Source organism: Mercurialis annua, linkage group LG6 (assembly GCF_937616625.2).
Source record: "Mercurialis annua linkage group LG6, ddMerAnnu1.2, whole genome shotgun sequence".
In the NCBI taxonomy this organism is placed as follows: Eukaryota; Viridiplantae; Streptophyta; class Magnoliopsida; order Malpighiales; family Euphorbiaceae; genus Mercurialis; species Mercurialis annua.
Window position 1 is genome coordinate 34,589,091 of NC_065575.1, and position 55,910 is coordinate 34,645,000.

General features: G+C 31.1%; 4 protein-coding genes and 1 pseudogene across 5 annotated transcripts; 1 reads left to right on the forward strand and 4 right to left on the reverse strand.

Moving 5' to 3' along the window:
* Nucleotides 1-2,388: 2,388 nt before the first annotated feature.
* LOC126688152 (tubulin gamma-1 chain) lies at nucleotides 2,389-6,843 on the reverse strand. The gene is made up of 12 exons (XM_050382756.2): nucleotides 6,501-6,843; nucleotides 6,054-6,254; nucleotides 5,780-5,891; nucleotides 5,205-5,605; nucleotides 4,890-4,943; nucleotides 4,706-4,810; nucleotides 3,950-4,024; nucleotides 3,768-3,812; nucleotides 3,485-3,613; nucleotides 3,078-3,182; nucleotides 2,904-3,002; nucleotides 2,389-2,644 (listed from the first exon to the last, which is right to left on the reverse strand). The coding sequence occupies exons 1-11, from the start codon at nucleotides 6,627-6,629 to the stop codon at nucleotides 2,934-2,936; spliced, it is 1,425 nt and encodes a 474-aa protein (XP_050238713.1). The 5' UTR covers nucleotides 6,630-6,843; the 3' UTR covers nucleotides 2,389-2,644; nucleotides 2,904-2,933.
* A 16,947-nt stretch (nucleotides 6,844-23,790) lies between these two features.
* On the forward strand, nucleotides 23,791-26,922 carry LOC126686754 (uncharacterized). Of its 2 annotated transcripts, none has more exons than XM_050380981.2 (4): nucleotides 23,791-24,151; nucleotides 24,245-26,163; nucleotides 26,333-26,502; nucleotides 26,834-26,922. In XM_050380981.2, exons 2-3 carry the CDS (start codon nucleotides 24,270-24,272, stop codon nucleotides 26,479-26,481), a joined length of 2,043 nt encoding a protein of 680 aa, XP_050236938.1. In that variant the 5' UTR covers nucleotides 23,791-24,151; nucleotides 24,245-24,269; the 3' UTR covers nucleotides 26,482-26,502; nucleotides 26,834-26,922. The 2 variants fall into 2 exon arrangements, with proteins under 2 accessions (XP_050236938.1, XP_050236937.1); XM_050380980.2 differs by having other exon boundaries at nucleotides 24,257-26,163.
* On the reverse strand, nucleotides 26,643-32,691 carry LOC126686753 (protein SUPPRESSOR OF PHYA-105 1). The gene is made up of 8 exons (XM_050380979.2): nucleotides 32,140-32,691; nucleotides 31,024-31,936; nucleotides 30,499-30,656; nucleotides 29,571-30,402; nucleotides 28,986-29,132; nucleotides 27,898-28,215; nucleotides 27,762-27,821; nucleotides 26,643-27,375 (listed from the first exon to the last, which is right to left on the reverse strand). The coding sequence occupies exons 2-8, from the start codon at nucleotides 31,933-31,935 to the stop codon at nucleotides 27,184-27,186; spliced, it is 2,619 nt and encodes an 872-aa protein (XP_050236936.1). The 5' UTR covers nucleotide 31,936; nucleotides 32,140-32,691; the 3' UTR covers nucleotides 26,643-27,183.
* An 8,621-nt stretch (nucleotides 32,692-41,312) lies between these two features.
* LOC126688189 (mitochondrial adenine nucleotide transporter ADNT1) lies at nucleotides 41,313-45,314 on the reverse strand. Its single transcript, XM_050382798.2, has 8 exons — nucleotides 44,844-45,314; nucleotides 43,754-43,802; nucleotides 43,475-43,638; nucleotides 43,055-43,092; nucleotides 42,741-42,853; nucleotides 42,390-42,503; nucleotides 41,797-42,141; nucleotides 41,313-41,705 (listed from the first exon to the last, which is right to left on the reverse strand). Exons 1-8 carry the CDS (start codon nucleotides 44,999-45,001, stop codon nucleotides 41,622-41,624), a joined length of 1,065 nt encoding a protein of 354 aa, XP_050238755.1. The 5' UTR covers nucleotides 45,002-45,314; the 3' UTR covers nucleotides 41,313-41,621.
* Nucleotides 45,315-49,472: 4,158 nt separating this feature from the next.
* LOC126687796 (uncharacterized tatC-like protein ymf16) lies at nucleotides 49,473-54,954 on the reverse strand (annotated as a pseudogene).
* Between the last annotated feature and the right edge of the window lie 956 nt (nucleotides 54,955-55,910).

A 55,910-nucleotide genomic window follows, 5' to 3' on the forward strand; every position in this document is an offset into this window, starting at 1 on the left:
AGAGTGGTCTACACTAACAAAGCAAGGCCAAGCAATGCGGACGACATCCAACGAGGCGAACCCAAAAGGAAACAAAAACAACTACCTAACAATACACCTTGTCGTCAAAACATATATTAATTTTTTTTATCAGATATATTAAGGGGTTTACTATTCGCCGCCCCAAAATACTACCCACCGCCCAAATTTTGACTGAAATGCCCCTAACATAATTTCAATTCAAAAACAAAAAAAACAAAAATCCTCTCAGCTCAAAAATCTCTCAAACTCAACCTAAAATTCCGACGATAACCGGAGCCGGTTTATATCGCAATCGACGGAAGATAAAAGACGGGAACCTCCGGTAATTAATTTTTTTCGTTTTTAACCGTTTTAATAAAAAAGAATTTTTTTTAAAATTTTTTTAAAGGGCCATCGCACGGCGATGGCGATGGTGCACAGGGACAATCGTCCCCGAAGGACGATTGTGGACCATCGCCAAACAATTGCGATGGCGCCTATGGGCCATCGTCATCGTCTGGCGATGGCCCATAGGCGCCATCGCCATTGTTTGGCGATGGTCCACAGATGGCCCTTAAAAAAAATAAAAGAAAAATTATTTTTTATTAAGACAGTTAAAAACGAAAAAAATTAATTATCGAAGGTTCCCGTCTTTTATCTCCCGTCGATTGCGACATAAATCGGCTCTGATTATCGTCGTGATTTTAGGTTGAGTTTGAGAGATTTTTGAGTTGAGAGGATTTTTGTTTTTTTGTTTTTGAATTGAAAATATGATAAGGGCATTTCAGTCAAAACTTGAACGGTGGATAGTAATTTGGGGCGGTAAATAGTAGTCCACTATATTAATTTGTTTGTGGGTTAACACATAAGTTGAGCTTCGCCATTACCAACTATAAGCATTGGCTTAGAAAACATAGCATTTTATCTAAATTTTTTAAGAAAAATCGGAATGATACTTAATTTACATGGCTTGTGTTGGATGGGATTAATAGTTTTTTATTAGTTTTTAATTGGTTATTATAAATCGTTTTTTTTTTCTTTGAAATTATCTCAAAATTTAGAATTGTGGTGGTGTAATTTTATCTAATTTCTTCAGTAAAGGTTACTCTCTAATCATAGTTGAAATAAAAATACAGCATGTAGGGTCGGATCCTCTTGACTTCAAAAGTTTAGAATATGTGAAATTTGATTAGGAGTCGTCACTTAATTGAGCTATGACATCTTTTTTATTAGCATAGTATTTTTAGATTCGACAAAAAGAAGAAGTATTTCCAGATTCACTTATGAATCGTCCAACATCTTATATCAGACTACCAGACAATGAGATTGTGTCCTAATTTTATCTATAAATTGCTTACATCCTAATTTTATCTATAAATTGCATGTAAGCTTATCGTTAAAGTATTGATATATAAATTCACCATTTATTCACAATCATTCTACAATATATTTCCATCAATTTCCTACTACGAGAAAACTAAAAACACCGAAAGGACTATCAGAATACGGCTTGTTTAATGTGTTTTAGTAGGCTAGTAAAATCGGTAAAAGCTTAGTCTCCTCTCACACTTTATGAGAGACAGCTCTATTAACACCGGCTATTTGGTTTCAGCTATGATTACTTGCTACTCCCTTCTGACTTCTAGGAAGAAATAAGTTCATTACAGGCCCTCCGCCTTCTGTTCTCCTCTCCATGGGTGGTATTTTGTCTCCAGTACCATGGCAATTAATTTGGAATCAAAACCAGAGTAGTAGTATTTAACAGAGTGATTAGTTTTTACAATTCAACCAGTTCATACAGTTTTTTTTCAATTCAATGCACTTAAACGATATTTTTGATTTTTTAAGGAACACAACTAAAATGATTGAACCAGCTGAACCCGCCAGTCCGGTTCTTACCCTTGCTGATAATATCATGGCCGTGGTCCCCTAAAAGAAGGCAGTGGAAGAAAAACAAAGGGGGTTTGTTACAAAATATTGTCCACATGGGATAGGATAGGGATGGGTATTTCATCATAATACTGAACTGTACTTCCCTTTCTTTATTGCCTCTTGAGTTTTACCTGCCTTTAGTGTATGTCATCATTCATGTCCCATTGACCCTTTCAACAACTTGGGTCTGAGGAGAATGGGGTGAACACATAAATAGTTCTAAAAAATTCAAAACTACAAAGAGTATTTAAATGATACCACTTCATCAAGAGTGAAAACAACCAAAATAAATATAAAAAAATCATGTCAGGAATTTACATTTTGGACGATCTATAACAGCGAAAGCTATTTTAGAGTGAAAAAAAGAGAAGCAAAACTCACCAGAAAATGTTGGACCATGGAGCATGGAAGGGACCACAGTAACATGGCGCACATGCTATGTTCAAAGGCATGAGGTGGGAAATAAGCTGATGAATTATAATAACTTGGAAACTCGTTTATCCCCTAAAGTTACAGGATTGCCCATTCCGTGGATAGCAACATAACACACCAATCAAACACTAAACAACACAGAAAAAACCTGAACCTGATACAGTGAGATTCTGGATCCCTAAAATGCCAGCGAAGAAGCTTAACAAAATTAAATAGCAAAACATCAAGCTCTCTTATTTACACTCACTACTCCAATGTGCATTTGACACAATAACACATCCTGCATATCAGAAAATTCAGATATCATTACCTTTCTCTAAGAATATGATGAATAAACAGTTCGTGTTGTATGTGAATCCTATCACAAATATGTAAGAAACTCGTCGTAACTATTAAAACGCCTTTGTGATATCCTACTTGCACAGTGCACACACATAAGGTTTTTTCCATATTAATGATAACAACCCCACAATTTAATCAAGTTAGATGTACGCATCATGTGTGAGTACAATTGGAAAGTATAGAGCCCAAGCAAATACCTAGAAATGTTTGATGTTAACTTAGAATTCTCAAACTGTTATATTTGGATCCACAGTTCCAGCTGCATTGCCTTCTCCAGTTAGAAGTTGGTCAGGATCCTGTATTAAACATAAAAGTTCTAAGTAATTAATATATATATGAAATAAGGAAATAACCACCGGCAAGTCATATACCTCCATTCCCCATTTGATGTAATCTGGGGATTCACAGGCTTTATATTCATCAACCAAACTCTCAATTATATCTCTTGATTCGTCAAATTCTGAGAGGTCATTGTCCTGATTGCATGTTACATTGCATTAGATAACAAAGGTACCAGGCAAGTATTTTACAACGGGAATTACTCATGAAAAATTTGTAGCACGTGCATCTATGTTTTACCGAGAACATAAAAGAGTAACATAGACAAGTACAATGAGCGCTTCCTCAAAACCAAAAACATGATACTTAGTTATGATGGAAAAGATAAATATTTGTTCATGCAACTGATAATTTGCGATCAGGCATACCAGTGTCTGGCAGAACCATAAACTGAAACTACCACCTGAAATGCATGACAATCACGAAGAAGGCAACTTACAGCAAACATTGGAAATTTCCGATAGTTGTCAAGAAAAGCTTGCTTTTTCCTCAGCTTCTCATATTGGCTCAAGCATTTGCTGAAGAGATGCCGGATGCTAGTATGGCTTGCTAGCATGAGACCGCTTACCTAAAGTTTAAGCATGCATATGTAAAATGCTCCATAAACAGAGAACTTAGGTGAAGGTGGCAAATTATCACAATTTTTTTTTTGTAAAAGAATAACACAACAAAGAAAAAAAGAAGACAGCTAGATGAAGCAAAGATAAGAACCAGAATCATACCCTATGGGCAGTTTGGACATACGGAGACTTTCTTGAGAGAGCAACCTATAAACAAAATAGCAGAAAATAAAAAAACTACAGCCATTAACATCTCCTCAATAAGTTTAATGTATTCCAATATAAAGAGAAAAGAGTAGACCATGGTTCAAAAATAATTTATCATTTATGTTGTATATGAAAACCTGTATACTAGCAGGGCCCCACTCAATAAAGTTAACAAGCTTTCTTTCACGAATCCTCTGCAAACTTTCATGAACCTAAAACAGCAGGCAATGCAACATTGTTTAGAAAATTTATAAAGAAGATAGTTAAATAAATTAAATATATATATCTTCAGTTCCATTTTTATAATAGGAATATCAATATTAAATAAATGTATCCAGCAAAGCAATCGACAACTGAATTTTAGATGATACTAATGGATACAGATTTGAAATGACAATAAAAACCAAGTGCTTTACGGATTAAGATCCAAAAGCCCAATGCAAAATGACTCAACACAAAAGGCTTAGGTAGTTGTGGGATGCTAAGTGCCAATTTTCTTCAACATCATGTAGTAGTAATTCAACAACGAAATAAAGCAATCAGTCAATAACACAGATAATCTTAATCATTCCCTTTCATAGACGATGATCATTTATTATGAAAGTTCTATGACCAATTTAATAATTTGACAAAACTAAGAAGGAAATCACAAATACTTTATCCATTATATGCAAAAACTCTCAAGATTACTTCACCTATCACATGGATAGATAAGCCTCTAACAATAGGTACTGTAAGATGGATACAAATATAACTACGCATAAAACTGCATTTATGCTCACTAGAAAACAAAGTGAACAATGAAACATATTATCTATTGAATAACTTGCATGTCTGTCCATGCAAGACTTTGCAGAAACCCTAAGACAAAAAAGTACATGAACAGAAGATACCTGAGTAGGGTCCACTTCTCCTTGAATGATATTCAAAATTGAGATATACTTTGCTTGACTAGCTTCTTTTGTTCTTGCATAAGAGGACACCATAATATTCTTTGTCTGCACAAGATATCATAAACAAGAAAATGACTCAGCACCTTTGTTGTAACTTGTAAGGGTTACAAATTAAATTCCACACCTGCAAAAGTCTTCTCATCACATCCAGCACGGTAGTTTTACGAATTACATTAGCCTGCCAGGAGATAAACTTATAAGAATTTCACATTTAGAATGCAACATGTAAAGAAAGATACTGAGACAATTTAAGGAACTATAATAATCAATATCATGGAAAGAACTAAACATTGCATGCACAATCATAATGCCATGTTCCAAAATCCATGATTCTTGGGATTTACATTTCTAAGTATTGTCTGTTTGGTCAGTAATCATAAAATCAACTATAAACCTATTACAGACATAAAACATGCATTATAGACCTATAGAGTGTTACCTGGTGTTCTACAGTAAGCGGCGTATATCCTGTCATAAGAAAATGGCACCTTGGTGTGGGAATCAAAGAGGCAAGAAGACCAACTAAATCATTATTCATATATCCAGGATATCGCAATGTGGTTGTGCTTGCAGACATTACGGTAGACACCAAAGAGTTAGTTTGAGCAACTGTAGGATTTGACATGTGTAAGCGTTCCACAGCTATTCTATTCAATGCAGTGTTGTCAAGCACAACAACACAGTCAGCATTCAGTGTCAGTCTTTTGAGTGTTAAAAGTGAGTTGTAGGGCTGAACCACCACATCGCTCGTCTCCATCTGGTTAGGAAATACACTGTAGGTCTGAACCAGCTTTTTACTGTAACGATCATTCAGAGTCTCCAACAGATATGAGCCCATACCTTCATTACACAAAGAGCATGTCACCACTTACCAACCCTCTGGCACGATACAAGGAGCATATGTATGAACTCCACTACTTCTACTGGTTGAATTTGAATATTGTGTGTCCATCCAAGCAAATGCATTGAAATTTAAAATTCTAAAAAAATGTAAGAGATAATGTCAAAAAGAACCTGAGCCTGTTCCTCCAGCAATTGAATGGCACAGGACAAAGCCCTCAAGACTATCACTTCCATCAGCTTCCCGATCTATCATGTCCATTATATCCTCCTCGACACCCTTCCCCTAATCATCAAAGAAAACCCTAGATGATATACATAATTTAGTTGATTACCACAGAACCCGAGAATCTAAACTTTGAGTAGAATAAACATTTGACTCGGGACATCCACCACAAAAATTGAAAATTTTAGAAAGTAAAGAAGCGGCTACTGGCTAGTAATGAACCTGATGATAACCGCTCGCCCAGTTATTTCCAGCACCGCCACCATGATCTGCAACAAAGATATTCTCATGATTGTAAAGATTCCTGTATTCACCGTTCTGAATACCATTGATTACTCTAGGCTCCAAATCTATGAGTAAAGCTCGCGGTATGTAATGTTGATCATCAGCTTGGTAGAAGAACACGTCCTTCCTGTCACCTCCCTACAGCACCATGAAACAAAAAATAGACTAATACAAACCATCTACCATATTGAATACTATACTTCTCGACAAGATATTCAGAGTCTGCATTTCCTTAGACTTTGCAATACTATCCTAATCATATTCATACTTGAAACTGATATAATTAAACTAACTTACACAGATGATTAAGCTAGGTTAATTAACTACTAAAGTAAATTACATATAAACTTTTAAAAAGCAACTATTCGGAAACTAAAATTGGACCTGAGTGGCGAAATCCTCAAGAATGCCGTCTTTACTGATACCGTGCTCGAAGCAGAGCTGCTTCCAGAACTCCATGCCGATCTGGTTCCCGCATTGTCCTACCTGCAATGTTATGATTTCTCTCGGCATTTCTTTTTCTTTCTTCCTGGAAAAAGTTAGGGTTTTAGGATGGAGATGGAAATTCGGAGCGCGTAGGGTTTTGAAATTGGGGGTGGAGGGAAGGGGAAAATTACAAAAAGGAAAATGAGGGAAACTGAGAATCGCGGAAAATTTGAAATGCGCTTACTGTAAACCAATTTATTTATAGAGTGCAGTGGAGAGTGGCTACACTATAATCAGCTACCTGTGCGCGTTATTATGTGTTTTGTTGTGTTGTTTGGCGTGGTAAGTGTCTTGGGCTGAGCTTGCCACTTCTTGTGGATCTAGTTTGTTCATGATGTTGGGCCTTTTGCTGGGTTTCTTCTACAGAAGATTAAGATAATACTCTATTGAAAAAATTACATAAATATTCTAATAACGCTAAATCTTTACAAAAATACTAAGGGGGCTAATTATTTTCATTAAATGCTAAGTTGACATTTTTAATGTAAAGCTGAAAACGGCAAATTATTACATAAAATACCTAATTAATCCTAACCATACATGTGGCACACTAACAAAGAAAAAGTAACGTATCACTGGTTGCTTTTTTCCTCATTACTCTCTTCCTATTTTCTCTTTCTCTCTCTCAACAGCTATTTTTAGAGCTTAAATTTCGAATATCTTTAAAATTATATCCAATTTTGTTGGTTACATCAACACTCCTTTTATTCTAGTCACGATTTTTTCAATTATTTTTTCAAACATTTTTAATCGAGCATACCATACTGAGTATCGTCCCCGACGTGAAAAAAAATCGAATTCAAGTGACTCTAAAAATGGTGTTGTGTTGATTTTCTCTGATTATAAAATACAAGAGAATTCTTTTTTAAATACGAGACATAGAATGGGATCTTTGAAGGGTTTGTGGCATTTAATTTTCTTAAAAACCCAGCTGAAATACTAGTTATGTTTCTAATTTTTTTAAGTAAAGATGTTTGCTTCATGATCTTTAAATTTGTAAACCTATAGTCGGTGTTTTTCTATGAAGGGAATGTTCTTTTAAAAAGTGGGGCCGTTGATTTTTGATTAACCTGTTGGGTAGGTTAAAATATTCACCATTCTAAGTACTTGATATTAGTTCATTTTTTCTAAACTGAAGTCTTCTTATTTTGTTTGTTTAACTGTGTGGGTTTTAGCATTTATGAGATTTGATTTTGTTATAGATAATAAAGAGTTATGGTAATAGCTAGTAGGCTGTGTGGTAATGCAAAATTCATTTTGCCTCCCATATCCTTTAATCCTTATTGCTAATAACACAATTCTGTTTTACTTTAATTTTTTTGGAAATTTTTTTATTTTGTATTATGCTTGAACTTCTTTTATTCATGATAAGGTTTTAATTTAGTTTTATTTTTACAGTTCATTGCCTTCAAAGATCTCCTTCTATGTCTCGTTTGACCCAAATTACCCAGCTGCAGCAACAACAACAACAATTCGGCAACGTTTTGAGACAACAACAGGGGCTTTATGGTCAAGTTAATTTTAGTGGCTTTATGGTCAAGTTAATTTTAGATCTGAATTGTGTGTCTATGATATGTATATACAATGTATCCGAGATTGTTTAAGAGATGCATTATTTTTTGTTTAAGAGAATCGTCTTCCCTGACTTTCAAAGTAAAGTCAGCCACTTCCTTTCTGGATTCTGTTTCTCTTTCGGGATTTTTATGTAAGAATTTATTACTTTTTCATGCTAATTCTATATTTTTGATTAATGATGTGTCATATGTACCCATCTAATAAAGAAAGTTGGTAATGTAATATTTTCGTTATCAAATCAATTTGTTATTACACCCGAGAGAGTGTTAGAAAACGCGACCATTAGTAAAGCATCCCCTCTTATGATACATTACACACTGAATTTTTTTAAAATTTTAAATATTTTTTATAAAATATTTATAAAAAATATGATAACACTGCGAAGGAGAATGTGATATATTATTTATGTATCCGAGATGTATCATCTAGTTATATTGTTTAAGAGATGTATTTTTTTTTATTTTTGTATGCATTATATGATATGGATTAGTATATTTTTATTTGCTAACATTTCTCATGTGCTTTTTTTATTTGTAGTTTATGGTTTCAACAATGATACATATTCAAATATTTTTTTTGAAATGTTGACCCTCACTGACGCGCGTCAGAAGAACGTGTAAGACGAGCGTCAGACGCGCTTCTGACGCGTTTTGACTGCTTTTTGACACGTTTTTTTGTCTTATTTGTTATTTGAGTAAGACATGTGTCTCTTATTTAGTGGTTAGGTATAAAATGTAAACGTTTTAGATTTTTAGGTGCTAGTGTAATAAATGAGTTTAGTTAGCATTTTTGTAAACTTTGTTGATATTTTGTATAGTTTTGTAATCTTCTCTACTCTATTTTGTAAATTAATTTGATTTCCTACCTCAATAAGGAAAAGATAGAGAAAATAACTCATCATTTTAATGCTTTTATTTTTTTACTCTAAAGAATGTTTATATTATAATTATACCTACTTTTCTTTAATTTTTTACTCTAATTATATTTTCTCTTATTATGTTACAGCTGTCATATTTTTATATGTCTCTCTCTTCTTCTTCTTCTTCTTCTTCTTCTTCTTCTTCTTCTTCTTCTTCTTCTTCTTCTTCTTCTTCTTCTTCTTCTTCTTCTTCTTCTTCTTCTTCTTCTTCTTCTTCTTCTTCGTCAATTTTCTTCTTCTTCTTTATTTCTTCTTTTCTTTTCCATTTTCTTTGTTTCTTCTTCGTTCCTTCATCGCTCCGCCGCCGTTTTTTCATCGCTCTACCGTCGCTGCATTGTTCTTTCATATTTTATTTTAGCAAACGTTTCTTTAATTCATGGTGATTATTGCGATTTTTATAACATCCAGATCTAAATAAATTATTTTTGATTTGTTTTCCAATTTTAGATCTAAAAATCTGCATGATAAACGATGTTATGACGAAAAAAAAAACAATTTTCTGCACAAAAAACGATTTTCTGAAGAAAAAAAATAGTATCTGATTATCATAACACTGCAGGAAAAAAAAAGATTTTTTATAAAAAAAAAACAGTCTCTGATTATCATATGAGTATCACTATATTATCATGTTGTTATCATAATAACACTGTATAAAGAAAGATTTTCTACAAAATAAATTGATTATCATGTTGTTATCACTGTATTATCATCTCGTTATCATAATATAACATATGATACCGAGATGATGATGTATTATTATACCTAAATAATAATGTTATGACAACGACATAATAATAAAATTATGATAACATTATGATATCCATATGAAAATAATTACATAAAAATTATGATAACGAGATGATAATGTGAAGAAAATAGTATGATAATGAAGTATAATAAGGTCATATTATCATACTATTATCTTCACTTTATTATTTTATTATCATAATTTTTTTGTAATTGTTTTTTTTATACATGTATCATATAATCATACTATTATCTTCACATTATCATCTCGTAATCATAATTTTTTTGTAATTATTTTTTTCATACATGTATCATATTATCTTTACATTATCATCTCATTATCATAATTTTTTTTGTAAGTTTTTTACATACAGGTATCATATTATCATACTATTATCATAATTTTATTATTTTATTATCATTTGATTATCATACTGGTGTCATGAATCTTTTTGTAATTCTATTTTCACGTACGTTATCATCCAGTTATCATAACCTTATCATAATTCATTATCATCTAATTATCATACTCCAGCGTTATGATAACGACATGATAATCAGACACTATTTTATCATACATTATCATAGATATTATCATATATGTACCATAAATATTATCATCTCGTTATCATATGATAAAACATTATCATATGACACTATCTCTGTTATTTTTTTTCCATGTAAGTATCATATTATCATACTATTATAAGCTTATCATTATATTATCATAAAAACATTATCATACTATTATCATTATCGTACATTTGTATTATCATAACTTTATCATAATCATATAATTAATGTTATGCGACATGATAATAACATGATAATCAGACGCTATTTTTTAATAAAAAATTGATTTTTTCTGCAGTGTTATGATACTTGCATGATAATGCAGTGATGATACTCATATGATAATCAGAAGAAGTTTTTTTTTCCAGAAAATTATTTTTTGTGTATAAAAACGTTTTTAATGCAGATTTTTATATCTAAAATTGAGAAAATTCAAGAGTAATTTTTTTAGATCTGAAAGTTAAACAAATCGTATTAATCACCACGAGTTAAGGAAAAAACGCTAAAATTGAATATGAAAAACGGCTGAGCAGCGGCGTAATGATGGCAGAGCGACGGCGGAATGATGAATTAACGATGAAGAAGAAACAAAATTGAAAAAGGAATGAAGAACAAGAAGAAAATGAAGAAAAAGAATGGCGAAAAAAAAAAGAATAAAGAAGGATAACAAAAGGAATGGAGAAGAAAGAGAAAAAGAGAGAAAAAAATGACAGTTGTCAAATATTGTTAGAGTAAAATAATAATAAAAGGCAGGTATAATTATAATATAAATAGGTGTTAGAGTAAAAAAAATAAAAATATTAAATTAGTGAAGTATTTTCTCTATTTTTTCCTTGTTAAAGTAGGAAATCATATTATTTTTTAAAAAAGAGTATTTTTTCTAATTTTCTCTTTCTTCTTGGGCTTTTTACATATCTACATAGTTTGGATTAAGGGTTTGCATTTATATGGTCTGAAATAATAAATATTTACAAAAACACACTTTTTAGTTCTTTGTATATTCAAATATCCTTCTTCTTCTAACAAAGTAACACTGTTTTGTCCAATTTTTCCGACACTGAACAAAACAATCTTTTGTTGAAGCTCAATAGAACTGAGCTGATAAATACGATTTCTCCCCCACCTATCACTAAAAATAATTAAATTAACATAAATCAATTATCATAATAACAAAAGATGTCAATAGTTTTTCTCATTCGGTGTATTTTTATCTCCACCATCTAATGTTGCAACCATAATCGTTCAATTGTTTGGTATAATTTGAGGCTAATTTAGTCACACCATTAATTTTTCGATTTGATTTGAAATTTTTGATTCATTCATTCAGATATATATTTATTATTTTATTATTTTAAATTTAGCATAAAAAATAGCACCATATTATAAATATTTTAGAATATTTTTTTTTACAAAAATCCTATTTTCAGCTAAGTATTTGTAAAAATACATTCTAATTTATCCAGTTGTCAAAGTACGTTTTTGTTTTTTGCAAAGATACGTTTTTGATAGAATACTGGTAGTTTATTAGTATATTGTTGATAAATTATTTGCAAATTGATAAAAAAAAATCATTTAAAAAAAACTATCACATTAAAAAGTTAGAGCATATTTTTTTGAAAATTTTGAAAAAAACATAGAGGGCGTAATTTCCTTAATTTCCTAAGTATGATAAAATGTGGCATAGTCAGTCAAATATATTTTTAGTTTTAGTAAAAAATTTGAGGGAAGCATTATTTTCCCAATTGAAGAAAGTCGGCATCCACTCAATGGAAATGCTAGCTTTTGTTTTGTTAAACAAAGTCTATGAAGTAGCTTTTTGTTTTACATAAAATAAAATAAAAACCCTTTCAAATGTATCTAATTTTAACACAAGATTCACAACAGCAATATCAGGATTACGAACATAAAAATCTCAACAACTCTCGGATCTTTAATTTTACAAAAACTCAATTAAACTTCCACTAAACAAAAATATAGCAAACAATAAAATATCTACAAACTTAGTCTTGAATTATTTCCAAGAATGAAACAAAAACAAAAGCTAAAAATCATGATAAAAATTGAAGAAAACCAATCCAAACTACTATACATACACATTACTTAATACTCGATCATGGCAAGGATCGATCATACAATAATAATAATAATATTATGATGATACATCATTAATGTCTAGTGATGCCAAAGAAAAGCTCCCATGGCAAACTTTCTCTTGTGATCAACATCTCCGGTGATGGGCAGGCCATACGCTTTAAGCAAGCAATCGATTTTCCATTCCGGCATGCTTTCGTACTCTTTTTTTGTGTATCTCGGATAGTGTAAGGGCATCTCGAAGTAGCCGCACCGATCCTTGGCGTGATCGCCGTTCGGGGTGCTGCCTACATTCGCAGCTGCCCTTCTTGCTACTGACTCCATTTTTTGTTGGTGTGGTTGTAACAAGCTATGAAATGGCCTTTTTATAGATGCGTGCGTGTGCTTTGGTATGTGAGATAAGAAAAAGGTTGTGGGAAATAATAGTAGACATTGTCGAGGCAAATTGTATTTTCAATTTATTAATTGCTGAGAAAACAATGTTTTAAAGCAAATGATTTTATGAATTTAAAATTGTTTTTTGTTATGTGGATTTTATATGGCTGAAATCTTATTAAAGAAATTTTATAGCAGATTACTGTTAGGCCCTCAGATAAATTATAATTCATATTTTGGTCTTTTTGATTTAAAATCAAACGATATGATTCTCGATTTTTATTTTCTTTAACATGTTAGTTTTTCTGGTTTAGTTAACTGAGTTAAAAGACTTAATTAAAAAAACAAAATTTTAATTTAGGTTTTAAACTTATTTTTTACTTAAATATAAATAAAAATTATATTGTTATGAGATTTATTCACTTGATAAATTCAATTTAATTTGTATTACTTTTCTATACATTTAATTTTTTTTGCTTCGTTTACTTTTTAAACCTAAAAATTAAGATAAAAATATTTAAAAATTTAAAAATTGTACAAAATTAAATTAAAATAATTGAATCTTATAACAGTATTATTTTTATTTATATATATATATATATATATATTTAAAATATAAATTTAAAAATTGAATTGAACTGAATGTTTTTAATAGTCATTTGACTTACTTGACCAATACAAAACTGAATGAAATGACTAAATTGTTAACAGAAATAAAAATAAAAACGTGTACCATTTAATTTTTTTTTTTAAAAGAAAAAAAAAGTATCAATTATAATATATGTAAAGGACCTAAAAGTGATTTGTTCATCATTTTATTATTTATTTCTGTTTGTTCCTTAATTATTCAATTGGCCAGCTGCTTGAGTGTTTATTAGTTTTAACTTGTGCAGCAATATTATATAATATCAGCCCCTATTATCAATAAAACTCAAGAATCTACTAATTAATCAACTTTTTTTATTTCCAAGCAACCATCGAACGTTAAACTTGACTTGTTAATCAATTCGTTAACTTGGTTTTTCTCACTTCCAAAAGGCAAAAGATAAGGGGTAACCACGAAACTATATCCAAGAAATTATTTAATTTTAAGAATATGCTTTCATTATATCTTTATCTAAAATATATAAAAACTTATTTTATGCTTTTATTTTTTCTATAAAAAAAATAAAAAAGATTCTTATAAGATTCACCACATATGTCATAATTCACAAATTTATCTCATATTTAAAAATCAAATGATAAAATGTTCTATTTTTATTCTGGTCAATTGTTCCGTCTATTTTCAGTGTTAGTCAACTGAGTTTAAGGACTAAATTTAAAAAAATAAAAAATTTAATTTAATTTTTAAATTTATATTTTTAATATGCCTAAATACAAATTATACTATTTTGAGATTTAGTAATTAACGGCTTCAATTTAAATTTTAATATTTATTAATAATTTAGTCTTTTGAATTAATATTTGTTTTATTTTAAATTTTTTTAGTTTCAAAACAAAATTAAGTAAAAAAATTAAAAATTAAATAAATAAAAATTATCAAGCATTTAATTTATGAATTTATAATTTTTATTTATTTCTATGTGAAAAATTAGTTTAAATTCTTTGACTCAGTTGATTAACAAAAAAATGAACAAAATAGTATATCATATTAAAATCGTTTGATTTTCAAATAAAAGGAATAAAAGTGTGATTTATACATGTGGGGGCGGTATTTGCTCTAAAAATATATTGCATATAAGTATTTAACACTTAGAGATAAATTCCTAACGTATCTTGGATGAGACTTTGATATATCTTATATTTGGCGGACAAAATGAACATTTTTAAGCGCTAGGTGAAATTTTTATTTAAAGGTCGAGTGAATTATAATTTTTAAGGAAATATTATTAGTCTGGCCATTTTTGTGGATTTCTTTAAGATTAAGAGCTATCTAGACTCTTTCAAAAGAAAAAACAAGAGCTATTTAGATAAAGAAAACCACTATATTCTCCTTTGTTCCAAAAGCTTCTACCGTTCTAAGATTCTACGTCTCCTTCTTTACCACAAAATAATTATACAACGCACAGTTTCGCATATTATTTGTGCAACCAATAAGGCGTAAATGTTTAATGATAAAAAAATAAATAATAAATAAAGATTTTTATCGCAAATGATTATTGGCTTGTTGTAAAAATAACGTGGCACATCCGTTGTGTGGGATAAACACTCTTTACCAAATGGATGAAAAACATAGCAATGCACGAGTGTTTATATCCTGCATTAGTTGTGTCATGTCATATTTATAACAAGCCGATGAGTATTTGCAATATAAATTCTTTTAATTATTACTTATTTTTTTAATCATTAAAAATTCTACATAACTAACGCACAATTGATTTTTTACATAAATGACATGGCACAACCGCTGTATTGGATAATTTTCTGCAATCCAGAGGCTTAAAGGATATCACAATAATTCAGTGTTAATTTGCCCTCTCAAATCAGTGCAATTATACTATAACTGTGCAAGAAATTTATAGTCCACAAATTTGGTTCTGAATATCAGAGAAGGGCATCGAGCATTAACTGTGCAGAGTTAGCGGTGGTGGGCATTGCATTATTAATGAAGACCCAAAATAACCAATCATTCAGAGTATGCGAAATATAAGCCACACATTGTGCCTTCATTTCTACTATTAATGTCGGTAGGTAAAGGTTGCAACTATGGGACTAATAGATACTGAAGACCCACCACCTAAAATCATGCAGTCAGTTATTGTCCTTAACATTGGCATTTTCTTCTCAAATCTAGCATGCACCAAGGGAGTGTAACAACCAAAACAGATCGCATAACGAAACCGATTTTAATTTCGGTTTCGTTTGATATTATAAAAAAAGTTGGGTTTGATGTTCGGTTTTGAACATTAAAAAGATTTAGTCAAGTTTTAGTGCCAACTGAATCTAAATAAACGAATTGAATAGTTCAGTTAAGTTGAAGCTTTTTTAATTCCTTAAATTTTTAGCATCCGCTGTTGAGGAAATAAATTATAATTTCTAATTAAAAATGGTACCGACAAAATTTTAAAACAATTTCCTTTCTTTCGGTTTAATTTTAAAAATTTATAATTTCTAATTTTCAGTTATCGGTTCAATTTGAGGTTTATATTATCCAAATTAATCAAACCAACGAATAGGCCAAATATTTGATTCTTTTTATTTTAAACTTTTCCTTGTATTTTTTTTTTACCTGACCAGCCTACTTGGTCGGTTTAGTTTTGAGATTTGTTTTTTGTCAGTTAGGTTTTGTCAAAGGTTTGACAATCGGTCAGTTTGGCTTTGAGCATTCAAATGATCAATTAGTTCGGTTTTTGTTCGGTTTTAACAAAATCGGCTTAATGCTCACCCACGAAACTGAGTGTAATTGCTTATATTTCTTCGTTGTCCTTTATCCGTGGCCAGGAGTAGTCTATACTTATTTATCATTATCTAATGCCATGACAGGTACTGCGGTTCTAGATAAACTAACACATCATTATCTAATGCGGAATCCAGTTTTGAACCGTGCGGATGTTGCGTTCTTGATTTAACACGTATTAGTGTTTCCGGATTGGAGATTTGTGTGTATGTGTGTGTTGTGATTTTCGGCTATGGCTAGTCTAATGGTGGTGGCCGAATTTTCTGTGTCTGATTTGTAGAGTTTGTGTGTCACCCTCAGCCATGCTGGCTTAAGGCTTTATTTATAGGGGAATGGGTGACATAGGGTTAGATTAGAGTCTTATAGAGTTTAAACTGTTAAGTGATAGGTCATTTGGTGTTAAGATTAGCTTTAAACTCTATTTATTTAATTTTTCTTTTAATTTTCGGATTTGAATTGTCAGCTAATTAAAAAGGTGCTTAAAGTCTATTTTAGAGTCTAAAAGTGTTAAAAAGGCTGCTAAAGTCCTATAAATTTGAATATGGTCAATTTCAGTCCGTAAAACATGTAAATTGGCCCATAAACTTATAAGACATTGCAATTAGTCTAATTTCTGGACTTAGACTACAATCTATTTGGATTTTTTATTTACGCCTAATTGCATTTTAATCCTCCAAATTTACAACTGTGCACAGATTACGTCTACTTATATTTCAGCAAGCAAATCAAAAACTCGTCACCTGAACGGATTTCTCTGAAAATCATTATTGGACGCTTAAGTTGCTTATCACTTTTATCTGTCCGAAAAATAGGTGTCTACACCTCTATAAAAGTTAAATAAAAAATATTATGAATTCCTCATTCATAGAAAAATTAGCTATATTTTTTTAAAATTAAATATTTTATACATATTTAAAAAAATTATTTGAAGTATGTGATATCAATAATAAAAATAAAAAGCTCATATTAATAAAGTAAAATTGTATTTAATAAATAAGATCCACCACAAATTGGCTCGGTTAATTGCAAACGTAAATAGCAAGTATAAGATATAACATGACATTTGTTGGAAGCACTTAGCCGGGTTGCTAAAGACTATATTGAATGGAAGGTTCAGACAGTGTGATGTCAAGTTGACAGTTAGGTCCTTTTTGGAGTTTTTTTAAAAAAAAAAGCTTAACATAATAAAATACAAAACATGAATTAAAAATAAAAATAATTTGTCAGTTACACTCACATTATTTAAAATGGGCGGTTTTAATTTTTACGGCAAGAAGGTTAAATTTCAATAAAATTAAAAGTATATGAACTGGATTTCTATAAATGAAAGCTCATAAATTAAGGAAAAACCTATTCTAAAATTTGTATATTTTCTATTTTTTATTTATTTTATTCTTAGGTGTTTTTGTTTTTTACTTAATTTTATATCTTTGAAATTAATTTTGTTAATTTTTTTGTTAATAAAAGTGCAGAAGTGTGAGGGATCAAATAAATTATTTTAAAAAATACAAGGACTAAATAGAAAAATAAAAAAAATTATAAAATTATTTTTGAAAATAAAAGAACTAAATAAAAAAAACACCTAGGAACGAAGTAAAATAAAATAAAAAAAATATTAGGTAGGATAGGTTGAGCCATAAATTAACTAGGGAAAAGGTGCAAAAATGACCCTAATGTTTAATTCATGTCTCACTTGAACCATTAATGTTTTTTTGTCTCAAAAATAATCCAAACGTTATAAAAAGAGAATATTTTAAAATAGGTTTTCCCTTAATTTAAAAAGAAAACAGTGATGTGGCGGAAGGGATGAGTTTCACTTGAGAGATAAAAGGATAATGTGGCTTTTTTTATTTTTTCTTTATATTTTCTAATTGCCACGTCAGATAATATGTTCTTGTTAATCAAAGGGTTAAAATGTTCTCTTTTTTATAACTTTAGGGTCAGTTTTGAGACAAAAAAACATTAATGGTTCAAGCGAGACACAGGTTAAATATTAGGGTCATTTTTGCACCTTTTCCCAATTAACTATCAAACGAATGTTCAAGATATAATATGCAACAATTGCGAAAAATTAAAATAAAAAAAGGTGACAAAAAAACATTAATGGTTCAAGCGAGACACGGGCTAAATATTAGGGTCATTTTTGTATCTTTTCCCAATTAACTATCAAACGAATGTTCAAGATATAATATGCAACAAATTGCGAAAAATTAAAATAAAAAAAGGTTTTCCGCTGCCGGGCTTCGAACCCGGAATTCTTCAACAAGAAATTAACCATTGTGCTACAGCAGATTAATGATGAAACATGACAAATCAATTTATTTGTTAGTTCATTCTTGATAACCACACCAAACAATAATTCATGACATCTTCTTCTACTTATAAAATTACACGCGTTCACAATATTTTTTTTATTCATCAGTTTATCATTTTATATCTAGTCTTGAAAGATGCAATATGCATAAAGATAAAACAAATTGTGTGACAATTATTATGGGTATTACTATTCGCCGCCCCAAATTACTACCTACCGCCTAATTTTTTACCAAAATATCCTTAAGCCATTTTCAGCTAAAAAAAAAATTCAATTCTCTCAACTCAACTAAAAACCCGACAAATAACCGAGCAAATTTATAATAAAAATATCAAAATCACCTAAAAATAAAGGACGGTAACCTCTAATAATTAATTGGTTTTTAATTTTTTCGTTTTTAAATTTTTTTAATTTTTTTAATGGATCATCGTCTTAATTTGGCGATGGACCCTATGGGCTATCGCCTCGATTTGGCGATGGCCATCTGAGGGCGATCGGCCATTAAAAAAAATTAAAAAAAATAAAAAAATAAAAAAATTAAATAAATAAAAACCGATTATTTACCGGAGGTTCCGTCTTCTATTTTTAGTCGATCTTGACATTTTTATTGTAAATTCGCTCGGATATTCGTTGGGTTTTTAATTGAATTGAGAGAATTGAATTTTTTTATAAAAAAAAACTGAAAATGGTTTAAGGGTATTTTAGTAAAAAGTTGGACGGTAGATAGTAATTTGGGGCGGTAAATAGTAGTCCACATTATTTATCATGATTCCTTTTAAAATAAGAATAAAATTTTCTTAGGTTATATAAAACTCTTACAACCATTGATATAAAATTTGTTGGTTGGCCTCTTTCGATATATTTAATATATCTATAAAGTTATAACCTTAGTTCTATATTTTGTTGGAAGTTATATATTAATTATTTAAAATAATTTTATTTTTTTATTTTTCAAAATAATATTCTTAAAATTATAATTCTTATTAACAATTTATCATGAATGAAAAATTAAATAAATAAAAATTAACTCATATATTTATAATAATAATATAGTCTAAATTTTAATTTACTATTATAACAATTATCTAAAATTATTCAAGTGTAACTTACCATATATTTAAAAAATAAAAATGTATGAAATATATGTTTATCAAAAATAATATATTAATTTTAAAAAATATTTATAAATTTTGTTAGTAAAGATGTTATTTATGTGTGAATTTCAATTAAAGTATGTGATACATGTATCTTTAATTTAAAATATATTATATATACACCTCAAAGACAATAATATATCAAATAATTTTAACAACATTTTGATATTATATATACACCTCATAACTTGTTATTTTTATACTTTAATTTATAGTGAATAATAACATATCATAATGTTATTGATATTATTTGATGCGTGAATTAATTAAAACACGTGATACATATATCTTTTAATTTAAAATATATTATATATACATCTTACAGACATATAAATAATATATATATATATATATATATATATATATATATATATATATATATATATATATATATTTGTTTTAGAAATATGAAAAAATAATAATCAGATATATCCTTGATACATAACAGATACATAAATGATACATGTTTGAATAGTTTGACAAACTAACGCGTGACTTATGTGCGTGTCAGACGCGTTTCTGACGCGTTTTTGACATATTCTGACGCATTTTTGACCTTTTTTTATTTATTTTGTGTGTGCCATGTGTTACATCCTCATTGAGAAGGTATTAAATGTAAAGTTCATTTTTTAAGGTGCTCATGTAATATTTCAGCAAATTTAGCATTGTTGTTATTTTCTTCCTCTTTTTGTACAATTTTGTCATTTTCTCATGAATTAGCATTAAGAATTAACCCACTCTAAAACCTTTAAAGTATACGTTTTTTATTCAAAATACTTTTTAACTTCAAATTAACTCTTTCTGCCTCCTATCTTTATATTCTTCGTATATATAAATCCTTCGACGGATGTCCGTTAAAAGAAATTACACGTTTGATAGACATCGAAGGGCATATAAATACAAAAAAAATAAAGGGTTAAGGTACAAAAATGACCCTAATGTTTATCCTATATCTCACATTTCCCCCTAATGTTTTTTGAGTCTCAAAAATGACCTTAACGTTACCAAAATATTAACAAATATACCCCCTGTCTAACGGTAGCGTGTTTTAACATTAACTCGGCTGATTTGGCATACAATTAGCCGTTGCCCTAATGTTTTTTGAGTCTCAAAAATGACCCAACGTTATTAAAATGGAACAAATATAATCCCAACGTTATCAAAGTGGAACAAATGTACCCCTCCGTCTAACGGTGGAAGGTATATTTGTTTCACTTTGGTAAAGATTAGGGTCATTTTTTAGACTGAAAAAACATTAAAGGGAAATATGAGCCACATGGTAACCATTAGGATCATTTTTGTACCTTATCCCAAAAATAAAAGGATAGGGTTTAGAAAGAGCTAATTTCAAGTTGAGAGATTTTTTAAACAGAAAACGTATACTTTAGGGGCCTTAAAATGGATTAATTTTAGAATTAATTACAATTATCCCTAATGAGTTTAGATGTAAATTCCTATTTTTTCATAAATTTCAAAAAGTTATTATTTCTCCCTCATATTTTAGTTCTTCTTATTCAATAAAAAGGAAATTACACCATTTACTAAAAACATAAAAATGATTATAAAAATAAATATTGACTTTTTTTATTTATAAAAATATCGAGTTGACTTAAAATATTTATAAAAATATTAAAAACTAAAAAATAATTACAAAAATACGGTATGTATACTGTTGTATAATTTAAGTATACTAAATTCCTTTACATAATATATATAAACTAAAAATATACTAAAACTATGCCAATATATCAAAATATTTTAAAATTTTATTAATATTAAACAAAATTATACAAATATAACACCACACCGTATATTAAAACTAAAACTAACAATATACTAAAATTATACTAACATTATATAAATTCTCTGGTTCACTACCAACTTTAATAAAAAATATATAAAAAAATTGTATATATTATCAACCATAATATATATAAAAGCTTATTATCAGCATACATATAAATTTTATTATCAATACAGAAAGTATAATAAAATTATACTAATATTAAACCAAATGATGTTTCTAAATTCTCTGGTTCATAAGTTTTAATTATTTGACCCCTAAACTATACCATTTTATTCTCTGCGACCTCTAAACTAATTTCGTGTTCTTTTGGACCTCTTAACTTTTTTTTTGTTCTATTTAACCCCTCATTCGGAATGTGCATACCACTCGCGATGATGTGGATAAAATTGCTGACATGGCTTTGCTTGACATGGGGTTAAATAGAATAAAAAAATAGTTAAGAGATCCAATGGAACACTAAAATAGTTTAGTGGTCATAGGAAATAAAAGGGTAAGGTTTAGGGGTCTAAAAATATATTAAGCCTAAATATTTTTTTTTAATTTAAAATAAAAAGTTACGTACTTTACATATTATTTGAAAAAATCATTTAAGGCTTTAGAAATCATGAAATTTAGCGTGTTTGCAATTTTAACACAAATTTTAAAAATTCAGAATTGATTTGAAAAGTCTGAAATTGGAAAAAATTAAAAGCTGGTGTATTAAAATTTTTAAAATTGGAAATTCGTGAAACACACTAAAAATTATAGTTTTTTTTAAAAATTTAATCTTTTTTTTAATTTATCACATTATAGTAAATTTATATATTTTATAATATCGTTAAAAATAGACAAACTTCATTTATCATTATTGAAATGTAAACAAATATTTACATGTGCAAGAAGTTATATTATGTAATTATTTGAATAAATTTCAATATTTTTTTATTTTTCTAGAAGATTAGGGATAAAAATTAAATAATTGTATTTTTGAGAAGGTTAAATAGGTAAAAATTAAAAGTTTGAAGGTGTAATAGGAAAATAAAATAAGTTCAGGGGTCAAATAGAACAAAATAGTGTAGTTTGGGGGTTCAATAGAACAATTTATCCATTTTAATTATCCTTCACGCGCTTCAAAACGTTTGAAAATACGCGCTTTTGCCACGTTGGAGGAAAAAGGTCAGATCGGCAAAAAAGTTGCAGGTTACGGGTTAAATAGAACAAAAAATAAAGTTAAGAGGTATAATAGAATATCAAATTAGTTTAAGAGACTCAGAGAATAAAAGTGTATAGTTTAGAAGTCAAATGATGTATTAAGCCGTTTTAAATATATTGAAATTATATCAACAATATACATACTGTATTTTTGTAAATAATTTTTTATTTTTTTGTGTTCTTATAAATATTTTTATGTCAACTCAGTATTTTGATAAATAAAAAAAGTCGACATGTATTTCTGTAAATATTTTCAAAATTCTAGGTATTTTGTAAGAGTTCCAAACTTAAATATATAAAACATAAAGGTCAAGAAATAAATAGTGTTTCTTCATTAGTGAAGGGATAAACAATAGTTAGGACCTAAATTCACGGGGATAATAGTAATTTATCCTATAAATAACAATGATGATATTTTTTTAAAATTGGAAGCAATTTTGGGTTATTAATTTTAGGATAAATTACACCACAACATCTGAACTTTTTTAAGTTTTATATTCTGATATCTCAACTTTTTTTTCTTTCGTATGAGTGTTGCAATTTTATAAGAAGTATCAAATTAGTGTTTTTATCCATTTTCGAATCACCGCTAGTCAGGCCAAAAATCATCGATCAACTGAAATGATTCATTATTTTAATTTCATATATAAATGTATCATTCACACAATCATGATTTTTAATCAATATGACACATGAAATTAAATGAAAACGAGATGCGTTTTTGTTTTTCAGCACACTAGTGACCAAAAAACGGCAAAACACACTTTAATACATTTTGAAAAATTGAACACCGATATGAAAAAAAAATCAGACTCTAAAATAAAAATTTGGAGAAGTTCAAACACTCATTGGTATAATTTTTTCTTAAATTTTTTTTTGAGCGAAATATTTTTTTCTTAAAATTAAATGGTTAAAGAAAGCGCGTAAAATCATCATCCAATAAAATAAAATGAAAAAGGGAAGCTAATAATAACACTCAGCTCGCGCGGGAACACTTAAACATAGGACCATAAACAACAACAGTCAAAAACTAACAGACAAGTGTTGGGTTAGCATTTATCATATTTCTCTTTCTCCTAATTTCCTAATTTTCTCTGCAAAATTTCAAATCTTTCTTGTTTTGATTTCAGTTACAGGTCAAATTTATCTACCACTTCGGAAAATTCCAGAGATTTTTCAATAAAATAATATATATACTTTTACATGGTTTGATCCATCTATGTAATTAACTTGTCTTAATCTTAGTTTCTAATGGGATCCCCATTAAATAATTTGGATCCCAGTTCACGATCTTAACGGTTTATCTTAACAGTTTACTGCATAGCGTATATACCATTCGATCACATTGTTGATTTCTATTGTTTTTTGTTTTGTTTTAATAAGAATCTGGTGGAAATTAGTATCAGGTACATGATTCTTTCTTGTCTTAATTTGTATTGTTCCGTTCGTATTTGGTATTATGAAAGAAATTTTTTTGAAACAAATATGATGAATTGCAGCACCATTTGCAGAAAATTTTCGTAAATGGATAGATTCAGGCAAATCGGAGAAGTACTTGGAAGTTTGAAGGCATTGATGGTCTTTCGCGACAACATTAAAATCAATCAGAGACAATGCTGCTTATTGCTAGATATATTCAATTCTGCGTACGATTCAATTGCAGAAGGGATGAAGCAGAATCTGAGATTCGAAGAGAAGAACACGAAATGGAGAATACTAGAACAACCATTAAAAGAAATTCATAGAATCTTTAAAGACGGAGAATACTACATCAGGCAATGCTTGGAAACGAAGGATTTGTGGGCAAAAGCTATTTTACTCTATCAGAATACAGATTGCGTCGAGTTTCATATTCATAATTTACTTACCTGTATCCCAGTTGTGATCGAAGCAATCGAAACTGCCGGAGAATTTTCAGGTTGGGATCAAGACGAGATACAGAAGAAACGGCTTGTATGTTCAATCAAGTATAAAAAACAATGGAATGACCCTCAGCTATTTCAATGGAAGTTTTCAAAGCAATATCTCATTACGCAGGACTTTTGCGATAGATTCGACACGGTCTGGAAAGAAGATAGATGGATTCTTCTTAATAAAATTCGAGAAAAGAAGATTTCATGCTCCACAAAGCACGAGAGACAATTAAAAGATCTTCTGTTAAAGAATTTGGAAGAATCAGAAACTTCAAAGGGGAAGTTATTACCAACTTCAGTTCTAGTCGGGTCGAAAGATTATCAAGTAAGACGACGACTCGGGAGTGGAAGTCAGTACAAGGAAATTCTTTGGCTAGGCGAAAGCCTTTCTGTAAGACATTTTTTTGGTGATATCGAACCACTTGTTCCCGAAATTTCTTCACTATTGTGTCTTTCACATCCAAATATATCTCACTTTCTATGTGGGTTCACTGATGAAGAAAATAAAGAATGCTTTCTAGTTATGGAACTTATGAGTAAAGACATGTGTAGTTATATCAAAGAAATATGCAGTCCCAGAAAGAAAACTATTCCATTCTCTCTTCCTATTGCAATTGACATTATGCTACAAATTGCTAGAGGAATGGAATATCTCCACTCTAAAAAAATCTATCACGGTGATCTAAATCCCTGTAACGTTCTTTTTAAACCGAGAAGTATGAACGCAGAAGGATACCTGCATGCAAAAGTTTCAGGGTTCGGGCTGTCATCAGTTAACAAGAACTCTTCGAATCCGGATTCATTCATTTGGTATGCGCCGGAAGTTTTAGAAGAGCAAGAGCAGACAGGAAGTAGCCAGAATTCAAAATTTACAGAAAAATCTGATGTGTATAGCTTTGGAATGGTTTCTTTTGAAACTTTGACAGGGAAAGTTCCATTTGAAGATGGCCATCTTCAGGGAGATAAAATAAGCCGAAACATTCGAGCCGGAGAAAGGCCGTTGTTTCCGCTCAATACACCTAAATATGTAACTAACTTGACTAAGAGATGTTGGCAAACTGACCCGAATCAACGCCCGAGCTTCTCATCGATCTGTAGGATTCTTCGGTACATGAAAAGGTTTCTGGCGTTGAATCCTGATTACAGTAGAGAGCTAGACCCGCTGATTCCGGCAGTAGACTATGGAGAAATGGACTCAAACCTTGTAAGGAAATTCCCACATTGGGATTCACCAGAAATAACACAAATTCCATTTCAGATGTTTGTTTGTGGAGTTGTGGAGAAAGAAAAAACAAGAGCAAATCAGAAAGAAACTTCAGAATCAGGAAGCGATAAAGCTTCAGGCAGTGGAGATGAAAATATCAACATGATCGATGATCCGATCCCGTCACTCGCATTACCATCACCCACTAGAAGAAGGTTTTCAATATCACCTGACACTCTGAGCAAAAAACCTTCATTATCAAGGAAATCATCAGATGTGGCCAGATCAAGTAGACAACCAGGTATATATTTTACACAAGCTTCATAGTGTTCATCAAACAACTATTTTGTCATTACAGTTTATAGCAATTGGAAGCTGCAATAAACTAGAGAACCAGTCAAATATAAAGAACTTACTTAAACTCAACTCTAATGAGCTTAAATAATACCTGTAAATTTGGTTATCTACAGGGATGCTCAATGGACGGTCGAGACCTCCACAACTGGCCTCTTTTGGGCGCAGTTTTAGAATGAATTCCGAAAGCCAGCTAACAATGATGGTTAGTCCAAGACTTAGGAGAACATCTTCTGGTCATGCATCAGATTCTGATCTTCCATAGATCTCACTGATAACTCATAAAGTAAGTGTCAATTTTATGTTTGAGCCTTTATAGGTCAAATATGTTAGAAAAGAACATCACCTAAAGGATGAAGAAAAAAGATTCCGAACTAGATGGAATAGCTCATAATTTTTTTCAAAAATAATTTGTGCGATATCGAGTAAAATTAAATGACGGCATACCTCGACCACACGTAATCCATAAAAATAAGCACCTTTAAGGCGTTGATTCCTAAGCATTTACATTCCTTCTGCTCAATAGCGAGTTTCTTGTGTGAATATATATGTACTCTATACAAAGTTTTTGATTCCTCAGGCTATAGCTCATCGATTTTGAACAATTGTATATCCAGTTTAACCTTTGTAATCGACTTGGATAAGCTCTGGACGAAAAAATGGAGAAATGTAAAGCAGGATCATGTCTTTCAACAGTTACTAGATGTTTTACTGGAATCGTTTGAATTCTGGTCTTCCATGGACTCATCAGCAGGACTAGCTAGGAAAGCAGTTGTCCATGCCATGAGGTGCAGCTGTTGGGAGCACCATTCAATCGGTAGTCGGCTCCAAGCATCTAGGCACTGATGCATCTTTGGCAAGCTGACGCATTTGCATAGTTTTAAAAATATCTAAAGTCAGACTCATTTTCCTCCACCGATCAGCAATCCTAGATGGATGCAGAGAGATAAGACAAGCTCGTAACAACTCAAACCATCTTTAGCACTTTCATATTTCCCATTGAATTAGCAGCTACAACCATGTTTGACTTTTGTCTCCAACAGACACTAGAAACAAACTGTCCACTATCATCAACGATCTTGTTTCCAGAAAAAGGATCAACATATCCCAATTTGTAAGAAGTGATAGGCATTGGTAGAGATCGGTAATAGCTGTAAACCTGACAAACAAGATACCAGGCAAATGTTACATTACCGGAATTGGATACAAAAAAAGCATGAGAGAAAGAAATCGATAACAAAATCAGCAAGCATAGGTAGCAAGCATTCGGTCCATTTTTTTTCTTCAAATGATCTAGAATTGGGAATCTTGCATTGTAACGAAATGAGAAATGTATATTTTCATTGCTAAGTATTAGAAATGCTGAAAATTCTTCATTTACTTTGTAGATGAGATACAAACACGAAGTTTGCTTCAATTAATAGTTTCCCAAACAGAGATCTTTCATTAAATGAGCAGCCAAGATATCATAATTAATTACTGAACAATTGTGTCCTAAAAGTTTAGCATTCAACAATATTGCATGTCATATTAAGGTATATATACCTCGTTAGTTTCTGAACCACACGCTATGTATCCATCCATTGTTGCTAACCCTACAAAATTCTGGACATACAAAAAAATATAACAGTCAGAACCAATAAGAAAACAGAAGCTGTTAAAGTATTTATCAGTATTCGACCTTCTCATTGGTGTGACCACTAAATGTCCGAGCACAAGCACCGGGGGACAGCCCAGTTGAGCTAGTCTTGTTGAGATCCCAGAGCTTTAGAGTATTGTCTGTAGATGCAGAAACAAGGGTTTCTGAATCTAACATTTTCACATAGCTAACAGCTTTTTCATGACCAGCTAATGTGCACCAAGGGATTTTAGTATGCCGAAGATCATAACAGTAGATCTTGTAGTCAGCAGATCCAAATGATAGTAGATGATTAGAGGAGGCAGAGAACTGAACGCAACAAATGTTGGCTGGATTCCAAATAGTACCTAGAGAATTTCTCTGCAACACAATTACATTCAAAGTTCTGCTCGAAACAGTGAAACCGAAAGCTTTCACAAAAACAAATGTAACATTCAAGAATTATACTAAGTTCTACACAAGAAGAACAGTAATTTATGTCAGTAGCAGGACAGAAGTTAGAATTCTGACTTATAAACCAGGGGTTAAGCCCATTGCCTAGGCAATAACATGCTTTCCAGTTTCCACTACGCCACCTTTGTGCTTGTGTCACATGTAGTAACAAATTATAACATATTTCATACAAAAATCAGCTCAACCGAACAAAACCGACTTTTCTGGATTTGCTATTTCGGAAAAAAGTACTGATTAGTTCTCGTTTTCCAATCGACCAATGCTCAGCCTACTTAACAATGACTACACAGCCTATTTCCATATCTCTATAATATAGCTACAATCAAAACTATGCTGAAATCTTCTCAAAAAAATAAAAAAAAACTATGCTGAAAGTTGATACTGCTATAAATAACAATTTGAATTTTCAAGAACTGTCCAAGTTGTAGAAGATAAAAAAAGATATCTAGTCTAGTTAAACGAACTGATAAAATTAGATTGCCTGCCTATTTTAGTTGGCCCAATCACATGCTGCTTGGGAAAAGCAGATGGATGAACCTCCTATAAAACATCAGTAAGTATACAAATAGCACGGGTTATGGCTTTGACAAATGATACAGTATTGTGTGTGTAGCTTCTGTATGTGTGTGATTTTTGATAATTGTCATTCAACTTGAAAGGCATGAGAGAAAAGATACCTCATTGATGCTCCACAATTTCACAGAACAGTCGTCGCTTCCACTAGCAAACATCATGGGATCAGCTAGCGAAAAGTCTACAGACCAGGCTCTCTTTTGGTGCTCCCTGTATTGAAACAATCCTTGACCAGTGCCCGCATCCCACATCTGGACGTCATCCGTAAAACTAGGTTACAAGTTGTAAGACTAAAACTATGACCAACATAAATCAAATCTACTACCAATTGATTGGAGTAAATAAGAATAATGAAAAAGATATAACAAATTACAATATACCATTTAAATTGGACAACATGAATGTATGCATCCAGGAAAACATGACTGTTATATTATTCTAGACTAATAAATTACAATAAGAATTCCTTCTTTCAGAGCGAGGATAGCTGACCAACATCAAATCATTCGTTCCAAAACCATTTTTAATATTTCATTTTCTGAACACTAATTATAAAATGAACTCAAGATATTGAACCTCAGGTGCTCAACAATGCATATATAGATTAAGCAAAATATTTGCAGGTAATATAACCTTCTTTCAAAGACATAAATCTCAAAATAAAATGCAATGCGCTGGTAAAACCAAACCTGAATTACGCCATCATAGTCAGTTGAAGCCAAATAGTTCTTGATGTAATTGTTCCAAGAGACGCAACTGAGCTTAGATTTGTTTGACAGCTCAACTACAGGATAGTGGATATCCGTGGAATCATTTAAAAGTGTGTCAAACTCAAAAACCTTGATCTTCTTTGACACCCCAGCAGCAGCAATGTATTCCTCATCCCGGTCAAAACTCAAAGAGCAGAGTACATTTGTAGAGCTCAGGAGATCTCTATTTTTCAGCGATCCACAAACTTCAAATTTACTATAGCGAGCAAACTTACAAAAACCATCAAAAAAGGCTCCAAGAGGATCTTCAGATCTCGGGATAACATTTGATTTTTCATTTTCATTATTGATTGCAGACCACCTTTCTCGATTCCTAAGAACATCTGTATCGGATCGTGATGCAGAAGTAGTTGAACAGATTTGGGATCTCATGGAGAAGTAGGCATTGGCGGTTTTGTTAATATCTCTCATGAATGTTACCTCACTCATATTTGACACATTGGAAATAGCAACTGAACTTTTACCAACACCCAATTTATGTTCCCTCACATTGGGAAATGCCTCTCCCGTCTCAGAGAAATCAGAGGTCATCCTCAAAAGATGCCTTTTCTCAACGTCCTTAATATCTTTGTCTAGACACTCGATATCTTCAATTAATTTGGAGGCATTTGTCTGTTTTTGTTCTTTCAATAGACTGAGGAAATGAAGCAAGAGCTCTGATTCAGGATCAGTACTGTCAGGACATGCTGGTGCATCATTAGTAGAGCTTAAGTCCTGGGATCGACATATTAACTCAGACTGCAGAATTTGCCTAATATGCAAAATAAACATACGATCAATATAATATCGTTTTTAACCAAATTCCAAACAACTAACACAGTAGATAATCAAGTGCGACATGAGATACCTTGCTGTAGGACGCGATGAAGGTTCTGGGTGAAGAAACCAAAGACAAAAGCCAGCTTCTTTTGGATTTTCTGAAAGAAAATTTGATGGTAGAATCCTATGGCGCAGATCCAACATGGCAGTAGAACGCAGCTCATGCGACTCAAACCAGTTGAGCAACTGAAGCAAACAGACTATGTTAGATACTCTATTTGACTTCTACTAGGGCAGGTTTTACTTGCATTGAGTAGGTGTCTAAACATATGCCTCCATGAAAAGAAATGAAAAAAGAAATTATCTCATTTGATATTCAATAAAGTTTACAAATCTCAGCCACCTGATTATTGAAGAAAATGAGACGCCACTATGCAATTCGAATTTTGAAACATTAGAATCACAAGATTATGAGAACTAGTTTTGTGTATCAGTTATAGTTGATTATGGCACAACAATCGTAAATTTAAGTTGGAACAGGATCAGTTAAAAGTCCCAGCAGCAAGATCAAGTAGTAAGTTACTAAGTACTGCATAAGTAATGAAGCATTCACCTCAAAGAGAAGAACCCCAAGGCTATAGATATTTGATGAAAATGTGGTGATTCCTTCATCAAGTTGCTCTGGACTTCTATACCACTTCTCTTCCAGTTGAAGACTAAAAGAGAGGGACTGTTGCCTCGTTTTATTAAATAGACTTGGGTGTTTAGATTGGCTCTGGGACTGAAGTTCAACATCCCCATCTACTGCCCTAGACTTCATAAACTTGTTAATTTTTTGCTGTTTTGCAACTAAAGTATCACAGGCGCTCGTGTCTTGCTCCATTGGCCGTTTCTTTGCCAAATTGCGGAATTCAGATGTATCAGATTCTCTCTTGGCAGCTGAACCAGTGTAAGCAATTCTATTAGACGATAACAACTTAAAACAAGATGGCCGCAAGTCATTCAAGGCAACACCTTGAGAGTGTGCTAAATACACCAATTCAGCAATTTGTCTAAATACAAGCAAGTTTTCAACTTTATCTCTTCTTCGACACCCGGGTTTCAGCAAATCACTCATGCTGATCCCCTGATGTAACGACTCAGGACGAGACCCCTCAATCCTATGAGGAAAAAGCTGACTCCTTTTGGCACTTGATCTCATCAATGAATCCGAAGCAACCTTCCTAGCATAACTCATTCTTCCTTCGCCATCCCCCAAACCCGGAATGCCAAAAAAAGGAAGAACATCTACATTTCTGGTGACAGACCCCTTTCCTTTCAACCCTTTGTTTAGCAATCTAGTCGAATCCTTATCTACCGTAAAATCGTTTATCGAGCTCTCCGGCCAATCACTCCTCAAAGATGCACACACCATAGGTGAACCTAATAGATTACAATCCTCTAATTTCATGGGAACATCACAAATTTTCCCCTCAACTTCTGCATTTCCATTAGCTCTATCAACTTCCTCCCTAATTCCTTCCATACTGCAAAAATTAACCTTATTCAACAGCTATATCTAATCCAGTAAATTCCACAAAGAGTTCATGATAAATTCTACATGGAACAAAGGTGCATTATTTAAAAAGATAAAAAAAATTAAATTTGCATGAACAAATTACAACAATGAGTAAAATAATCAATAAAGAGAACTTATAATAAGATTAAACAAAAAGAAAAGAATACATACCACAGAATGAAGCGGCAGAAAAGAAAAGGCTGATTTTTTTATTATATTTTGAACTGTAAAACTGAAATTTTGAAGAAGGAAAAAAAAAAAGTAAAGTTACTGAATTCAGATATAAATATCTTCACACTATCCACTTCTCTCTCAATCAGACATCTGTGAAAGCTGCTGCATCACTCATTTCTCAATTCACCGTTTATTTTTAAATACTTTTTAAAACTATCATTGTTAATAAAAAAAAAGTTATAAAAATTATTAAACTATAGAACCAACCCAAAACTCCTGGCTTGTATTTTTAACTGAAATAAGTATACAATAAAAAACTATTTAATTTGCATGTTTAGCTAAAAGTTAGATTTGGGTTTGAGCATAAAAAATGTAGAATTTGATAGGGGTTAGATTATTTTGGTTTTGATTGATAAAATAAGAGGAGCAGATTGATACACGTATGCGGAAGATGAGGAGTGGCTACGAAAGAGTTGAGTTGGCGGCTTGCACGTGCGATGAAGGTGGCGTGTCGTACCACAGACAAAGATTGTAGTTTAACTGTTTATTCGTTGGAATGCTTCATAAAAGTTGTATGCAGTACTTCTCTTTTTTGGGCTTTCAATTTGGTGTAAATTGACTATACACAGCAGAATTATATCGCTATACAAGTTAGGGTAGACGGATCGAATCAAGTCGAGTATTGAGAATAATTTTCAAGTAGAGTTTCAAATTTATATATTAAATATTTTTTGAGTTTATCGACAATTTACGAGTTTAATCGAACTTTATTTTTTAAGCCCTATTTACATGCCTTTGAGCTTTATCAATTTGTTTAGGAGATTTCTACTGCAAACTTTTAATCTTTCTTGTCATTCTACCATTAGAATTTTGCTTTTCGTCCTCTTACTTGAATGAAATCTGGCAAGATTGGTCACTCGTTATTAACTATAAACTGTTTCAAGTTTACATATATTAACTTTTTAAAAAATCATCTGAAGTTCCGGCTGCCACCTAAGCATTTTTGGCCTGAAATATCAAAATGAAAAAAAATGAAAGTTCAGTGATCAAAATGAAAAAAAAAGTAGTTTAGTGACTTAAATGAAAAAACTCGAAAGTTCAGTGATTTTCAGGATCAATTACCCCAGAGTTTGTATACGGGGGGGTTAGATTATACACACAAGTTGAATGTAGAGGTAAATGATAATTAAAGGGAGGCAAATGTAGACTAGTTAAACGGGATTGATCCAAGGGTATTAAATTAAATCGAAGATGATCCCAATACTAGTTGTGGATTTATGAGTATAAATAAACGGCCTAATTATTTAAAGGGTTAATCACCAAAAAATACCAAACCTATACGTTTTGTGTCAATTATAGCTAAATCTTTAAAAATCACCAGATTTAGCCAAACTTTATATGTTCTGTTTCTTTTTTAGCCATTTTTGAATCGAACCGGTTTTTCTGACACCGTGTCGTCCACGTCACCGCCAACCAAGCAATTGGCTTGCATGGCAGCTGAAACATTTAAATAAGGTTTGGCTATAACTGACACAAAAAATATAAGTTTGGTATTTTTTGGGTTAGTAAACCTAATTTTAAATTCAAGCCAATTTTTAAATTTAATAATTAGTAAATTAATTATATCATTTATGAAATTTATATATATTTAAAAATAATTAATATTTCCTATTTAATACTAATTAAAATTATTTTTTATTTTTTATTAAACCTAATTAAATCTAATAAATTTATATTATAATATATTTTAATGAATATGTAATTAAAAAAATGAATTGATGTATTACTTAGGAATTAATTTTGAATTAAATTTGGTGAAAGAATTTAATGTTCATGATGATTTTGAACTTGATTTATTATTTTTAATGTTGTTGAGATCTTGTTATGACTGGTTTTAGATAATAAATAAAATAGTTATGTGTAAATTAAGGTAAGTTTTTGGCTATGCCGAGTAAAATGACATATGTGTTTATGCTTATAAACATCATAATATATATTGATTATACCACAATGAGCTTCACTTTTTAAAGAAAAAAAAAGAGAAAATAATTAAACTCAACTTTTAAATAAGCTGTCTATTCTGCGATTATTTTTATGTTTATGTGCGTATAGTTGAATTATTAACACTGTCGTATGTTTGTTGTGTATATTACTCTAAGATTGTTCGTCGGAAGACGAATAATTGGGTCTCAAACGGCGGCGGTGTCAAAGAACCGACGACTGGAATTTTTTAAAAAATAAATTTTAGAATGAATATGACATTTTTTGTTTCTATTAGAATTTAAATTAATTATATATCCTTAAATATGTAAAAAAAATTATTTAAATTTAGTAAAAAATAAATTAATTTTAATTAGTGTTAAATAAAAATATTATTTTTTAAATATATATGAATTTTATTATAATATAATTAATCATTTAATTATTTAATTTTAAAATTAGTTTTATTCACAAAAAAATACCAAACCTATGCATTTTGTGTCAGTTATAGCCAAACCTTATTTAAATATTTCAGCTGACATGCCAGCCAATTTCTTAGTTGGCGGTGACGTGGACGACACGGTGTCAGAAAAACCGGTTCGATTCAAAAATGGCTAAAAAAGAAACAGAACATATAAGGTTTGGCTAAATCTGGTGATTTTTAAAGGTTTGGCTATAATTGACACAAAACGTATAGTTTTGGCATTTTTTGGTGATTAAGCCTTATTTAAAAACATCCATCTTAAAAAAATTGCGTTTTATCCCAACGTAGAATTTTTTTTATTTGTACCCTATTTCGGATTTTTAGTTTTTACCTCTACCCCAAATTTTTAAATTTTGATAATTTGATTAATTTAAGGATGAAAACATTAAAAATAATTAAATATAAGAATTTTATGTTACTTTTTCTATTTAAAAAAATACAAACAAATCCTTCAACTTTAAAAACTTTCTAATACTTCCTAATAATTAAAAAAAAATTAAAATTTCAAGTTCTTCGACCAGGGATTTGTTCTTCTCCAGCCACGGAGAAGAACAACACGCTGTTCTTCCCTTGACCGGAGAAGAATAAATATGTTCTTCCCCGGTAAAGGGAAGAACAGATCCGACGGATTTGTTCTTCATCCGTCAGATCTGTTCTTCATGGAAAATCAGACCCCATGAGGGTCAGTTCTTCAATGAAAAAACGACCATGATGGATTAGTTCTTCCATTGAAGAATGACCCTGATGGGTCGGTTCTTCAAGGAAGAATAGACCCGACGGGTCTGTTATTCCTTGAAGAACAGGTATGTTATTCCTTGAAGAACGATTGGTTTTCAAAAGTAAAATTTTAAGTGTAATATTTTTAATTTTTTTTGTAAATTGACTTTATTTTTTAATAAAGAATATTTGTATAACATTTTTTAATTTTAAAAAAATTATTGAAGAAATTAAATAAAAAAATTTATTATTAGTTGAATTTTTTAAAGAAGAAATGTGTTTTTATACTATTAATAACATTAACATTTAATTAGAATATAGGTTAAAAATGAAGTATTAAATTGAACCTTTTTATAAATGAAAAGAGTTCAATTTAACTCATTGGATAGTGTGAAAACGAAAAACCCGAAATAGTGTACAAATGAAAATCTTCCTAAGTCGGAGTATAAATGCAAAAAATATTCAAGGTGGGGTGTTTTTAAGTAATGGTTGTATAGGTTTTTCTAGACTCGCCTAATAAAATCAATCAATCACATTTATACATTTGGTTTTGGGCTTTGTGCCTGTAATCAATCCAGACCAGCCAAACTTATGATATTTGCTAGAAACCTCTAAGGTTAGATGTATGCTTAGGAGTACCTGTTACTTGCCTCAAATGCCAATCCAGATCAAGACATATGCGCGTCAAACGTGTTTACTGCTTTCATACATGTTTATCTACAGCTTTCATATCCTGTGAACTGCATATACTGTTGAGATGAGATATAATACGAATATGTCCAGTAAATAAAGCAGGTACCGATAAGTCAAGCACAAGAGTCTCGGGGAGGTCCACAAACCCTAGTCTTTGGTCTGATGCACGATAGTTTTACCGGAGGCGAGTAAGGCTATCTAGTCGGTTAAAAGGCATTTCCTAGTTAAACTAGGTGGCGACTCCATTTTTCAAACCATTTCCACCGAGAAGTCAACCATAAGGTTTGAGCGAGCGGCCCCCGAACTCCGCTCCGCTCACAATTGTATTTAACTTTGTGATGGGCTTCTAGACATAATAAAAGAGAGACATTTGTCATTTTGTATGTCCTGAAAACTCTTTTTTAGTCAGCGATCTTGATCTTAATCCCCCTTGAAAACAAAAACAAAAACCCTAAAAATGTTTTTAGCGATGAAAGAGAAAAAGTAGGAAGGATCGTTAAAAGAGGTGCATTAGTTAAGGTGAAAACCTGTTCGTTGTTGCTACTGCTGCTTTTTTTTTAGCAAAACATATATAGATATATACTGCATTTACATACTACTTCAATCAAGCTTCCCATATAAACAATTCTAACTTTTAAATCGTCCTGGGAGCTATGCGTGTGGAATCAATTTACCTCGAGTGAAAGCTCAATACTATACAGATCCTCAATTAGGAAGAAATGGTTTGCCAATTTTACGACTGAAGAAGGTGATGTTGAAGCAGGCGCTAAAGACGAGATGAGACAATATTAGAAAATACAAATTTAGCGACAAATTTTAGCGGAAGATTTAAAATCGGTCCCTAAATTTTTTATACCGACGAATTTAGCGACAAATCACTAAATCCGTGAGATAATTGGTGGAGTTTTCCCACCAACTTTAGCAACAAATATTTCTTCGCTAAATGTAGCGGGATAACTCCCGCCAACAATTTGACAAGAATTACTCCCGCCAATTATTTGACGGATTTAGCGATAAATTTTTGAATTTGTCGTTAAATTGTCAATAAAAAATTAATTAAAAAACCTATTTATAAAATAATTTTATTTAGAAAATTATTATTTTACAAAATTATTATCAGAAAAATTTATTAGAAAATTATTATTTATTATTTAAAATAATTATTATAAAAATTTATTATTTTAGAATGCGGAAGTAAATTGCGGGACTAAATATTTTTCTTAGTTACATTTAAATATAATATAAATAGATATATAACAAGACTCTGAGTTGGTTAAGGATGAGTTACGCGTGGCGGAACATGAGGGTTGCAAAGACTTGGATGGGTGACTTACTGGAAATTTTGCAAAAATATTAAGTGGGTGACAGTAGGCGATAGATTAAATAATAATCCATTTTAGAATTTAATTACAAAAATTTAATTTTTTATTTAAAAAATTAGCGACGGATTCAAATCCATTGCTAAAATCCATCGCTAGTTTTTCTATGTCACTAAATTTGCCGACGGATTGAACACATCAGCAATCCGTCTAACGACAAATTTTGGCCATTTAGCGATGCGTGGTGTAACGACAAAGTGGCAGCGGCAAGGAAGAAGTGGGAAAGAAAGGGGGATTTGTTTTGAAAGGGATAAAGTGCAAATAGATTTCTAATTTTTTTAAGAGTTGATATGATGTTTAAACTTTAATTGTTTTTAAAAATAGTTAAAGGTTAATCTGTACTTTTAAAAAAAACTTCAAAGATTTCTTTGTGTATATTTTGCCTTAATTATTTTATTAAAACTCCAAACTAAATAAGTGAAATAAAGTAGCTATAACATTTTAGAGTAATGCTATATAACCCTCCTTTTTAACCCACCTTCTTTAACCCACCTTATGTGGCATTAAAAGAGTGGATGAATTAAAAGTTGGAATTTAAGATATACACTTTTGGAGGTGGATTTGACGAATTAAATGCTGCCACATAAGAAGTGACAATGAAAATGGTACAAAATGTTGGGTTAAATAGCATTTTCCAACATTTTAATATCCCACACAACGGATGTGCCACGTCATTTTTACAAAGCCAATAATCATTTGCGATAGAATATTTTTATTTATTACTTATTTTTTTTATCATTAAACATTTGCACATAGCTAACGTCTTATTGGTTTGTTGTACGAGCGCAACCATTGCGTTGTATAATTTTTAAATTAAACTACTAAATCTTCAATTAATATCCACACACACAAAATAAATTTTTTATTTTATTTGTTATTTGTTATATTATCTTTACTTTTAAATTTCTAAATCATATAACATCAAATATATTAAAATATTTATATTTAACAAAATTAAAACAGACTTAAGTACATTATTTCAAAAAAATAATTAAATTAATTAATTTAGAAAAAAGAACATTTGACATAAAATTTAAATTCTACTTGAATTCTAGTTCCTTCTAATACCAAAATATATAAGTCCTTATTGATGTAGACTCTAATACTAATATGACAGATCTAGGAAAGGAAACAGGTCGAGAAATTGAGATGGGGACGGCGCAGAAATACAGAATAGCGGAGGAGAGCGACGGCGACGAGGAGCCTTCATTACGACCTAACCCTAACTTTCTTTATGAGCTAAATCTCATAATTACGCTTCTCTCTTTGTTTTCTTCTTCATCAGAAGAAGATACAGAGAGTATGGAAGATGATGAAGCTAACAACGCAGAGACAGGAGATGCCTTCAAGCCTTTAGCAACAACCGATGATTAAACATGTAGCAGGAATAAAATAGGATTCGATTTAAATTTTATTAGTACTTTATTTTGTTTCTTCCTCTCTGTAGTACGTTTTTGTTCAAAATTTTATGAGTGTTTATCCCATGCAACCGTTGCGCCACGTCATTTTTACATCAAGCCAATGAGCATTTGCGATAGGGAATCTTTTAATTATTATTTATTTTTTTTATCATTTAATTTTTCACATGGCTAACGCATAATTGGTTTGTTGCACGAATGACATAGCGCAACGGTTGTGTGCAATAATTTTTCAAATTTTATACTTTCTATTAATTATTATTCAAAGATAGTTGATATTTTTGTTTAGGTTTAATTGCTAGGCACAACTTTAGCGTGTTTTGTTATTTTAATAAACACTTTCAATTTGGGCAATGTTGGAAGCATGACCATGTGTATTCCAGTATCCACATCAGCATTACTTGATCATTAGGTCCGGCAATCTCCAACACGATTTATGTACACGAAATTGAGTGGGTTTTGGATTGAGATTATATAGGTTCAAGTCATAAATGGATTAAATAACGGATTAAATAGAATAAATATACCATATTAAGATTTATGGTGGTTGTGGAAGTTTGTTATTTGATTATACTCATTTAATTAAACAATGTGCTAAAAGGTTAAACAAATTATTAATAAACGTGTTAAACATGTAAACATTTAATCTGTTATGACTTGTTTTAATAAACATGTTACACATTCGACATATGTTAGCCTGTTTAAATAAATATGTCGTGTTTAAGTTTGATATTTTGACACGATTAGTTAAACGGGTTGGTTCGAATTGAAAATATGTCAATTTTAAATGAGGCTTAATTACTTAAAAAACCCTCACCTTTAATCTTTATTTCGTTTATACCCTGACCTAGGAAAAATGACACATATACTATTGACGTTGTGATTTTGTTTCACCTCTACCCTTAAGGTATTAAATTGACCTTTTTTCTATTGAAAAAAGTGTAAAATAATCCTTTATTTTCAGCATATATTCTAATTACAAGCTAATTTTATTAATTATACCAAAACACCTTCTTCTCTAAAAAAATTCACCTCGTGCTTTTTAATTAATTTATATTAATTATCAAAAAATTTAAAAATTTAAAACTGTTAAAAAATAATTCAATTCCGACCTACCACCATACTCCGATTTAAAAACCCGCTATTCAACAAAAAAAAATTCAATTTTCCGGAGGACCGCCGGAAAGAGGAGCAGCGGAGGAGCCGCTGCTCCTCCTTCCACCGGAAGGAGGCTGTTACTCCTTCACGGAAGGAGGAACGATCGTTCCTCCTTCAAGAGGAGGAACAAACGATATGTTCCTCCTCTTGAAGGAGGAACAGATCTGTTCCTCCTGCCATGAAAGGAGGAATAAATTTTCCTCCTTCCGTGGAAGGAGGACGGCGGCGGCGGTTTTAAAAAATTCCGGCGGCAGGTTTTAAAAATTCGGGTGGCGGAGGAAGTCGGATGGCGGTTCGATTTTTGTTTTTAAATAAAAAAATTAATTAAATTTTAGGACTTATTTAAACGTTTTTAAAGATGAAGGGTTTGTTTGTACTTTTATTAATTGAAAAAAGTATAAAATAATTCTTATATTTAGTTGTTTTAAATAAATCATTTTTTTTTTGAATTTTGGGGTAGAGGTGAAATAAAATTACAACGTCAATAGTATATGTGATAATTTTTCTAGGTCAGGGTATAAACGAAAAAAAAGTTAAAGGTGAGGGTTTTTTAAGTAATTAAGCCTTTAAATGAATATACGGCATATTTATAATACAGGAACAAAATTGCCAACCTTACTCTCAACCAAACGAAACCCTTAAGCCAACTCTATATGCTAAATTGTTTTTGATAGACATTATTAAATGCCTTTAATGAATAAATATCACTTATTTTTTATCAAATGAATTACAATTATTTTCATCTAAATATAAAATGAATAAAGAGAATTAAAATAAAATAACTATAAAAATAGTTAGAATTAATATATTAGAAAAACTTACAGTATATCAAATAAATATTTTATTATTATTTTTCACCATTGAATAATTATAAATATTTGATCAAATAAATTAAAAATAAACTGATCCTAAAATATCACAATATTCAAAATAAGTCTCGTAAATTTTCTTAGTATTTACAAATAATACACTTGTCTATATTAAATTCAAATGGCAATTTATAACAAAAAGTTTCAAAAAAAAATGTACATTTGACTTTATTAATAATTTGGAAATTGAAAAATAACTGAGCATTAATTTGACATATTTTACAGATACCAACATAGCAAATTCATAAAATTCCAAGCGCCAAGTTATTACAACTTGTGGTCACTATAATAGACATTCAGTTTGAATTCCAAATAAAAAACATGTACTAGCTTTATTGTGAATAAATGTTGGAGTTAATCTGTGTGTGCATATCCCTGTTGGAAAGTACTAAGATTATGTAGATCAACAGAAAATGGAGTACATCTTATGCTTTCCCAAAGTTAAGAAGAAAAAGTATAAACAAGCGAGCAGTGATTGAAGTCGGGCCAATCCGAAACTAGTTATTTCCGAGCAAGACGAGAAAAATATTTTGCAACTCCATACAATTGCATTATTTGAGTTGTTGCCTCCACATTATTATCAACACAGCATATAAATGAGAAGCTGGAAGCTAACAGCATTTTCTCATGGAAACAATTTATAAAATAACACAGCTTTAAACTCAATCAGAGAGAATTGTGGAATAAAATTATCCTAGGTTGTTGTTTACCTTTCTCCCTATGCTCTTGTCTACAAAAATAGCACACTTGTTCAACAAACATCATGTGTCTGTTTGTCTGTCTAGTCTGATATTCTGATCTCAACTCCTAAAATGTCTTTCACTACCTCGTACGTCACAAACGCCATTGCTATTGAAGGGACTACCTGAAAATACAGAGCAAACTAATTGGCACAATCGAAACGGAAAGCTAAACTAACTAACAAGTTTTGCTAATAAAACAACTTAATGACTCACCTTTACGGAATTGGGTACTAAACCCTTGTATAATGCTCCAAAGCCCTCGTACTTAACAGTTTTCCTGAAAGCATCAATCATGCCAGAATATTGAAGGGAGGTCTTGCTCCTGCCGTCGCCAGTCACAATAGATGACGCATTATGCCATCCCACCATCTGCATTCGGCGGCGAATCACATCAAGAGGATAGGCAACAGTTTGGCCGACAGTTCCTGCAGCTGCCCCACAAGCAAGTCTTGTAGTTACACTTAAGTCGGAATCTTGAGCTAGTCCAAATGGTTTTGATTTAATCAACCAATCCTTCAGAGATCCATAAACAGCAAAGTTGAGACCCACATATGGGACCTGTCAAGATAAAAGATAGGTTACAAAGAGCAAGAGATACCCTTTTTCCAAGGGAATGCACAATAATTCCAAGGAGTATTTAATTAAACCCAGCAGCAAGAACATCATTTTTACATATTAATGTATTTTCAAGCAACTGAAGAAACAAGGACAATAGGTAATCTGAATTCCTTAATTTCATACGAGATTTGACATATTCAGAGATTGATAAGTTTAAAGGCACAGCAATATTGGGAAAAATGACTCACAACTCCAATGACAGAAGGAAGCCAACCCCTGTACAAGGCCCGTGGACCTTCTTCACGAAGCACAGTTGATAAAGCATGTACCATTCCTCTATACTGATAAGGTGAACTCTCCGTCTGCAAAACAAATATATGAAAAGAATAAATAGACAATAATGAAATCAAACAGACAACACCAGATAATCACTGAAAATGAAAAGGTTCCTTAAAATGATAAAAGAAACTAGTATTAATTAAAAGAGAAGAAAAAAAATTCATGTGTCTTCAAAACACTGAAGAACGCGCAATAAATTGATAAATTTCCAACAAGCATTTTGCAATATATACAAGTAAATGGAATCTAAAAATCAATACCTGTACAGTTATCCTGCCTCGCACCATATCCATGGGATAAGTTGCAGACATGGCAATTATCCCTGCACAAGCTCCCGCTCCAAGACGTAGAAGAGGAGTAAGCTGAGCATCTTCTGCAAGAAATAACCAGAGGGAGGAAAGGAGGATTCAGATATAATATATATCAAGAGCAATGATCTGTTGTCAACTAGCAGACTCAAAAATTGCTCCATTTGGAAAATACTAAATAGCAAAGCATATAAGTGCATAAAGTATTTCTGTTCCTATGGTTTATATAAAGAAACAGCATAACAATATAAAAATTAAAGGCATACCATTGCCAGTTTGCTGTTGATATAAATACAATATTCCCCTGTCATAATTTATAAGAAGAAAAATCAGCAGAAGAATAAAGATATAGAACAAGCCAAATGAATTGATAAGGAACCACGCACTAAAGCCTAGATAGCAGGAAGAGTGATTTCAAATGATTTGATAAAGAAAAGCACATCAAAGTGTAGATAACATTATAGTGATAGAACCAAAGAAGCATTCTAAAACTCTTGAATTAGTGAATAATTTGTATAAATTAGAAACACGGCCTAATTTCCCCAGAAAAAACAAAAAAGATGCTTGTGTTAGATAACTGATTTACTTTTCTCTTAGTATAACTATATAATAAAGCAATTTGGACACTGATTTACTCATTGATTATTATCGAAAACATTATATTTAAATAGTCTTAAAGATTGTACTTGGAAGCTTCCTCATAGCTGAAGAACTTCACAGCTGAGTTTGGAACAATGCGAGCACAGTTAGTTCCATTTCCTTTAAATAGTCCGCGGAAACCTTCAGTTCTCCATATAAATTTCAAACCTTGAATTGTTCCATTGTATTTTATGTTATGTGGATTTTGAACCTGCATATAAGAAAAGCTAATCAAATAAAAATAATGCCTTGTATCAGCAAATATGCACGGCAAGTCAAACTTATTCAATATGTTCATAGAAACACTGAATTCTAAAGGATCTAACCTGTAACAGTATCTTCAACCTTTCCAATGGAGCAACCGCTGTACGTGACCTGAATTCAGATTCCAAAATTTTCAGTCAGTCATAATTCACCTCGCAATACCATAAGAATGTATAACCCCTTCCAGATACCAAAATAGTCGAGGCAGATTCGAGAAGTAGCCAGGTAGGTAACAGTTTATGGAGGCTTAAAAAGGCCAAATGTATAATTTTTGACCTTCATGTCAGGCTCGGTTTTTAACTTGGACTTCAATGATTTTTTTGTTTGAAAGTGGTACCCAACGTTATCAGAAAAATGATAAATGGACTCTCATTTGACAGAATTTTTTTCCCGCCATTATCTCCGCCGACATGGACGACATATGGTATACATGTAAGATTTATTACAATTAGAATATGAACGATTTTTTTCAATTTGGAACTTAATGTTATAAAAAAAGTACAAATTGGGCTCTTTGTCAATGCCACGTGTATATCACGCATTGCCCAAGTCCGCATGAGTTACAATGAAAAAGATCTGTTTAAGAGGATCCATTTTGTCATTTTTATAGAACACTAGGTATCACTTTCAAACAAAAAAATCAGTAAGATCCAAGTTAAAAACCGAGTCAAACATGTCGATCAAAAATTGTACATTTAGCCGTCTTAGAAAGGTACGGTAGACAATAAGGAAAAGTAACAATAGACCCAAACGAGTTTGATAACAAAGAACACTACTTCAACAGTTTGTGCTCGTTAAAATCCGGACAAAAGAAACTGATAAACAAACAGAATAGGTTCTTAATTAAACAAATGGATCTAAAACAGAAATTATCAGTCTTTGCCTATTCTCACAAATCAGGTAGGTAAGCCGTAAGCATAGACATCAAGTTGAAACATTAAATATGACACAGTTTCGGACTTTGAACCAATTAACCAACTACATTAACTGCCACTCATAAAATGCTCACACGACAACATTTTGCTTCAAAATTAAACGAATTTGTACGATTCCTCCACAATTACATTTCCCCTATGATCGCTACTTAAAACTACAATTCAATAACTAAAAACGGAGAATCTCAAGTTTAATCACGAGGAAAAGGAAACTCACACTCCACCGGCGACTCCTCCGGCGACGAGAGACTTACAAATGCTGAGGAAAGCATAGCTAGGAGCCTTGACTCCTTCTCTAGCAAGCTTAGCTTCCTCAGCAAGATTAACAATTTTAGAAACAGCCGATTCAGTCGCCTTCACATCCTCCGAAGCCATCGAAACAGAAACAAAAACCCTAGTTTTGTCAACGGATGATTTCCCCGGCGATCGTATCTCAGCTAGCTTAGAGAATAGCCAGTCTCTGCATTTCTAGCTCGGAACGACGTCGTCGGATGAAAAGTGAGGCTTATTGGTGAGTGAATGAGCGAGTAGAGTAAAGTGGTGGCGGCTTGTTTTGGTTTTGATTGGAGGTAAAATATTATTATAGTGGCTGTGACTCGCCGGTTGTTGGCGGCCACGTGGAGATGAGAGAGAAGGTTAAGGTTGGTGAATTCATCAAATTTTGATCTAGCCAGTAAGATCGGAGTATGTGCTTTTTGTTCTCGTATCATCAAACTAATACGGTTTCATTTCTTTGTTCCCAATACAAAAAAACAATTTCCTTTTTTTTTTAAGTAATTTAGTTCTGAATATTCTTAAAACATTGGGCTTCAGTTATATTATTATTCACAGTTTGATATTTTTTTGGAAAAATAGTTTGATATTTTATGTTTTAAAATTTTATTTAATGATTTTTTGTTACGAGTTTTGTCAGTTATATTCAAATCTTTAAAAATCGGCTCATTTAGCCTGTTTCAGCATATTTAGTATCTTTTATAGCCATTTTTTTTTGAATCTAACCATTTTATTGCTAAAATATTTGGTTATTATGTGGTTTATCACATAGTTTAGTTGGATGAGAAGTGTTGCCATGTCACTCATTCGGTGAATTGATAGTGATGTGGCCGACATATTAGCAAAAAAATCGGCTCGATTCAAAAAATAACTACAAAAGGTACCAAATATGCTTAAATAGGCTAAATGGGCCGATTTTTAAAGATTCAGATATAACTGACGAACTCGCTAAATGTTTGGTATTTTTTGGTGATTAAACCTTTTATTAACTATTTAGGCCCTCTGTTAATTTTGGCACTTACTTTCAAACGATTTGTTACCTTATTTTTAATTTCATTAAAGATTTGATCCCATTTTAATTTTATTAAACGATTTGGTATCTTATTTTCAATTCCGTTAACGATTTTATACTCCAAATTAATAAAAGAACCTAATAGTTAGTAAAATTGAAACTAAAGAACTATTAAATAAAAAAATTAGAAAAATAATATCGGACTGTTAATTATAATATATGTGAAGAACTTTATAATAATTTATTTAAAATTAATAAATGATATATATCTTTTCAGCTGTTTGAAGGCTTTTAATTTTTAAAAAATATCCAATGAGAAGTGTATAATACTTTGATTGAAATGGGTTACCAATACCAACAAGTCTCTTGCTTATTTTAAAGTTCACTCGACTCTTGTACTTTTGTTTTTGTTTAGTACAACTTTTTTAACTAATTATATAATAAATTTTTTAATTTTTTAATTACAGTTTCAACTTCTAAAATTATATCAAATAAGTGATTTTGATCATTTTTTATCAACATTATGCTTAAAGGGCAAAAATAAGGTTCATTTTATTTAAATTTCACTATCAAATTATTGAAATAATAATAATTTTTATAAATGGTAGTATATTTTTGGGTTAATTTCATATAAAATCACTACTTTTACACGTTTTTTCATTTTAATCACGTCCTTTGAAAAGTGTCAAATAAATCACCACCTTTCATTTTTCTGCAAATCTATCACGAATGTGAAAATTCGGTGTATTTTTATTGACTCGACAATCGGAATCAACAAGAGAAGAGTAAGAGGAATGTATTTTGTATGTTAATAGAGCATTAGTCATATTAAAACATTTATTTGGGAGAAAAAAGACATCAAATTTTACTCATCGATGATAGATTTGCAAAAAAAATGAAAGGTGTTGATTTTATTGGACACTTTTTTAAGGACATGATTAAAATGAAAAAACGTGTAAATGTTGTGATTTTATATGAAATTAACCATATATTTTTTATTTGGCATTAAAATTGAAATTCATATTAGCAAGTTAAAAAAATATTTTTAACTTTACTAATAGTCAGATGATCAAAAAATTTAAATATACTCATCTGTTTATTTTTTTAAAGGTAAAAAGTTAATCCGAAAAAAAATAAAAATTTAAATATTCAACAACATTTATTGAAAAAAATCTAAACACTACCGATGTAATGTCTCCTAAACTTTTTCATAAGAGAAGAGGAGTCCATTCTTGATATACACGACGAATAAAAAATAAAAAATTATATAAATAGTTCCTACCTCAAATTATTAATAATTATATTTTCTAGTGTATATTTTTGTGTTATTATATTTAATTTCTTTTAATTGAATCATAGCGTACCTGAAATTATGGTCTAACTATTGATATATATCGATTGATCTAATAATCATTAATTTTAACGCGCCAAATTTTAAAAAAACTGAAATCTTACTTTGTAACTAAATAATACTACCATAAAGCTAAAATATATCGACTGATATAATAATTTTTTTTTCTCTAAACAAACCCTTTTTTTCTTATTTTTTTCTCTATCTGCCGTCAATGGTTTGATTTTTTTATTGACGGTGGCCATTTTTTTATTAATATTATTTTAATTTCATAGAATATAATAAATAGCGATTCTTTTTCATTTTTTCTTGATGGATTAAAAGTTATCAACGAAACGCAATTCAATTACCAAAAAGCGAAAATAGATTGAAGATCTTTCAACAATAAAATGAAATCGTTTATGAGCTATATCAATTTTATTTATTTTTTATTATTTATTTTTTTCTGAATGCTTTATTTTGTCCTTTTTTGTAAAAAGATTGTTGTTCTTTCATTGTAAAAGGTTTGTTGTCCTTTTTCTGTGAAAGTTTTGTTGTTTTTTTTTATGAAATACCGAGAAAGTTTTGCTGTTTTTTTTTTATGAAATAGTTATCAAGTGGTGATTGAATGGAATGTTGTGAGTTTGCGGGTGATTAATTTGACCAAAAAGTGAATGAAAACTGCATTTATTTAGCGAAACAGTTAATAATTATTTTTATTTTCAAAAGTAAGATATGTGAATCAAGCAGCATGTTATCTGTTCCATGTCAGGTTAGGGATTAGTTTTTAAATTATTTCTAATTTCTTACAGATGTAAGTGTTTTATATTCGATTTAATGAGATTTGATCAATTAAAAAAATTAAATAATACTACCAATATATAAAAGCTTAATTGTGAGATATTAATTTAAATTTTATTTATTATGTTATAATACATTTATATTACTTAATAATATATCATAATTTAGTAGTTCTGTACATTGTATAATACAAATGCTGGATAAAATTTTATGTTAAAAAGGAATTAAAGTTGAACTTAATGCTTGATATTCCTTAATCTGGTAAAAGGATTATGTTGGCTAAAAATCTATAACATTAAATTTAAGGGTTAATGACATATTTATTTATAAAATTAAGAAAATTTCTTAAATTAGCCCACGATTAAGCTTTTTTCTTCATTTGTGCCATACAGACCGCGGAACACTTAAGCGGCTTGGGGTAAACCGCGAAAGTGTTCCGCGGTTTGCACACGTGGCTCCACCTGGACGCAGGTGGAGCAAACCGCGGAACACTTCCGCGGTTTGCCACGTTGGACAAAGCAAACCGCGTAAGTGTTCCGCGGTTTGCTTTGCCCATGTGGCTCCTCCCTGATTGGCCAGCGAGGAGCCACGTAAGCCAGACCGCGGAACAGTTCCGCGGTTTACACAAACCGCGGAACAGTTCCGCGGTCTGGAAGGTACTAAATGAGAATTTATTATTTTTTGGGGGTAATTTGAGAAATAATTAGCAAATGAAACACACAATGGTCATTAACCCTAAATTTAAAGGAATAAAATGGCCCAAAAAAGGAAAGTTGTCAGTTTAATAGATAAGTGTCGTATTACTAACGTCATCGAGAATGGGAGCTCCGCTTACAAACGGACATTGTTGCCTTTTGCTTTTGTTTCAACTTACGGACCCTTTTAGTTCTAGATAACGGGAAACCTGATAATTGATAATTGAACTTAGACGCCGTTTAATGTGGGGACAGTTTTGACAAAATTTCACAATTATTGGTTGGGCCAGGCCCATTTTCATAGCCATCAGTTAAGGGCTTTTTATATAGAGGAAATTACATCCTTTACATCATTTTTCAAATTATTTGTAAATATACTCTCCTAAATTTACCAATTACAAGCGTGCTCTTTTTTAAAGTTTTATTTCCAGATTTACGTGTTTTTATTTATTCTTTGCCAAGCACTAACCTAATTTTTCTATAACTAATAACTATTCTATTCTTTTCTGTTTGATTTTGTCTTTATAACATTTATAAAATTCACAAAAATCCACCATCTGGTCATCCAAACCTTTCATTTCACATTTTTTAATTGAATATTCACCATTCTCTTAAATATTTCCTACTAGACAATACCATAATTTTAGATGGTGAAAATTTATTATTTAATTTTAGACATTTATTTTCAAAATAAAAAATTTGATATCATCTTATAAAGATATTTGTTATTTGTTATTAGACTTGTAACTTGATCATGAGCGAATTTGTTGATGTTGCATCCACGAAGTATGGAAAGTGCCAAACATTGGGAACTACCCGGGGAGGAGTTAGGAACAGGAACAAAGAGAAGCGAGAACCACTTAAATGGAGGAATCGATTGTATTTCGTCCTTTGTTCCCCATAGCAACTGGGGATAAAAAATCACCAAATTTGATGACTTATTAAAGGAAAGACGAAGTAAGAGCATGCTATTGAAGACGTTGCAACATATTGTAATACCCCGTATTTTTATTTGATTTTTTTTTTCTGAAAAACTTGCGGTAATAATTTGAGTCGTTCGTTAATTAAGTCGTGGTTCGATTCACGTTTGTTGTATTTGAGTCGGGTTGGTCCAAGAATTATTTAAGTCCATGAAAGCCATAAAGCCCATGCATGCTTTAAGTTTCATTATTATCTTGAATTCTATTGGCCCATGTATTTCTTTTCTTCACATCCATACAAATGATTATGAATTAATAATAGAGAGTTTTTCAAAAATACCCATACTGTGTATAAATATTCTCAAAAATACGGTTTGACCAGTTTGGGTTGATTTTTACGGTTTGACTTTTAAAAGTTGCGAAATTACACTTTTTGAGTTGAAAAATACGGTTTCTTATTTTAAAAACCCAGTAAGTTTACTATCGGGTTACTAACAGTTTACCACCGGTTTACAAACAATAAATTTACTAACGATTTACTAACAGTTTACTAACGGTTTTTATTTATAAAAATACGGTAAATCTCCTATCGGTTTACTAACAAAAAGTTTACTATCAATTTACTAACTGTTTACTAAAAGTTTACTTAAAAATCAAATTTACTATTAATTTACTTTTTAACCGTATGGTTAATTCATTAATCATTTACTATCAGTTTACTAAAAAATAAGTTAATTTACCATCCGTTTACTAACAGTTTATTAGTTTTACTAAACATTATAGCTAATTTATTAAATATAAAGTACAATTATATTTATTAACCATTTACTAACAGTTTACTATCGTTTTACTATCAATTTACTATCAGTTTATTTATTTATAAAAAAACCATGCCCTTAATTTAAACCCACAGAACAAAGTATTCATAATAAACCATGCCCTTAATTTAACAATGAATTTAAAAGAGCCAAATTGCCTAGTATATCGATATTTTAATCAAAAACTAAACAGAGGAGAAGAGATTTTATCTCTGGTTCTATTTTCTCATTACTTCGCTAAAATAAATTTATAAAACTTTTAGTAAACTACTAATACACCGTTAGTACACTGCATGCCCACTTACTCCCAAAATTATCAACTACCCATTTTAATCAAAAATCCAGCACTGAATTCATCAGATCCACCGTTTGTCAGCAAACCACCGCAACCCATCAATTCCAACAAATCCACAAAATCTGGGAAACCCTCAGCCGCCACAACCATCGATTAACAACCCATCAATCGACGATTGTTCCATTTTCATAAGATTGAGCTGTTGTTGTAGATTTAGACATTTAAATCGACAACCCATCACCGCCGCCATCGCCGGCAACCTATGAATCGGCAACTCATCGCCGTTGTAGTCGCAAAATCAGAGGAAAAGACTGTTGCGCGAAGAAGATGAAGATCAGAAGAAAGAAGAAAAATCCATAGCCATTGTTAAATCCACCGTAAAATCAAAAAGGAAAAAGTGTAAACTTCAAACACGCTGAACTTCGACCGTATTTCTCAAGCCGGAGATGCTGAACAGTAAAAGTGAGATTATTTTGGGTTTCAACAGTGTATGGTCTAATTTCCTCTTAATAATAAACCCATGCATACAACCCATTAAACTTTCATGCTCAGGTTAAGTCCAAAACCTTAACTATTGTTTGAAAAAAAAATGTAGTGCTGCGTTACTTTTCTTTTTCTTTATTTATAAACTTTTTTTTAACCTTTTAAAATCGTTTTAAAATCCTAATTCATTCCACACTTTACACAAACCTAGCCGTCATTTTTTTTCTTCATGATTCGCTGAGTTCATCGTCCAAAACTCCTCTCCAATTGCTGAAATAATTCGCATTGAATAGGAATCCGTCTCGGTCGTAGTAGACTCAATCATCTACAGTCTTAAGCCTTGAAATCTAGGGGTGGGCAAAAAAACTGATCAAACCGATTAACCGAACCGAAACCGGAAAAACGAACCGGAAAATGTGGTTAACCGGTCCAACGGTTTAGGTTTAGATTTTTGATTTTTAATTTTCATGGTTAATGGTTTAGGTTTAGGTTTTGGATTTCTAAAAACCGTGGTTAATCGGTTAACCGGTTTATATATATATATATATTCATATATTTTTAATAGTTAATAAGGTATATTTTATGATCTATAAAATAATATGGATTTTATAATATACACAATAAAATCTAAATATAAAAATATATTGATAGATATTTTATTTAGGAATATTTTTATATTTTAGGAGAATTTATATGTAAAAATATTTTGATGTTACTTATAAATTATTTGTAAATAATAATAGTTTTAAATATTTGCATTGACTTAACTATTCATAAGATAGTTTAGATTTATATTTTTAATATAATTTGAGTTTTTATGGTTTTTTTTGTTTGCTAAAAAATTAAATAGAATTAAAATTTTATCTTTTTTTGTCTTTAATTTTTCTAATGGTTATATGGTTAAAAACCGCAAAACCGAAAAACCGAACCGTTTTTGATGGTTAACCGATTTACCGGTTAACCGTTTAAAATTTTAGGTTTAGGTTTTTAATTTTAAAAACCGTATTACAATGGACCGGTTTACAAATCACCCTCATGGACCGGTTAACCGGTCCATGCCCACCCCTATTGAAATCGTAATTTGGTACGTTAATCTCTTCGTTATTTGAGCCGTCGTGTTATCGTTTTAAATGATATTGTTGGCTGCGTTACTTCTTTTTGGTTTCTGCCAATTCTTGTTCTTTGCTATGGCCATATATGTTGTCTTTAGAGTAATAACTGTTAGGGGTTACCCTTAACCAATTAATTATTGATTATTTAATTTTCTTTTAGTTGGCCTTGTTGTTTGATATAAAAACTAAATATTTTGTTTGGCCTTGTTTACATCGTTAACCTTTTGTTCGTTGATGATTTTATGGCAGTATGAACACTTAGGATATGGCCGTTTATATCCTTGATTTTCTGTCAGAATGTGCTCACTTGGTTTGGTTAGTGTTTGTTACAGTTAGTATAGAGTTCCTCATTATTATTATTTTCCTTGTGTTCGTGATGAAGAATTGGCGGGAATGGGGTTGACTTAAATGAGTGTTGCTTTTGTCCCTTGATTCAATGTTATGGCATTTAATGGGTTAATTTATATGGGGTAGTGGCCATCGTTCTTTTAATTGAATTCCTTATTATTAGCTACTGCTTGTATTTGATTTCTTGATTTTGGTTTATGAAGATGATGATGTGGCGTTGTATGATTGGCTATTATAATTGATTTTTGGCTAAATGGTGGTTTTAGTCATTGAATTCTTATGTATTAAATCCATTGATTCCTAAACTTATTTTTTAACAGTTTTAATTGATTTTTGATTTTAATTTACAAAAGTGGCTTCGACTTATTAATTAACGATTTAAATAATAATATTATTTATAATTTGAAATTACTTTGGGTGTTAATACTTTAAATTTAAATTAAAATTAATTTTATTATAGTTTATATGTGATTTTATATATTGACAATATTAAATAAGAATTGGGGATTTTACTTAATTTGAAAGATTGTCGAATTAGATATATTATTTTTAATACCTAAAAATAATATTTGAGTTATTTAAAAATTAAATTAATAATTATTATTAATTATTATTTAATTAATAATTTGATATTTTGGCTTAGCGTGCCAATTTGGGTAAATTTGTAATTTAGCCTTTCTAATTATTTATTGATTTATTTAAGGAGATATTTTGCCGGTAATTTTTAATTACTTGAGTTTAAAGCTATTGAGTTCTATTTTGATATTAATTAATATTTTATTTAATATTAATTATAAACTGTAGTTTATAAACTCTGGTTTTATGGTTGGGTCGGTTTGAACTTGGGTCACCGACATGTGGGCTTAGCTTGGTAGTTTTGAAAAACTCGGCTAATCCACTATTTGAGGAATTGATTTTATTTATCAATTAAATAATATTTTAATAATATTTTCGGATTGGATTTAAGTGCGAACTCAATAGTTTTGAATTAATTACGGCATTACAATTTATTTGAGAATTGTGTTTCTCTGTGATTTATCTGGTTATTTAATTGTGCTAGTCCTACGTGGTGTCTAGTGATATTAGAGTTAGGGGTCGTACGGATATTAACCTATTTATTATTTTAGACCCATCGACTGCTTGTGCTTCGGAGTCTACGCAGGGTTAGCTGTTTGCCAAGATCACGTGGATAAGCAAGCAGTGAGTTTGTAGTGCTATTTACCGCTTTATTAAGTACCGCATCGTATTTTAATATTATAAATGCTTTTGAACTGTTTTTACGGATTATGGATCTGGATTGAAACGAGCTACTCGATAGGCTTGTATCGAGACTGTGTGCACCGGTGAGTACTCTGGGAAACGGCAGACTAAAGTCTTACTTACGCTGGTATATATTTTTGACGAGGATTTGTTCCCGTCCACTCTGGGTTTATCAGTATGCTATGTCATACTTACACTGGGATCATTTCAATACAGTTTATCCATAATCATATTATATTAGTATAAAATGTTTTGATTTAAGGGTTTTAAACTTAATAAATGTAAATAGTATTGCGAACTCATCTCAGTATATCTGACCCCGTTGTTTTCCCGAATTTTCCAGGTTTATGATTTGAAAGCTGGTCCACTCTGATTCTTTTGATTCTTCGGAGGTTTTTATGTTATTTTAACTAGTTACTGTTTTCGAACTCTTAGACCGCAGTAGAACTAGTTTATTATATATTATATTGATATTACACTCTGGGATAATCGATTTGATCGATTATTTATTATTAGCATGTTTACTCTGAATTACTTTAATATTATATTTAAGGCATGCTGTTGAGCATTTTTGGATAATTAAGTTATTTATATTAGAACTGTAATATAAACTGCTATACTTAGGTTGGAGTCTCGGTTGCCTCCGAGCAGTTTTCTGCAGGTTTAAATATTTAATTGTTTTCCGCAAGGCTTGCTACGGGTTTTGGTACAACCATACCCATACCCTAGCTCCGGTCACGATTCATGAAATTGGGTCGTGACACATATGTCGGGGAGGCCTCCGTTGAGTGTACAAACAAAATACGAGTCCAAAGGCAGGGTAAGAAAGGGTTTAGCTAATGGAGAGATTAACTCTTCCGGAAACCAGTAACGCGTAAACCATGTCAAACCAAGACCGATCAATATCCGAACGGAACGGATTCGAACTTCTCCTAGAAGAGTTTCCGGTGCGAAATGAAATTCATAGGATATATGAGTAATTCAAAGGAAAAATAGAAAGATTTGATAGGATTAATTTTAGTAATAAACAAAAACCAATAGAATTGATTATGTATCACAATTTCATCACTACACCGAAGGCTTTTTTTATAAATAGATTGATAATAAGATAGCTTGATACCCAAACTGTATCAATGATTATGATTCTCATTGTGTACATAATTCGTGTTAGGATCTACCAAAGAAATTTTTTGGGTATAGGGCATATAACAAAAGAGTTTCCATTTCTATCGGTCATAAAAAAAAGAATCTAACGCTCTAGTCTAATTGAATACTTTCAACGTTCATGCTATTTGAAAGAGCTTTCAACATGGAGTGGAGACCCCATAACGTGCAAAAAGAGTAACTGATCTAATCTATGAATATCATCCTAATTCAGGTCTTGTTCCGCACTTAAATGGAAAAACTCAAACCCTTACCTTGACCAGTTTGTAGTGGAAAACCTCGATAACATAATCGTTTATAGTCACTCACTGGAGGCCTGAGTACGGTGTTCGGGGTGTAGCAAGAAAAGAAACTGTACATGAAACGGTGCTCAGAAGAAAGTGCTCTTTCTTGGCCATTGGATCAGCAAGGGTGTGATTCAGATGGATCAAGAGAAGATCAGGTCTATTGTGGACTGGGAAGTGCCGAAGAAGGACAGAGCAGGCAGCAGTAGTGAAGCCGGATGCTCGAAGCCATTTTAGATACGGCAAGACAGCTCAGGAAGAGTAGAAAGTTCCCACAACCTGGGGGGGTTTGCTTTATAGGAAGCCAAAGTGAGCCTTTTTACAAACTTTAAGAAGTCAAGGGGGAGAGCGCCAGGACGGCGTCAAGAGGAACGTCGAGACGCCATCAGTTTGGAGCGCGAGGCCAGCAGAGCTTGCTGCAAAGGAGATAAGAAAAGGCTCAGCAGAGGGGATCCGGTAACTATTATGAATGTATAGGAGTGGGGCATT

Coding starts and splice junctions, on each gene's coding strand:
- LOC126686754 (XM_050380981.2), top strand. CDS start 24,270: ATGGATAGATTCAGGCAAATCGGAGAAGTACTTGGAAGTTTGAAGGCA. Junction 26,164..26,332: donor CAGATCAAGTAGACAACCAG/GTATATATTTTA, acceptor GGTTATCTACAG/GGATGCTCAATGGACGGTCG.
- LOC126686753 (XM_050380979.2), bottom strand. CDS start 31,935: ATGGAAGGAATTAGGGAGGAAGTTGATAGAGCTAATGGAAATGCAGAA. Junction 29,133..29,570: donor ACTATGATGGCGTAATTCAG/GTTTGGTTTTAC, acceptor GATGACGTCCAG/ATGTGGGATGCGGGCACTGG. Junction 28,216..28,985: donor AATTGTGGAGCATCAATGAG/GTATCTTTTCTC, acceptor ATTGTGTTGCAG/AGAAATTCTCTAGGTACTAT.
- LOC126688189 (XM_050382798.2), bottom strand. CDS start 45,001: ATGGCTTCGGAGGATGTGAAGGCGACTGAATCGGCTGTTTCTAAAATT. Junction 42,142..42,389: donor TTCCTTCTGTCATTGGAGTT/GTGAGTCATTTT, acceptor TTATCTTGACAG/GTCCCATATGTGGGTCTCAA. Junction 41,706..41,796: donor TAGTACCCAATTCCGTAAAG/GTGAGTCATTAA, acceptor CTGTATTTTCAG/GTAGTCCCTTCAATAGCAAT.
- LOC126688152 (XM_050382756.2), bottom strand. CDS start 6,629: ATGCCGAGAGAAATCATAACATTGCAGGTAGGACAATGCGGGAACCAG. Junction 5,892..6,053: donor GGGCGAGCGGTTATCATCAG/GTTCATTACTAG, acceptor TTTGATGATTAG/GGGAAGGGTGTCGAGGAGGA. Junction 4,025..4,705: donor GAGAAGTGGACCCTACTCAG/GTATCTTCTGTT, acceptor CTGCTGTTTTAG/GTTCATGAAAGTTTGCAGAG.